This window comes from Sprattus sprattus (genome assembly GCF_963457725.1).
Source record: "Sprattus sprattus genome assembly, chromosome: 2".
In the NCBI taxonomy this organism is placed as follows: Eukaryota; Metazoa; Chordata; class Actinopteri; order Clupeiformes; family Clupeidae; genus Sprattus; species Sprattus sprattus.
In genome coordinates, this window is record NC_137921.1 from 36,994,000 (window position 1) to 37,066,088 (window position 72,089).

A 72,089-nucleotide genomic window follows, 5' to 3' on the forward strand; every position below is an offset into this window, starting at 1 on the left:
GGTGCTAGGTTTTGATGCATTACTCTGGTTAGATATGTTCATGTTTTAATTCTAGCAAGTGGGTGAGCAGCAGCGTTCTGTATTGGTCTATTAGTATTATTGTTTTAGTATACTGTATTGATATGATATACAGCATATGAATAAATCTGTGTACTGGTACAGAATAGAAAAACAGTGTTTGAGGCTCTGCATATACAATAGCTGTAAGCCATGAAGCTTTTAAAAAGAAGGTGTCATTTAGTTGCATCAGTGACTCAAGAAAATGTGCTTGTGCCTGCTCTATTTTCCTCATTTTTGGTAAAAAGTGCTGCTTTTCAACATATTTCAGTGCTAAATGTAGTCTAGGATTTGCCTGAGCAAGCAATTTCTGGTTTTACAAGGACATTATCACCTCACTGCATGAACACACGGGAGCTTAATGATCCAGGTTGAATGCCCTGAACAGAAGAATTATCTCTAATACAAGATAAGGGAGCTCTGCAGCTGTGTTTGCATAGCATAGTAACAGTAACAGTAAATCACAGACATTTTGTGGATAAAAAGCAATTTGCAATTACTGATGAGAGATAATGATTAATCTTAGTAATTAATAAGGGTAACATATTATACATGAGAAGTGCTTTTAGCATGCATGTCACAGTGTCATTTCAGGTTAACCTGGGTGGTGTTATCATATATACTGTATATTTGAATTCAAACTGAATATATCGACAACACTAATTCTATCTCTGAACATCACTAAGGACCCACAGTATTCACTCTTATCAGATTAACTTTGTTATGTAAGAGTTGCATCAGCCATGGACAAAACAGAAATCAAGTGTGAGCAGTCGTGATGTACAATATTCATTCTTCAAGCCTGTCTAACAATGTAATTTAACCTTGAACAAAGACCCTTAATCAAGGTGATTAATAATCACAGTATGCTTAAAAAAAGTCAAAGGGTGAAATCAAATCTATGGGTCTCATCAGAAAAAGGCCAAGCCCAAAGACCATGCAGCCAAAATGTGGACCGTTACCAGTGTGTCCTACCCTACGCCCTTAAGTAAAGGCCTCTTCTACATGATGCTTGTATTTTATCTCCTTATAACCTCTGGATGGGCAGGACGAGAGTTTTACTATTAGATTTGTTTACAGCAGGGCAACATAACACTGGCAACGTGCAGTTTTGTGATGATTAAATTTGTCGTTAGTCACTGTAAACATTATATTGCGGAAGTGTCACATTCACTACAATATCACCAACAATTTTTTTTTGTTTTGTACCTGTTGATGATGATTTACTTACTTATTCACCATCATGTCCAAAAGCACTCACTCCCTTATCCATAAAACCAATGCAGTAAAAAATATATATACATATAAGCACTAAATAAAGTGAACCAGATTAACATTGCATATAACGTGTGACATTATTATTTCATGGCGCCTTGGGGTATAGTTTTGGAGCACAATTACTTTAATCAATGTTTTTTCCTCAAAACTTGTCTCTGCTCCATATAACTAGTTGATGGCTTGTATTAAAGCCTTAAACAGGCAGGATTTTTAATACAGGCTCACCACACAATTGCATAAACCCTGCTTTTCTTTCTTTCCTCAGAAATAACTAAGGCTGGAAAACATCTCCTGAAATGGCCCTCTGACATTTTCTGTGTATTTGGCTGAACCAGGGTTTAAAAACATTGTGTACACAAGACCCTTCATGCCTCCTTGGAGCTCCTTGAAACAAATGCTATGCTTTTAACATCTTTGCTCAGTTGGCTCAGATTCAGAAGCACTTGCTTGATCAGCTAAAGAGGGACATGTTCTGTTTTTTAAGGAACCCTGTGTGCTGGCTTGGATCTTCCCCTACTTTTAAAATGCCTCTGTACATTTCAGAGTGAATGGTGTGCCTCAAAAAAACAAAAAACATTGTGTATTACAAGCTTATTCAGCCACAGAGGCACCAGCTGAAAAAAATACATTTGTCCGAAACCTGATTGTTTTCCAAAAACCTTGTTTACTAATTTGTCAAGAAACCTCACTGTTAACCTTAAAAACGTTCCATGTTTAGACACTAGTAAGTCCACGTATGATACTTTAGTAATGATTGTCAGTAACTTGGTAGATTCTAAACAGTCCCAAATACGGTATGCTAACAATTCTGTGAACCCAGTCACCTTACGTTGATAACACTGCAATTGTGCTTATCATTTTATGGTTGCCGAAAAACAACAAATGAGGGTGGTTTGTTAATGGTTTACTGGTAAACAACTGGGGAATTTCATTTCATACAGTTATGTGTTTATAGCCTTTCTTATCTGATCTGGCAAAAGCTTTAAACATACAGTATAGAAAGGGGAGATCTATGCAAATAGCTTTACTTTCATGGTTATCAGTGGTAGAGGATTATAATCTGTCATAAGCACTTCTATTTGTAATTTTGTAATTTGTAATTATTGTAAATATGAGAGAGAGCTGTAAAATACCGGAATTTCCCCACGGGATTAATAAAGTATTTATCTATCTATCTATCTATCTATCTATCTATCTATCTTTCTATTCTATCACACAGATCGATATTTATTTGTTTTCTTCTGCTTGGTTATGGCTGCAAATGAGACTGCGCTGTTCTGGCTCTTCAAACATGCGTTATAATAAAAAAGATTTAAAAATATGATAAAAAAGAACACAGCGTTAACTTTTATTATATCATTTTCTACTATAATAATTGTATTACACTTTGGTTAAAGGCAGCTTTATTGTGGTATGTAGCAATGTTTACAAGATACCTGATCTGACTGTTTGATTCCTGGTTAGAGATAGTGTAAGGTGCCTGGTGCAAGGTATGCCTATCTATGGCATGAATATACATTCAACTCTCAATTTTGCAAAGAACTATCATTTAAAAGCACACCACACAGCACAGTCTTCTATCATGATTAGATCAACATTCAAACTGGTAAAGGGTGCATACTTTTCCTCATTTTGACTGCACTCCATATGAAAGGTGAGTGCATGGTAATTTGCAGACTTTAGGTTTAAAATCCACATCAGACATGTGTTTTCTATCTAGATTTTATCCCTGACAGTTTTCTTGCAGAAACTGAACTCACATGTCAGTTCAGGATAAAGGAACGGAATGTCGAACATTAAAAAGAATGCATGCGTAGTAAACAAACAATGGGTGAAGGTCAGTGACAATCAAGAGAGTTTACCACACTACACAGGGTGTTTCTAAAAATAACCTTGGTGAAATGTATCTGACATTTCAAAGTACATCTCTGATAATGGAGTCCATGTGTGTTGGTTTGCATTAATGTGAAGGACTGCATATGAAACATGCACTGCCTACTCAATGACAATGAGACCTTCATCATGAGGGCAGTTTTGAAATAGTGTGATTCCCTTTTCAGGAAAAAAAAATGTGGTGATACCTTTCAGTTTCATAATGGCCTTGCATCTTACACACCTGGATAAATCAGACATTACTCAGACACTGGCATAGAAAACTGACTAAGGTTCCTCTTCATAGTGAGTGAGTTCAAGCATACAGCTGCATATCTTGTTACATCTAGGATATAAAATGAATATCAAGTAATCTTATATCTTATCAATTATAATCGAATATGATCACAATTTGAAAGTCCTTGGTAGTTTAGATGAGTATAGAGAGCAGCCATAAACGTTTTCTTTTAGATGGCCAGCATCCCTTTTTAAAGAATATTGGACGTTGCAGGTAGTCTAAGGGTAAGGGCTGCAATTTTGCAATTCTCTCTCCTCCCAATAGATGGCAGCGTTTCTCAAAAACACAAACACTCCTGTATCCGTGTAGGTACGCAAAAGTTCTCCCTACGTCCAAACCGCATTTGAGCAATGTTGACAAATATGTCTGACAAAGCCCTAAGGAGCTCGGTGTTGTGTTAAAAGCGGTTATAAACCTCTACTTTTTTCGTAGAGGAAAGCGAGACAGATGTAGCTGCTGACATCAGATGAACACTGTGGAGAAAGTGTTAAAAACTCAGACTCAGTTTACTCTTACAACATTTATGTAATATGACATAAGCAATGAATGGTTTATCATGCTATATTCTTTTTTGAATTGTGGGCGACGAGAAGTGTTTATGGTTTTGTTTAAAATATATGCATAGCTAATGTTGATCTAATTTCTTTAAGAGGCTAATTCACAAGACAAATGTAATCTTCAGAGGAGCATAATGCGAAATGATTCACGATATGCTAGGTATGTGTGGCGGCTGCCGGCTGGTGACTAAAAATGTTGATGAAGCAACTCACACGTACACACATCTCACCCCTCATTCTCGAAATAAAATAAGTAACTGAAATTACACCACGTGGTAGATTAAAAAGGACTGAAAAATCTAGTTAAGAAAACAAACAACAGAGTCCATCTTTGGCTTTGAGAGGCATTTAGTTATGTGTGCCCTTTGATTCAGCAATAGCCTAGCCTATAATGTTGACTGTGAACATCATGATTTGAAGAAAGAACAAACGTGATGGTTAGAAGGGTTTTTGTAGCCTAACTATTTATTGGGTGAAGCACTATTTCACCTGCAGTCTTTGAGAAGACTACTTTATTCATTGATTATTGTCAATCATAAATTGATAACTGGCCTAGATTCCAAACGGATCTTCATGAGATGGCAGCACCTCCCGTTTGCCACGGACTTTGAGCACGGACACGCGGGGGATTCTCTCGTGGCGTGTGTATAAAAGCTGGACACCCGTGGAAGCAACTGCAGGTAGCCCAGGTGGAATCTCTCGCCCAGGACAAGTCAGGAATATCGCGACAGCGTGCAAGAGTTTAACAGGTGAGAGGGTCCGTCGCTTAACAGGTGCCTAACATAGTGAGGCTTTACACTAAAATAGTCAGTATTAAACCTATAATAAAATCCATCTTATGTAGACAGCATCCTTGTATTTCGAACACAATCAAAAACTCCAGGTTCAGTTGGCTTTTTCATCAACAGGACGACGCACTTCAACATAGTACGATTTTTTCCAGAAGTTATATAGGCGCTTATCTGACTAACTTTGCTATCAAAGAATAGTATGATTCAAAGATTAACTTTGCATTGATTTTTAATAACCACATCAGTGTCCTTAAATCTGAGGTAGAATTAACGACATTAGGCGGCATATGCAAACCATGTGAATTATCACCTGCTTTATCATCATCAAGAGTTATTTAGAGATTGCATTGCAACATTTTGGTGGTTTCTCGTGACAACACCACGTCGTGATCTATTTTGCGTGGGGAGATGCCTCATAATATACTGAATGAGGAAATAACCGACGATGCTTATAGTGAAATGGGAGTAAGACTTGACAAAGTGAAGGTGAAGTTTAAGTTGTTAAGTTGTAATTCAAATTGACAAGGGGAGAACATCTTTCTCATATAGTATATGCTTACGTTTTATGTAGTCAGTGTGTGATTTAAGTTTTTTTTTTTTTACAGAGTATGGCTCCTCGGCCTGAGCTTGGGAATGGAACTTCAGATGGTCACCTAGACCACGGTATGTTGAGCGTGCAGTCACTTTAGTACACCTCAAACAGCGCAATCGAATCCAAATTGCTAATACCTCTCTGTACCTTTGATATAATCTTAAAACAATAGATGGGTCTGGCACGCAGTCTAAGGATGGGGTGGTTTTACCTGCCTACTCCACGGCTGCACTAGTTGACGATGTGCAGCAGGAATCGGGCGACGACCCCTGGGATCTTCCCGCTCTCCAGGACACAGGCATGAGGTGGTCAGGTGAGTTACGAATGATGTTATTAATCATGTAAGAACATTGTTGTTGTTGTTGAACGTCTTCTTGATTCTGTCATTCTTGTACACCTCATAGATTTGGATACCAAAGGGAAAGTGGTGCGGGTTTTGACAGCGATTGTGAAGTTCTGTTTATTACTGGGATTTCTCTACATGTTTGTTTGCTCTCTGGATGTTCTCAGTTCAGCTTTTCAACTTGTTGGAGGTACCTACCATTCTAGATTTTAATTGTCATTGTAGATTGTCATATTTTATGAGGAATTTGATCATTCCCACCTTGGGTCTCTTCCCAAATTTCACAATGTTGTCAAAGTGATTTCTTTGAAAACTTTATATGTTTGGGGTACAGTCTCACTGCCATTGCATGTTCTCTGTAGGGAAGGCAGCTGGGGACATCTTTCAGGACAACGTGGTGCTATCCAACCCTGTAGCTGGCCTAGTGATTGGGGTTTTGGTGACAGTCCTTGTACAGAGCTCCAGTACATCCTCCTCCATTGTGGTCAGCATGGTCTCCTCAGGATGTAAGTGCACATAGACAACAAGTACACATTGGCATGCAGAATAACAGAACTCATTTGCATATTTGCATGCACAGTTCTGCACAAACGAACACACATATTATCTCCCTCTCTCTCTTTCTCTCTCTCTCTCTCTCTCTCTCTCTCTCACACACACACACACACACACACACACACACACACACACACACACACACACACACACACACACACACACACACACACACACACACACTTACATTATTTATTTGAATCCACCAATAATATTCTTTTACAGAAAGGATTCAAACATTTCTCAGAGGTTGAATACAGCTTAGTGACTCATGGGTACAAGAAACATCTCCTACGCCAAACAGCAAGACTACCTATATATATACAGAGCAGAACTTTGCTAGTTGTTTGGATTGTCTCTTACTAAGTCCTGCCAGTCGTAGCCCACTGACCGTATGTACCGTATGTACATGCCCCAGACCTCCAAATATCAATACTACCAGCTTACATGTATAGCCACACACACACACACACACACACACACACACACACACACACACACACACACACACACACACACACACACACACACAGTCACACACACTCTTGCCAGGGTGTAATGTTAATGTCTGTGTCTGCATTAAAGTGCTGGAGGTTCGGTCAGCAGTGCCAATCATCATGGGAGCCAACATAGGCACGTCTGTAACAAACACCATCGTGGCTATGATGCAGGCCGGGGATCGCAATGAGTTCCGCAGGTGAGAAGAGGGCATCTCCTTGGGAGGTGCCTTTAATTGGCTTCTTTAAGTTGATTGCTCTGATGGCAGTTCATTTACCTGTTAGTTAACATGTGTTCATCATCTCTGCATCAATTATCCTGGGAAACCCGTCCTTGGAAGCATACTGCAACTCACTGTGTGCAATGTAAACCTCCAGGGCCTTTGGTGGAGCTACAGTCCACGATTTCTTCAACTGGCTGTCCGTGCTTGTGTTGCTTCCTCTTGAGGTGGCCACAGGCGTCCTTTACAAACTCACCGAACTCATCATTGACTCCTTCAACATTCAAACTGGCCAAGATGCCCCAGACATTCTGAAAGTCATCACAGAGCCCCTAACCAAAAATATCATTGAGGTCAGTCGATTTGTTTTGAATTATTATTACTGTACATAATGCAAGTATTATTGTACATTATTATGAAGTATTACTGTACAGAATTATAAAGTATTTTTCTTTATTATGTAGTTCTGAAGAGAGATGTGTGGCAACTAAAAGTCCTCAAGTAGCTTTACAAAGCCATTTTAGTACACATTAGCCAGTAGCTTCACAAAGCCATTTTAGTACACATTAGCCAATAGCTTTACAAAGCCATTTATGTACACATTAGCCAGTAGCTTTATAAGGTCATTCAGACTAAGAGTATTTTTCTTGTGAAAACTGACACTGCTGATAGTGCATAGTTGTAAAACAGATAGCTTACCATGAAGGAAGTGCCTATCGTGACATACTAGATAGATGCATGAGCAGCTGTGTGGGTATGTGACTTACACAGAATGTATGGAATGCATGCGGTTTGGTTACAGTGGTTAAAGATAGCCACTGTAATGAATACAGCATGTGTGAAAGTCTTCTCTCGCTCTCACTCTTCACTTTTAGTTGGACAAGTCTGTTATAAGCGGCATTGCTACTGGTGACCCTGCAGCGAGGAACAAGAGCCTGGTCAAGATCTGGTGCAAAACCAAGACCCTGATAGTAAGGCATATGTGCACTAATGTTTGAATTTAAACTAATGATTCTATTGTTTTACAATTGCATCTTCCTGGTATGAAAAGTATTTTATTTGTGATTGATTTTCGATTGAAATGGAACAACTTGTAGGACTTAGCTACGCTATCTGACCACGTTGCTGTTAATATTTAACAGCCTTCGGTTGGAGTTGAGCTATCTTTGCTGATCTATGCTTGTGCAGTGCTCAGCCAACATGGGAGTTCTTATTCCAGACCAATGCTATATTCATATTTCTACAGTTTCCAAGACTTATTTCCCTTGCTTTGCATTCTTCGTCTGAAAGCATTCTTGTGGTATTTTTGTGGATATGTCCTCTTTTGTCATTTTGTTTTCCACTGCTGTGCCGTTCAGAGTCTTCAAAATGTGACTGTTCCGGGACCGGAGAACTGCACTGCAGGTGCTCTGTGTTGGGAAGATGGCAACCAAACATGGACCCAGAACAATGTGTCAGAGAAGATAAATCTGGAAAAATGTTAGTAGAAGAACTTTTATCTTTTGAGTGGATGATACAAATACGAGCACTGCCAAAAAATTGAAAGGATATCCGCTTCGTATCAGCACATAGAGCTACACACACACAGGGAGAGAGAGAGAGAGAGACTTTCAATCACACACAAGTAGACATAGGCACACATACACATTCACCCACCCACTCACACACTTGTTCTCTCTCTTTCTCTCTCTCTCTCTCACTCTCTCTCTCTCTCTCTCTCTTACACACTTGCACCGACTAACTTTACTTGCCACCGCCGGCACCTTAGCTCTATGATAACAGGACAATGACTTCAATTCAGTTCTCAAACTGACTCAGCATACTTCCTCGGCCCACTACCCTCTCCAGCCCACTCAAAGGGGTCTTTCTTCCAACTCAGTCAGTGTGCCCCGGTTCAACTGAGCCAGACAAGCAGAAAGGGCCAATCAAAAAAGAGATCCTGTGTACCAGGCCTGAACTAGACAATAAAGAGGAGACAAAACAGGGTTATCAGTGCATAGGATCTGCAATTTGTAGTTCATATCAGATTCGGTTGTAAAATACCTGACTTTTTTGGGGTCATTAACCAGGGTCATCAAGTCTCTCTCTCTCGCTCTCTCTCTGCTCCTGATGAATGACCATTCACCACCAGTTTCGGTTTCAGCCTTTCTACTCTCTCTTTCTAAAGTATGAGATTGAGAGTCAGCAGCAGCATGCATATGCTATGATTTTGCACCTGAATGTGCATTGTAATGTACGATATAAGGCAGATCGTTGACCAGTCACTAACAAAAATTCTAACGACATTATTGATTTTGTTTGACAATCCTGCTAGATCACACTAGATGCTAGATCCCATCAGACCATTTTGTAGATGAATGATGTTAGTGCTTAAAACAATGACTGCCTATTCATGCTGGCTGTGTGAGCCTCTCACTTACTGATATCCGTACTGAGCTGACCGCTGTTTGGCATGTCCAGAACGAGTCCGCTGTTAACCTGTCGGGAGCTGTGATGAGTGATAGTGGTGTGATGGTTCCCTGCAGGCAAGCACATCTTTGCCAGCGCCAACCTGCCAGACCTGGCAGTGGGTCTGATCCTGCTGGCCCTCTCGCTGCTCATCCTGTGCACCTGCCTCATCCTCATCGTCAAGCTGCTCAACTCCATGCTGAAGGGACAGGTGGCAGTGGTCATCAAGAAGGTGCTTAACACAGGTGAGTGCAGTTGTAGCTGTACGCATGCACACGCACACGCACGCACACACACACACACACACACACACACACACACACACACACACACACACACACACACACACACACACACACACACTCTCTTTCTCTATGTCTTTTCATCACTCTCTTTCTTTCTCTCTCACTTCTCTGCCCTGCTCTTTTCTCCTCTCCTTCCTCAGTCCTGTCTCTATCAACCCATCCTCTGTTTTCTCCTTGTTTAATTGTTCTTATTTCTCTTCTGTCCTGTCCTCCACTGCTGCTGCTCTTGTCTTCCAGAAGTGATTGTTGAATTAGAGAAACATCTGCCACCAAGTGAGAGGTGAAACATGTGTACACACACACTCAGTGCACTGCCGCCTCACAGCAAGAAGGTCCTGGGTTCGATTCCCGCATGGTGCGCCGTTAATACTGGGGGTATTTTCTCCTTCAGTGCTCAGGCTGGCTATCTCCCGGGCCTTTTTGTGTGGAGTTTGCATGTTCTCCCTGTGTTCTCAAGGGTTTCCTCCAAAAAGGACCCCAACATAAAAAAATGCAGAAGAATCGAAGAACAGATCGCTCTCTTGTCCGTCCAATATTGGACACAAGCACTTGGCTTGGCCCCCAGGCGCCATAAAGGCTGCCCACTGCTCCTGGCTGCCCTTGAGGAAGGAAAGCTCAGGATGGGTGAAAAGCAGAGGACAAATTCCACCGGTGACATATTCAGCATGCGTGTGTGTGTGTGTGTCGCCGCCCAATGCACGGGTGTGTTGTGTGTCTTGCTGTGTGGCAAAAAAAAAACGACTTTGACACACACACACAGCCTGTCTGATAGTCAGCGCCGGTCACTCTGTCCTGCTGTCTGATGAGCTGTACAGGTAAAATGACCCTGTAGCTTTGGTGGTCACCGCATCTGCTCTGTTCTTGATGTGTGACACAAAAGCACAGGTACATAATATGCACGTATGCATGTTGACAATGCTGTGTTTTGAATCACATTCCCTTCCCTGGACAAGAGCCATGTAAAAACCACATGGAAATAATGTGTTCCATCTTTGTGTTTGTGTGCAGACTTCCCTTTTCCATTCGGGTGGGTGACAGGCTACATCGCCATCTTTGTTGGCGCTGGAATGACTTTCATCGTACAGAGCAGTTCTGTTTTCACGTCCGCCATCACTCCGCTCGTGGGTATGTGTCTCACCAAGCTCTGTTCTATCTATTATCCATTAACTATCAAAGTAACTCAGTCATGCAGCCTTTCCAATATTACGCAACACTTCCAATATTTGTACAAGTATAACAGAGGCCAGAAATACTAATATCAGGCCCGGACTCTGTTCATGACCACAGGTATCGGTGTCATAAGCATTGAGAGGGCTTATCCGCTCACACTGGGCTCAAACCTAGGAACAACAACCACTGCCATTCTTGCTGCTTTGGCCAGCCCAGGGGACACACTGGCAAACGCCTTGCAGGTGGGTAACAGAAGACCATCTGAAGTTAAGACCCACATTGGAACATTCCTGTGCTCTGTTCAGAAAGTCTTTTCTGTGATGTGTTTGTATGTGTCCCTGTATATATGTGGCTGCTTTGCGCATTCAAGGTTTCTTGGCATTTCGACACACTTTAATAGCGTTTAATGTAATCTGTATTCTAGCAATCTAGTTTAATTCCATCTAATAAACTGTATTACGTTGTACCTAATCTAGTATTTTTATCTTCTCTCCAGATATCCTTGTGTCACTTTTTCTTCAACATCTTTGGGATCCTCCTCTGGTACCCCATCCCCTTCACACGCCTGCCCATCCGCCTAGCCAAGGCCCTGGGAAACCACACGGCAGAGTACCGCTGGTTCGCCGCCGTCTACCTGTTGCTGTGCTTCTTTCTCATCCCGGTCACTGTGCTGGGCCTCTCCATCGCTGGCTGGCAGGTCCTGGTTGGCGTGGGTGTGCCCATCGTCGTGCTGATCATCTGTGTGGTAATCATCAACACCATGCAGTCGCGCTGCCCGCAACACTTACCGGGGGCGCTGCGCAACTGGGACTTCCTGCCACTCCCGCTGCACTCGCTGGCTCCATGGGATCGCGTGGTCACATCTGCAATGGCCTTCTGCGGGGCGCGCTGCTGCTGCTGCTGCAAGTGCTGTCGTCAAGGGGAGGGTGAGGATGAGGAGAAGTGTAGCCAGAGGGACAGAAAGAGCCTGGAGATGTACGACAACCCGGCGCTCTCCAATGACGAAGAGCCCAGTCAGACGCATTTTTAACAGCCTTGTGTGTGATTGCTGCTGCTTCTCTCTGTCTCTCTAAGGGGACCGATCCTACTGTGTACACCAGGGGTGTAAATGTACAGGGGCCTGGCAGGAGGAAAAGGATATTTGATATTTGGAGGTGCATTAGAGAGGCGATCAATCTATTTATTACTGTAACATATCAATGCATATGGGAAAGGATCATATTTTTTCCTCTTTTTAGTACTATAGATGAATATGTTTATTTTGAATAGTCATATTTGTATTTCAATCATTACTCAATAATATTTGTTGTCAATTAAGTAAAAAAAAGGATTTTATTGTTATCTTCCGTCTGGTGTATACTAATATGTTAAGTCTAACCATGAAAATATCTACTGTTCTGAGAGTGTGTTAAGTTGTGGTTCTGTGTTTTGTAATTTTAGTAAGTTATTATTTTTGCGTATTAAGTGTAATGTATGGATGTGTGGCTGAACAAACTCATCAGGGTCTGAGACTTCATAGGAATGAGGAAAACACAGATGTAAATAGAGCTGTAATTATTGTTTATATGAACTCTGTCTGGTGATGCTGCCAATAAAGAAAATACAAGTCTAAAATGTTTCATCTCAGTTTGATCCTTGCACTTTATTTAACATTGCTGTAACATTGAAACGCAGTCATATCTGACACAGGGGATGACTATGTGTGCATGTGAGACTGGGCGGTCACCCCACCAGGGATGAGGGCTGACTGGAGTGAGTGGTGAAGAACACGCTGCAGGAGAGGATGGCTTCATTAAAAATATATATTATTTATTTTGCTGGGGGAATCTCTCGAAGGGCCCCTAAACAAATATACAAAACAAACGTGAACAAAAGTCTCATTTTACTGCGAACGGTGGAAAGGGGGGAATTCATTCATTCTTTCCACAGTGAGTAATGCTGAGGCAGAGACTCACTCCTTACACATGATCACATCTTCAACAGATAGTGACGCCATTTTTTTATACTCCCTTTGTGTCTGTGGACATGATGCTGATGTCTACCACAGAAGTTATGGCTTTGACTCACAGGTGACAGGTGCCGTAAAACAGTAATAGCCCTGACTGTGGGTTTGAAAAACAGTCAATTACTGCATCAATCAGATGTATGGTTTTAATAAAAGCACAGCAAATGTATTATGATATTTATTGGCTTACATTTGAAATCAAATAAAACTGACATCAGACCCACTCCCCCTTTGGGGATCACTGAACCTCATAACCAAACAAATGCTTTTTTTTAAAGTTAAACAAACTTATAACACTGTCAGCCATGCAATGTCCCATGGCTGTACGTAGCCTAGTTACAGTAGGATAGACAGAATCAAACTCAGTGTAGGAACAGAGACTAGACCTGGGTTGCAATCATCTCAAATGTTTCTTCACCTCAGTAATGCAGATTCTATTTCAGAGGTAAAGGCCTCCTGCTGTTAGCTACAGTGCTCTGGGAAATCTCATGGGGGACTACCAACTGTGACAAGCTACACTCAAATTAGCAGAGACACACCACACACCTCATTAAACCATGTTTGCATATGTTTAAAAAATAATAATGAACAAGAGCCTAGCGTAATATCGGCTGGGCTCTGGAGGTAGACTCGGAGGTGAGAGAGATAAAAGTCTCTCGTTAGCAGGGGGTTTCGACATCTCTGTACATTTTCTTTCCCACCTCACAGAAATATCGACAAAGTGTGATGTGAATTATGGCTTGCAACTGTTGTTTGGAATTCTAATTTTGTGAGGGGAAGTTTGTAATTGATAGGAAACTTGCCAGGTCATTCTCATACTGTCTTTCTCCCTCTCTCTCTCTCTCTCTCTCTCTCTCTCTCTCACACACACACACACACACAACTCAGGTCTTTGCTCTGAGACAGAGCAGCAGGTTACAGACAAAATAACCTCTATGTGTTTGAAGTATCCTGGCCTTAGAGTTTTTACACAAACACAATGTTGCCTATATCAGTGAATGGAGCCACAACTGGAGATTATACAAATATTAAATACAACAAAGCAGCAACTCAGAACAACAATGGACTGGCATTGCACCACTGGATACAATTCCAGTAGCCTTGATGGAATCGGAACAATCAGGAGGTCACTAACTCTTTTAAGCTCAAGGTCAGGAAACTCTAATTGCCCTTCACAATGACCTTAGATTTATTGGGTAACATTTGCTTTCTCCCTTTTGCTTACTGCTGGCATTACATCCTCATTTAAGTCTTAATGATTCAGGCAATCTTAATCATTAAATCATTCAACTGATAAAAGACATATGGCTTGGAAACTCCTGACGCTCATTAGTAAATGTAGGTTATCAATTCAACTTTGAAACCTCCACCTTTTATAGCTTGCAGTTTTATCAGCACATGTAACATTCAAAGCCAGTTCATCCTACGTGGACAAATCTTAGGGGTGTGAATCCCTGTCTCAATGAATGTCTTTTTAAAGATAAAGTTTAAATATCTTCTTGGGAGTGTCTTTGCTAAGATTGGGGCATTAGGCATTTACACATGATGTGATGAGATGGACACTTCTACCTTGTTCTTTCAGTGCAGTGTCTGCCCCTTGCCGTTCTACCATGTATTTAAATGGTGTGAAAAGACGAGCCCTCATTGATCATAGTGCTTTTTCTAGTGTGTAAAGCATAAACAGTTGTCTTATGGTACACCAACATTTCTCTGCAAATGACCATCAATTAAATCAGTTCCAAATGCAAAACATCCTCAGCAGCATTTTGAGTGTGGAAATGTGTAGCAATTCAGTGTCCTTGTGTAGCTGGTCATAGTGGCTTCAACACTTTTGATGGATGGACAATTTTTTTTTGAAAAATACGGCCACATCATCGGTAATTAGTTAATTAATCATCATATTTACATGCAAGCATTCATTTATACACAAATGACTTCCCAAGTCCCTTTAGTAGACATTGTATTTAGGCCCACATGTTTGGTTTTGAAGAGTAATGAGTGGCGTTAGTGTCTATGATGCATGTCAAATCTTTAACTTGTGGGAAGAATGTCTGTGAGCTATTCAGACAACATAAGGTGTTTGCACCTCAAGCCGGCCAAGGGCAAGTGGCATCAGGTACCAGTCATTGTGTGTGTACAAACCAAAAAAAAACACAAACATTCTCAAGAACAGTGAACAAACCCAAAGAAAACACGAACATTCTCAAGAACAGTGAACAAACCAAAAGAAAACACATTCTCAAGAACAGTGAACATGAACACAATTGAAAAGGTTTTAGCGAGACCTTGTGAAGCAGACGGTGACTAAATAGAATCAGCAGAATTTTTTTGAAAGCACATTTTAGATATTCACCAGATGTTAGCTTATCTATAAATTTAAAAACTATTAAGTTCCAGAAGAACCTTAAAAACATTATTTTGATTATAGCATTCCTATGTTTTGTTCAATGTAACATAAATATATAAAATTAATTGTTATAAACCAATCAAATATTAAGACTGAATGTGTTAGCCATACCCTGAGCCAAACATTTTCCCTCACTTTACATAAACCTGGGCTCTAACATAACACCTTACCCAAATCCTGAAACTAATTCTCCTCACACAGTTTAGAGATTACAAAAAAAGATGAATTACAATGAATTGGAATCTACACTTTACAACCTAAAATGTTGACACACTGTCTGTGCATTCTTTGTTCCTGTGGCTATTCTGGTAAGCGGTGGCTTAGTCCTACAAATATCTCCTGCCATGTGACGTGTGTGACGTGTGTGGCAAGCGCTCACTAACACGCTGTTCTGAGACACTGCTAAATTGTTTGTCACACATGATAAGGACTCAGACAATGACTACTTACGTTCCACCCACATTAAATTACACTTTCCAGACACATCTGCAAATTGTTGTAGTCCAAAATACTTTAGGATGGTAACTTCTTCCAGGGAGAAGACCTTGGATGCATTGCACAAACACACACACACACACACATACACACACACACACACACACACACACACACATAACGAAAGACACTCACACAAACACACACACACACACACACAGAGGGACACACACACACGACACACAAAACCACAGAGAGACACACACACTCACACACATAGAAAGGGACACACACACAAACACAGAGGGACACACAGACACAGGCACAGAGAGAGAGAGAGGGACACACATTCTCACACTCCAGTCCTGCCCAATTAGGCCTTATCACGCACATGTGGCTGATAGAGGGTAGAGCTCCTAATGGCTTACCTATTAGAATACAGAGATTCCTTTGAACAATAGCATTATCCTTGACCATCATCATCCATTACTCCTACCCCACCTTGACATTGCTGCTGACCTATGTACGTTTATCTGATTCTCTCTCCTCTGTGGGGTCACTGGACAGTGTCCATTGTCCATTGACCACGCGGTGCCAGACTGAACATCCACTTTGCTGATACAGTCATGTGTCTTCCTGCGAAGCCTGCACAGTGACATCTGAATTTGACTAGAAAAAATTGCTGTTGCCTGTCCATAAATATACCATATAGCATTGATAGTGTTGAGTCGCCATTGTTTTCTCCTCTCATAATGGAGGGTAATGTGTTGGCAGAAGGACCACGCTGGAAGACCAAGGTCTGGTTGATTGACGGGGTATTTACTCACAATCTTGGGAGGGGGAATTGCTCTGTGGTGTCCAGTCCATGAGGCAAACAGCAATCACAACAGTTTTGACCCATCTGCCCAGACTTTAGTAAATTACAGCTATCAAGGTTCTTGTCACATCAACAAAGGCTGAAATTACAGTCAAGCTTGTTCATGTGAAATCGCCTCAGACACAAGATATGAGTCATGTGTTGTGCTTTGGCCTAAATGCCCATCTCCATCGTTTCAGGCTACTGTCTCTTTTCACAGGACTCACAACACACCATGAACTGGGTGGTGAAATCTTTCTGTAAGGCGTATGAATGTGCAGTCTATTCCTGGTCTTGTTCTATCTGTTTGTGTAAAGACATGTAGTTGGCTGTGCATTCTCTTTTCCTGTCAGTAACAGCCTGTGAGTTCTCTTAAAAGCACACAGGTTGCCATTGTTCCCAACAACATCTACCACACAGAGGTCAGCTCAACAAAAGCTTGTTGCAATGCCAGCAGACCGTGTTCTGGTTCTTGATAAGAGTCTTCTGTTGTCATACAAAATGGGTACAAGCTTCCTAAACCTCCTGTTTGAAAAACCAGGGGTGAATTTCTCAAATCAGTTGGTCCCACACATTGTGTATCTTATGCATACTACCTGTGTTGAACCTCCTTCAAGTTGCTTCTTCTTAAATGTACATTTTGTGACTTCCCACTCTCCTGCCATGGCTTCATTAACTACAGCTCAAATTTCTTGTAATCCTTCAGGGATGTTAAATGCCTTTAAAAGTGTGCTATGTGTGTATGGTAAAAGTGAGAAGATTACTTCCGCTACTGTTTCTCGCTGCTGAATTAGCTTCTTTTCCTTCAATGATCATTTCAGCCCGACCAATTACCCATCCCCTCTCAGGCCTAATGCAGCAATAACATCAGTCTGAGGAACACTGGCCCACATCCGCACTGATGTGTTAAAAACACGCCATGTCGTTTTCTTCAGGCTGCAGGGCTGTGTCAGATGGATTCAGATAATAACACATGCAGGTGCATATGTTCACCAGTAGATGGCACTTGTGTGCACCAAAAGAAATGAGAGTGAGCCCTTTTTTTCAAATGGAAATGAAACCATGAAACATTGCTAAAACACCAGGTGCCTGGCCCCAAGCAACTGAAGCAGGCCACAGCTGCAATGCAAACAGTACTATTCCATCTCTGAAATGTTACACTAGGCTTCTCACTCAGCAATTGCACTCTTTGTAAATGTCAATATGGATACAAAATATTCAAACCTGAAGCATATATCTGGTGCATATTTCTATGATGCTGGGAAAGGGGAGAAAATGCTTGGGCACTGAATTGTTGATCTTTCTCAAAGATTACCATATATGTGCATATTTAAACAGTATGTGTGAAGGCAGGGCCTCGTAGCTATATTTCCACAGAAAGGTGAAATGCATGATGGAGTTGTCAGTGTCAGCTCTTTGTTGATGTGTAAATGCAGTTTCTGCCATCTTGTGGTTTATTAATGATAATACATTTTTAAAAGATTCACCCAGAAGGAATGGGAAAAATATTTCAAAGAAAGTATGCCTGGTGCCACAAACGCACAGAGAAATGTATTTCTACCAAGAGCTGGTAAGTGTATCAATATTACTGCAGTCATATGCATGCCCATTATATTGATACCAAACACAAGAATGCTTTCTCTCCAATTTATTTTAATAAACATTCTTTATGAAGTATATTTTTGAATTAGTAATGACATTCAGTTGGTCATTAATTAGTGCATGTTCCCTAGAACTCAGGCTTAGATAAACCCTGGGAAGGACGTGTGGATCACATGCGTCTGAGCACCACTCCGGAATTCCACGTGTCCTGTCCCATCACAGCAGGTGAGACAGAAGCATCGCGCCAAGGACGCATAGGCACACCCCCGCCACTGTGACGACCACGTCCGTGCCCTCCTGAAGCGCTCGCTCTCGCTGGCGCCACCACAAACCTGGCAGCGCGGTCTCGTCTGATGGATTGACTCGGAGAGATCCCATTTCTCTTTGCGATGTGCCATCCATTTCGCCACTCTCCCGCCTGTCAGCTGGATGGACAGGTGCTGAATCTCTTGACCCAGCTAATGCGCCGTTATGCTGCCGGGCGGGGATCGCTGCTCTGCGCCCTGGAGACCCACACCAGAGGGAAATAGTCTTCACACATGACTGCCTGGCCATCCATGTAATCAACTCTGCTCATTACTCCACTGTCTTATCACCTTTGCCTTTCATTGTGTGTGGGGGATTTGCCTTTGCTGAAAAATTGTGTATATTTCTGTTCATATTATGGGGATTTCTTTGTTTGATTTACATAATATTTGTCTTCAGGATTCATATTCAGGATTCACTTCCAAATATTTTGCTAGGGAACATCCTGTATTTTCCGGTCCCCTTCTAAGCTGTGGACACCTTCTTCTTCTTGGTACTGAGAATGACTCACACAGGGGTTTTTTTCTATTAAAAAGGGGACTCCTTACATAGGAAACTTTTGAAACCGCGTCATTGGACTTTGTGTGCCTTCTTCTGCTTATTAAAAATGCATTACATTCTAGCCTGTGTAAGTCTCTTTTTCCACAACAATAGTTTAAGCTTTCCTTGCCTTTACAGTATTTCTAAACCAGGCAATGAAAAAAAAGAAGCATTCTATTTCTACCGAGTGCCATGTCAGCTCGTTTGGCCAATTCAATCAGTTCTCCATAAGGTGAACAACTCTGCTGTGTGGCATGGTTGTTGGGGGACTTGCGACTCACCTAATGTAATCTGCTCAATAACATAGGCCACAACAATGACGAGTCCTGCGAGCATTACATACGCCTGGAGACAAAACAAAAGACAAAACAACAAAAAGAACAGCAGATTTGAAGATTCTTTTGAGACACATCACTAAGTATCTGCAATAAACGAATACCCATATATGCAACTTATTACTGCATACATTGTGTATATTATATCCATACTCAAAGAAGTCATACTGATTTCCCCTTTTCTACATCATCTATTTGTAATGTGAATGTAGACATGACATCTATTATTCAATGGATCACTTCAATGGATTCAATGGCTGTACTGCTTATACTCAGTGTCAGTGTGAGTTCCGTTTCATATTCAGCTGAAGATGTAAATTCATATATCCTGAGCGTAGGTGTGTTTATGAGAAGATTAGCCGAGGATACCTGATGTATGTTTATCTTGTTTGAATAGGGAGGCTTACCAGAGCTAACTGCAGCGTGTCCTGGGTGAAGCCCCTCCAGGCTGTTTGGATGTTGACTCGCAATAAGGCAAGAGCGCATGGGCTTAAAGCGCCTTCCTCCCGCTCCTCCGCAAACTCCACACAGCTGAGGGAGGATTTTTGCTTTGCTTGTTATAAATATCGACACTTTTGTGCATTTACAGTCTTACTCTCTCTCTCTCTCTCTCTAGACTTTGTATGTGAAACAACATTATATTTTACTGTAATGTTAAAGTAATGTTTTATTGCACAGCACCGAAAATATAAAATCTGCATCGAGAGAAAATTTGACACAAGTGAGTATACATGAGATAGATACCTTTGTAATAGATGCTGCACAATGGTGGTGTTATCAAGTCTCTTCTCAGCAGGGACTCTCATGTTGTTTAGGATGCTCTGGGGGATATCTCCTCCTCCCTCTATCAAAACTGCCAAATTGTATATTCCCTGGGGGGACACGATGAACTACTTTTTTTTAACCCATATTGTGTTGAAGGCCTCTAGTCAGACACAATGCAAAAGACCTCATTCTGACAATTTACACAGGAATCGTATGCATAATCGTTAATAATTAAGGGTGTTACCATTGCTGATTTGTACAATAATGTGTTTACAGCTTTGCAGAGAATAGAATAAGAATAAAAAACACGTTACCTGAGGACTGCCTGCTATAGCAGCTTTGGCGTACATCTCCATGGCCAGTGACATGCTATCGGCCAGGACGTCATGGTGTTCAATATAGAGGTCACCCATCTTTAACAGACCTGTATTGTGTTTGTGTTTGTATGCATGTGTGTGTGTGTGTGTGTGTGTGTGTGTGTGTGTGTGTGTGTGTGTGTGTGTGTATGTGTGTGTGTGTGTGTGTGTGGGTGTGTGTGTATGTGTGTGTGTGTTTGTGCAGTTTTTTTAGTGTGGGATAAACAGAAAGAGAATCATCAATATTCTTTCCATGCGCCTCAAAGTCTGAGATCCACAGGACACATACATCATTTATTCAGACTGGCGCAGCTGCAATATTGGAGGAAACAGAAGCCTACCGGCGTAGTGTGGGGCATAGTTATAGTTGGACTGGTTGTAATATCGCCAGTGACACACACTGCTGTGGTTCAGCTCCTGTTGCATGGAGATATAAAACAAAAGGCAACTAAGTTCTGCGTGTGCATTTGTGTGTAGGCATGTGTGTGTGTGTGTGTGGCGAGCCCCAGGTAGCCATCATGCAGCGCCAGACGCCTCACACAACTGACCTCACACAGATGGGCAGCGTTGCTCTGCGCTGCTTCCAGGCCCGTCTCGGCTAGCATGGCGAACTTCACCAGCGCCTCGTCCCTTTGGGTGACAAATAAAACAAACAAAATGGAGGTCAACAACTGCCCTGCTGTGAGGTTCGTCCACCCCACCATCTCTCTCTCTCTCTATCTCTAGACTTTATCTTTTCTTCATGCTCGAGAGCATTACACACTGTAGCACGCTGTGGGGATTATATGGAGGGGAAATGGTGGAAGTAATTGAAATCGGGGATTTGAGATGAAAGAGGGGAAGTGGCTCGCCCTCACCAGGAGCCCTGCAGATAGGCTTGGAGGGCTCTCCTGTTGGCATATCCCAGGTGTCCGTTCTGCTCGCTGATCCTCTTCAGCAGGCTGGATGACCAGAGGAAATGAATGGTAAGTGAGGCGTGACCGTCCTCGGCAGATGGAGCCAGCCGGGTGTACGGTTAAGATCTACTCGCTAATGTGGTACAATATCAGAGGCACTTTAATGTATTCAATATTTCATGTAAACCAATGCAATATAGATAGGGATCACCCGGGACTAGGGGGAGGGGGGGGGGGGGGAAACAGTGACTAGAGACATGCGCCTCAAATGCAGAACTATTTCGTAATCACTGACATCCCAGCTTTTTCCGGGTCCCGTGAAACTCCTGGCAGATTTCCAGCGGTGAGGTAGAAGGCCACCTCTATTGCCCCGTCCACATGGCCACCATATGAGGCGTTAAGGAAGCACTCGAATGCGGCAGTCTGCGGAAACGGAAATGTGCAGATGTCAAGCCTCTCCCACGTGGAAGTGTGTTACAAGACACGGGTGACAAATGCCGCTTACCTCATTTCTAACAGGGTGCCCCTGTAGGTGGTAGACTCCCACATTGAACATGGCGTCACTGCTGCCATTTTGGGCTGCCTGTTGAAAGTACTTCAGAGCTCTCTCTGGGTCTTTCACAATGGTGCTGTAATACCAGCCCAGCCCATTCAGAGCATCATCACTACCCTGCAGATCAAATATATGTTACGATGCATACATATATAAATAAACAGTAAATAAACAAGTTTTTTTCTAAATTCATGGTTCACAACATATGAATAATAAATGTTTAAAGCATGAATCAGCCCTAACAGGCACATGCAAGCACGTGCACACACACGAACCATGGCTGCAGCTTTCTCCATGAGTTGAAGTCCTAAGGTTAGGTTCTTCTTCACACCTTGGCCCTGAGCACATGAGATGGAAGACAGATTAGTTTATACAGACAACCTTTCGTCCATCCACCCCTTTCATTCTTTTTCCTACCCATCTGTTTACCCAGCCATCATCATCCATTTATCCCCTTTGCTTAAAAAAAACAAAGATGTATCCTTTCTATACATTAGCGGGTTTGGGGGAGGGGCACCTTGACTAGTAAGATGGAGTAATCGTAAACGGCTCTGGCATCAGTCATCTGCATGGCGCTTTGGGCGAACCACTTCACAGCACTCCCCACGTCCTTAGACACACCGTTCAATCCCCAGAACAGAATCTTGGCCAGGTGTTTCTGTCAGAGAAGCATAGCGATTCTGTTAAGCGTATGCACTTTTAGTCTAAACAGACTGCAGCCTTACTGCCGATAGTGCAGCTGCTACCTGAGACTCGATGTCCCCTCTCTCAGCTTGAAGTTTGATGTACTGAACAACATCATCTGTCTCCCCCATCTGCGTCTTCAGCTCCTCTGTGTCACTGATGTGGATCGGGTCTGTTATGTATTGCTAGGGAGGGAACGACAGGAATACGTTAGTAAGCTACGAGGCCAATGAGTACAAGGTACAGTGTGCCAGAAGTGGGGGAAGAGGCTGCAAACTGTCCCAAATGGTGTCACTCTGTGCTTTTCTCACTGTTTCATATGACCTTGTGTCGTGGTATTACTTTTAGAAGAGACAGCGAGAAGTTTTACTTAAAACATGCTGATTCAGTCTTTAACTTGAAGTAAAAAAAAAAATGCACAAAATAATAATCAAGGGTTGGATTAAAGTGGAGTCAGCCATCCTGGCTGAATTTGGCCCTTTTTAAAACTCAGCTGCCAAGCAGATACTCCCTCTCCCTCGCCCTTACTTCTGTACCCATACTGACAGATTATCGGCAAGCAAATCATTGTCCGTATTGCTTGGGTGCTTCCTTGACTTGATTGGCTGAGTCTGACACAAACACTTTCTTTCCACATTCTACAGTCTTCAGGGAAGTAAAAAAAAAAATACTGACAGCTGCCAAAACGGTCTGTTAAAAATAACAAAAATTGCTCCAAATGAGCATCACTGACTGAGTTTATTATTTTTATTATTCCCTTCATTAAAGATTGATTGTAAGATTCCACTCCGACACAGATAACTCAGACATAAGTGTTCTGCAGTAGCTGGTGGTTTTCAGTTAGGGTTATGGAAATGCATATTCAAAGAGACAGACAGCTGTGTAAGCCCCAGTGCCTCTAACATATGTAAAATAGCCTTGACTGCATAGAGGACACATCATAGGAAACCCACTGTTTTGAAGAATTCATCCTCGTTTGCCTGAAGGGCTCTTTTGTTAAGCAAAGAGAAGCAAACTTTCAATATACAGCAATGACTAAGCACACCAAAAAAAAAGAGAAGAGAATCCCTTTTTTTGTGCACTTGGGAAAAGATCTCACCTGGGGATCTTCAACTTGGTCTTTGTCAATACTGGTCTGCCTGCCTATGTTGATGTAGTAACTGTATGCCATGGCGTGGTCTCTGGGAAAGCCGTCGAGGCCATACGTGTGCTTGTAGCCCAAGTGCAGGAGAGCCAGGCGATCGTCTGCCCCAGCTCCAATCAAACTGTAGACGTGAGCCTGAGAAAGAGAGTCCTGGTGAGAGGATGGCTGACAGAGTAATCACAGAGATTGCAGCTGAGCAGAAACGGGAGAGTGACAGGGAAATGCCAGAGTGCTTCTCTGCCGTACATGGTCACAATGACAGGATGGACAGGCTCTAGATATTTCTACAATGGCAGCACTGAGTAAACACACATGGACATGCACACATATACACACACACACATGCACATACACAAACACGCATTAAAGCAGTCAATGTGAACAGCATAAAATCACCTTCAATCTGCACAGTACAGACTCACACACACAAATCATTTCCACTCAAAATATCAGTTTCCACACAGACAGCATACAACAACCTGAAAGATACAGTAACACTGGCAGTAGCTGTAACCACAAGGCTAAAAAGGCCAGAGCTCCTTTTGACTGTGTACCTGCAGAAGGTCCACAGGGACCCCAAAGCCAGCCAGATGAACCGTGGCCAACAGCAGTGAGGCCTGGTGGTGACCGAGGCAAGAGGACACCTTGAGCAGAGCAATGGGGGAGAGCGTGGGCTCTGGTCCAGCCACAGGTTCCCCTTTGGCTATTCTGCTCACTGCATCTTCAAAGAACTGGCTGCCGAGCCGCAAAGCTGCCACACTGTTCCACTCCCCTTGAGATATACCATAGCCTTCTGTCAGATTTAGCATGAATTCATGGATGCATGTGTATGTATTATGTACATAGAATAAGACTTATGGATTGCACTGGTGCACCAAAGTGGCTTATTTTGGTACCTGACATTAGGTCCTTGTGAATCTCTATTAGTTTGAATACAGGCTGGTATTTCTTCTGGATATCCCAGTGAAGCATCTGAGCACAGGTCATCTGTCCATATTTTCTCATTTGAAGTTCATAATATGAGTGGCTTTGATCTAGGAAACATCAAACGTTAATCATTACAATGTTCTAACTGCTGAGCATTGAATTCTTAAAGCACATAGAGGAGAAAATGGGGTTGAATTTGAAAAGAAATCACCTTGCGAGGAGATGTCTCTGTGAACATTTAATTCATACATGAATCCTTCCATCACCAGCTTCACCTCTTCACACTGCCCATGGAACTTGTCCAAGTCTTCAAGTGTTTTGGCAGGGGACAGTGGGTTAATGACCTACAACAAAAACGTTAGTACATAATGGGACAGAGTTAGTAAATAAAAAATCGTATTCATTTATGCAACACCCCGGCAGTTCCCGTAACTCACTTCCTCTGCAATAAGTGGCTAATGAAGTATGTGCAAGAGATGCATGACGCTGTGCTCACCTCTTCAGTACCTAAACGATAATACCGGACTGGTCCAAAATAGCCAAAGATGCCATTCATGAGTCTGCTTCCTCCAATGACTAAGTGTCCTGATGTGTCATTGCACAGAATGTCCTCGTGAAAGCTGTAATATGCCACATGAATACGTTCCTCTCATTTATCATACCACTTCATTTAATTAGAAATACAGTTTGTCAAAGCAGTTATAAACTTTTTTTTTATTTCAGCAATACCTACTCATAAACATGCTCAGCGTCGACCTTTCCTTTAGAGGCTGTTTCATAATTTACTTGAAGTTTCACCTTGAAGGGAAACATCATATATGTATTACACGCAATGCAAAAAATACTACCTGTGACATCCGCTGAAACCAATAAAGTCATAGACAAGAGAGGCAAGACAAGACAGAATTAGGATCACTCAGAGGAAAATGTATCAACTGAAGAAGTATCTGGGGCTTATGGTTGAGGAATTCCAAAGGAGAAGACAGGCAAAATAAATGCTATTAATTAGTAACGGATAAATGGGGCATGGTGGACAGGTGGACAGGTGAGATTGTATGGGCTTTAATGGGATTCACTGTGGCTAGGCATTGAGTTTGAATTTACAGACATCCTATTAATGAGGGAAAAGGTTCCTGAGTTGTGAGTTAGATGGAGTACCTGAGCATATTGAACATAGCAGTCCAGACGGATCCATGTCTGGATGGGCAGGGCTGTGTAGGCTGTGAAAGCTGCCTCTATTCTTGAAGCTAACCGCACCTGAACCACTATATCGCCTGCATAACACATTAAAAAAATATTACCGTCAGTGTGCATGACTCAACAAGTACATAACTTCAAACCTCATGGGAGAATTCTGCAACACAGGTTCTGTTTTTAATGCCTCTCACACACACAGACACAGGCACACACACAGACACACAGACACACGAACACACACACACACACAAACACAAAAGTATGTATAAAATAGACACAGTCTTCCAGTGCACCTTGAAATGAAAGCACACCAGTCTGGTAGCCTGTACCTGTGGTTGTCAGCATGATCAGGGGCGTGCCGAAGTTGCTGAATTCATTCACATGCTGAATGATCCCACACCGCATACCACTACACCAGTTCAGCAGGTAGATCCACATTGAGACAGCCACTCTACGAGAAGGGAAACAAAAGAGCATCTGGGTGTCTGCTCAGGCTATCCCCCCAGGCACACTGCCCAAGCCAGCCCACTAAACCTGTCACTAACGTCACACTAAAAACAGAGTAATGGAACCAATGGACAAAAATAAATAAATATTCAGTGTTTTTTTTTTTTTAAACCTGAGGCATGGATCCCCCGTGATGCAATTACATAATGGCCTCGATAAACTGAAGGTGACAAAAAACACATTTAAGCTTATCTCATGTCATGGTGACTTGATTCTGTGTATTTATCTAGTATTTGTCTGATACAAGCACCCAGTAAGATAACATTTAGATATTTTTTTTTTAATCAGCGCCAGTCCTTGAACCTGCTATCAGTGTGGCATGAATTAAGATTATACAATCTTCCATAATAAATTCAAAAGGATAAGTATTCTTATTGCACACCCCATCAATCTTAAAAATGAGTGATACCATGTACCAAGTACTAAACATTACATCCTTAAAAATTAGCGATATATCAACAGCCATGAGCATGTATTGATAGAATCAGGACTCCTATTATGAAATTATCTGAGACCAGGAAACCAGTTGAATTTCGTGGTAACATGACAAGTTGATGAGAGTTGAAGAATAAGGACTCAAGAATTCGCGAACATTTTGATATCGGGTAATACTTTAAAGGACTTCAGAAGCAGCGAAAATGTGTTATTGAAAGTGATGATGAAGACTTGACTACTATAGTTTGAAAACCTTGTGTTTAACTGTAAATTAAAGCCATTTAAGATGAGCCCTGTTGTCCGTTTTCTATTGATCATTGTAACTTGAAGTTAGCAAGTCATTGTTTGCTAGGCAACACCTGAAACACTGTGTTGTGAGAAGACTTGAGAGCTGAACAAAACGACATGATTTCTATTTACAATTACCATTTATTTTCAAAATGAAAAGAGCTTAAATGCCATATAATAAACAACTTACTAACCTCGACCGTTCAGTCATGCAGGTAAATATCAGACAGAGGCCCCGCAGCATCAACCTCGCTATCGCTCGGTCGATACCTTACGGCCTCTGTCTGATATTTACCTGCATGACCTCACTCTCGGCCAGTAAGTAGTTAGTACTGTACACAACTGTCTGGCTGCCCTCCAATGAGAGAGCTCTGCATGAGGGACTAACTGAAAAACACTCTCAGCCTTAGTGAGCAAGTGTTCATTTGAGAGGTCCTGTGCAAATGAATAGAGTGAGGCTCACAGCCATTTCAAACAGACCTTGGATGCTCCATGTTATGATACCGAGCTGTCTCGAGCTCCCTGTTAACGAACGGCTGGAAGGTGCGGACAACCCCGTAACTCTCTCCGGTGCTCACCAAGGGGAACTGCATCATATCCACAACATCTGAAATCATTATGTGCAAAAAAAACCAAAACAATGGACAATGAATCAACACACTCGTGAAATACATCTGAAATACCTTAGCAACCTAATGTAATAACTGGTGTTGTGTAAAGCCCTTAAGCGATAAACTAAAAATGGCACCTGACTCAAAGGGACACTGGTGAATTCTGCCTTTAGTCAGCTGCCACATTAATTCAGCCCCCCACGATGTGCACATGGTGTGTGGTTGAACTGGACGTTCAGCAGGGGGAACCGTCCTGAGGAGCTTAAATGTGTGCGCCAGGGAACCATGATACTCTCCAGCCCGGGGGTGGGTCTCCATTACATGTGTGTCAAAGTCGGTTAGCAAAGCCCTTATCATAACCTCGCGGGCATCGATGGGGTGCCTGCGAGAAAAATCCTGCTTATATATGATGGCAGGGGGGAAGTTCAGAGGCACCATTCGGACCCTGGGGGTGCCTGTGTTTTTGACACTGGTCCATGTCCTTCTGAAGACCAGCTGCTCGATCTCGTGTGGGTTAGTGAGCACGACCTCTAGTCTGACCCTGCATGCTCTGGGGCACTGGTAGCGGACACGTGCCGTAGTATTTCTTGTCACCAACTCAGGTACTGAGTCTAACTCAACAAAGTAGATGCCATCCACATCATCTGTTTGGGTAGGTGTGATGGGGGACAGGGGCTCACAGTGAACCTTGAGAGAACAGAAACAAATTGGTAACAGATTTTATAAATGGGGATGTTTCAGTACAACAGCAATATTTTTGTCTTTGATAGGGGAAAGTAGAATTTGACTATTATAAAAAGTTAGTGTTGCAATGACATGGAGTAAAGGTGTCACGTCAACTATTCATGGTGCAGTTTAGATTTACACCTGCTGCCTCAAAATATGTGGATAAATGATTTTCTTTATACAAACCATAGTAGACTGAATAAATAACCGAAATCCCAACTTCGATTATTCTGTATGAATGTTATTCCTGCTTATCAGAAAACTGCAATTTGTCCGTACATTAGCCATGTGCCATTTGCACAAGCATACGGTCATTCCTTTACAGTCAAGGTAGCAACATATTACAACTTTTAGAATTGCTTTAGAATTGACTTTTAGAATGACTATTCTGTTCATTCATAAGTAGTTCTACCATTACATTGCAATAACACTTAAATACAATGTATCCTGTGTTTTCTATATAGGCTACACATTCGCCACCCGGAAATAACTAGCCAAAGTGAATCAAGTTGAGTGCAGACTAAATATTGCTGATACCATATGAAACATGTCACCTGTCACGGAAGATTAATGCGAGTAAGAAAATCGTTTGATCTCTTACCAAAGATAGAGGCGTCCCGAAGCTGATGACAAGGCAAAAACTTAGTAAAACTTTCATTTTGAGTCCCAGTTCCAGTTATCACATTACCGCGTTACCGATGATCATACAATAATCTTCTGTATAACCCTTGAATCCATCGAATCTCTAAAATACGTGCCAAAAATATTCGAATAACTTGACATTTACTTAGGCATTTCATGTGATACTTTAGTCTACATTATTTTCGGCAGGATGACAAGGTGGTCTCTTTCGTCGGAACGTCGGAACATGGCAGGTGTCTGCGACACCACTGTCACCTGCAGTTCAAAAGCCTTGAGCTAGTAGCCCGTGAGCAACTTTTCAGGGCAGCTAAGCCCATTCCACTATCCTACTAGCATTTGAGGAAACAATTAAAAAGTAATGTTATGTCCTCATGGTTGGAAAAGGGTATGTCGATATTAAATGGGAACCGCACTTATCCAGTCAGGGAAACACTGTAGGCTATAGAAGCGCACACACAGGAAAAAGCGGAAAAATAGGATATGCATCAGATTTGTTATGCTTGCTGTTTGGAGTCTCTTTCTTCGCTTCACTGAAATATTGTTTAGCCAGTCTTATCTTGCACAGTTTGGGGTTGGATAATGTTACATGGTCACTGAACTCTCTGGGAAGACACAATATATAAACAGGATTTTTTCACACGTAGCTTGCACCAGTTAGTAGATTGCGAAGGGGATACACCGACAGAAAGATAGCATATGTGGCAATAAACAATTCTTCTCAGATCTAAGGAGAGGGTTTGCTAGTTAACTTTGGACTGAAATGGCTTCACTTGCTCACGGCACCTACTAATTAACCAGCTTTTGTTCATTAAATCAAAAGGTTACATCAGTCTCTTAGAGGTGACATCATACTGCTGGCTGTTTACAATGCATTGCTGTTAAATGTAATTATAGCCTAGGGTTAGTTATCATTTTGTGCCTGTGATAGATTTCTTTAATAATTGATGGCTTTACAGGAGGTCTGTGGCTTCAACAAATTATCTTATCTCTACCCTGAATGGAATATTTCTGCGTCAGCCTTTGTGTACTTGGAAGAAACCCTTTTCTCATTCCACAACAGGAAGAACACAGACTTTGGAGGTTTCTTTACAGGGAGCAATGGAAGTCCTCTAGAGCTTTATGTGCCAGTGGCTGAATACCTCAAAGAGAGCCCACTACAGTTTGGCCAAGCAAGTCCGGATGTTACACCTCAGCCTACTGCCAAACCTGAGTACTGTTCTTTACCTACGCTTCCTTTCCCCACAGACATTCCCTTATCTGCCTCTTCGTCCATTCCTCTACCTTTCCAGCTGTCTCATGGTACGACCACCCTGGCCTTTCAGTTCCAGGGTGGTGTCATCGCCGCAGCAGACACGCGTTCAAGTTGCTCTGGCCTTGTGGCATGCCCATCCTCGCAAAAGATTCTGCCAATCCACTCCCACCTGGTGGGTACCACCTCGGGGACCTCGGCTGACTGTTTCCTGTGGAAGCGCATCCTTGCCCGCGAGCTGCGGCTCTACCAGCTGCGCCATCGTCGGAGACTGTCCACAGGGGGTGCTGCCAAGCTTCTAGCTCACATGCTACATCCATTCAAGGGCACAGAGCTGTGTGTGGCGGCAACTCTCTGTGGTTGGGATGTTGGGGACAATGAAGAGACGGAGAGTACAATATCCGCCCACACAATAGAAAAGAATGAGGAGGAAACAATTGAAAGAAATGAATCCCTGGAAATGGTTTGTCAGAAGAGTACCCAACCAGCTCCTGTTGGAAACCTGCAGCAGAACATGTCTGGCCCCAGATTGTTTTATGTATGCAGCGATGGCACCCGTCTACAGGGAGAGCTGTTTTCTGTGGGATCTGGCTCACCTTATGCCTACTCCATCCTGGACAGAGATATATGCTGGGAGATGAGCGTGGATGAGGCTGTGGCGCTGGCCAGAGAAGCAGTATACAGGGCTACACATAGAGATGCCTACTCAGGCAACAATGTGGACCTCTATCATATCACTGCCATGGGCTGGAAACGCAGAGAGAGGGAGGAGTTGAAAGAGGAGTATTACAGGGAGAAGGAGCGTGAGAGAGAAAAGGTGGCTGAGAGAAGAAGAAAAATGGAGAAAGCAGATGGAAGCAAATGTGTGAAGTAGATGCAGGATTGGCTACCCAAAAAAGGCATAAGCTAGTAGACAAATACATAATATTTAATTCAATAATTATTCCATGGATTTGAAATCATATTTGCTTAATTGTAACCTACATGGGTTTACTATCAGTTGATATTTAACATTTTTGTATTTATTTATTAATCGGTTCTATTTATGAGTAGACCTGGCTTTCAGTTATTCTTTTTTTCGCAGACTAGCCTACTCTAAAAACAGAAAATCAAGTGGGCTGAGTGCGAACATAAGATGCGAAGGTGGTTATAGCTGTCGGATGACGTATTTCCGTTTTCGGCTAAATGTTAGGAAGAACATCGGAAGTGAGCGACTAGCCACAAACTTGACTGCTTCACACAATGGCACTGGCAGATGTACTCCATGGTGATTCAATACATTTTCAAAGGCCACATGGGCTAAGTTGGAATTCAGGTGAAAATCACCTTGGCTTTAGGTCGGAGTTTGGAGATGGCAACAATTTTGCAATTAAAGCTTCTCTTAACGGCGGTTGTGACGATGGAGTGGAGAAGAAGATAGAATTTCTTCATGGGACCACCACTTTAGCATTCAAAGTGAGTAGCAAACATTAGCCAGCTAGCTGGAGCTAGTTAGTTTACTTGAAAAGGCTCAAGCTCTGCCAGGATTCATTCATTCCACCTTGTATTTGTATTTCCACGGTGATTTAAAGACCATGGGAGTTAGATATATACTTAACGCTGGGTAAGCTCCTAGCTTGCTAGCTAGCGTAGCTATCTAACGTTAGCATCACTTGTGTGTGGCTAGTTCGCTAGATAGCTAACGGTACACTGTGTTATTGCTGTGTCATAGTTAGATCTTGTTGGTGATGCATCGACTTAATTTTGCTATTATTATGTTTGACTGGTTATCTCGAACTAGTTCATGAAATATTTTACATTAACGCTGGTTAGTGAACTGGAAGACAATGTCAAATTGACGCAAAATTAACGTTAGAGGCTAAGCAGTCCCTCAAAATGAACCTTACTGTATAACACTGTCATGTCACTGTTAATGTGACATGTTCCTGTTTGTAGTCGATTGAAATGTTCATTCAAAACAGCACAAAAATATGTTTGTAAAATATATGAGTGAAACATATGCTACAAATTAATGTAATATTCTCCGTTCTGCTCAGTTCCAGCATGGTGTCATAGTAGCGGTGGATTCTCGTGCGACAGCTGGCGCCTACATCGCTTCACAAACTGTGAAGAAGGTGATTGAGATTAACCCATACCTGTTGGGCACCATGGCCGGGGGGGCCGCCGACTGCAGCTTTTGGGAGCGTCTGCTAGCCAAGCAGTGCCGCGTTTACGAGCTGCGCAACAAGGAGCGCATCTCAGTGGCTGCAGCCTCCAAGTTGCTTGCCAACATGGTGTACCAGTACAAAGGCATGGGACTCAGCATGGGCACAATGGTGGCAGGATGGGACAAGACAGGACCAGGTACGAGTGTGGTGTTCCTGTGATAACTATCCCAGAAGTGTCATGATATCCAGCTGTTTAATTGACCTCAAATAATTTACGGGACTCACACCTGAGTTGAAGTGCATAAATCACACAGTTTGTGTCAGTGAACACGGTGATAATCTTAACTGTGGTGTAATGATCCTCATAATTAATGATGTCCAAGTTCACCCTGTGAGTGTGCTGAATTATGACGCAATATGGCCTCTTTTCCTCTAGAGGGAGCTACATCTGTTTCTGTAAAGGCATACCCTTTAACTGTTAAGATGATTATCATATTGAACAGTCACCTCTTCATTTACCCTCTCTTCCTGGCTTCTTCCCTTCTTTTAACTCTATTTGACATGTCTCATTCTTGTCCGATCCATCTCCCCTGTGCTCCCTCCTTTCTCATGGTCTCTCATTACCCTTCCTCTCACCCTCTTTCTCCCTCTCTGAGCAGGTCTCTACTATGTGGACTCCGAGGGCAACCGTGTGTGTGGTGACCTGTTTTCCGTGGGTTCTGGCTCTATGTATGCCTACGGGACCTTGGACAGTGGCCTGCGCAATGACCTGACCGTAGAGGAGGCCTGTGAGCTGGCCCGTAGAGCGATCTACCAGGCCACCTATCGAGATGCCTACAGCGGAGGCCAAGTCAATCTGTACCACGTCCACAGTGAAGGCTGGACCCGGGTGTCTCAGGATGATGTGCTGAAGCTGCACCAGCAGTACGCTGAGAAGAAGGCATAGATGCTGCACCGGCAAGAGAGAAGATGACACCTCTGATAATAAATGGCCAATCTCCTCATTGCCCTAAAGGCATTGGTTGTTTTTGTTATGTTTCATGACCGTATAAATGGTTTTGTATGATGATAAGATATTTGGAAATAAATGCTTTTGTTCTGAGCTTATTTTATGTCTACCCATTTCTTAGAGGCGAGGTATAGGTTATTCATTGGATATATTTTTGTACACACCTTCATTCCAATTATACAGCAGGAATGTCTTAGAATTAATTGTTATTGTTTATCATATTTATAAGCTGGGAGAGGTTTTCTTTCTGCTCTGAATAACATATGCACCTAATGCACAGGACTACATATCTATGTTTTATCCAGATTCCATACCTCCAGTGTTGCTGAACTGCATCGCTGGCCTTATGTGTGCAGGCTTTCATTATGGTGACTCATTCACCCACCCAATTGTTGTTCCTTTCACAGACGTTTAGAACTAATTTAGCTTCCCTCCTGAGCGCCCCTGAGGTTGTTACTTTAAAAAGAGCCGAGAAGAACCTGCTGGAATGTCTCCCCTGGGAGATCTATTTATCCCCGCACTTCCTGTGTGCATCTTTTTTTTTTTTTTTTTTTTTTTAAACACAGAGGATGTAAGTGATTCTAGCTCTTAACACTGTCCTCATTTTTCGCTCTCCTCTCTGTGAAGTTTCATTGTCAGCATTTTTCCCTTACCTCTTGTCACCAGCCACCTGGCAGCCAGGAGTAAGTGTGAAGAGCAAGGATAGACAGGGAGGGGAAGCGAGATTGAAAGATGCTGAACTGCAAACTGGGACACATGGCTAGTAGTATATACAGGCTTCCAATGAGACACACATGTTAACTTGGATGGCTTAACTAGGGACAAAAAAACCTTGTAACACTACTGTAAAACTAATTTCCTTTTGTTGACATTGCATGTGTGTGCCTGCAGTAATACCGCCTCTGCCTCCCAAACTCATTAGACATGGAGGACTCTTCCAAGCCCCTGTGGTGTTTGTGAAACACGCTCTAAAAATTGTGGTGCTTCATTTCAACCAGGATTCGACAACAGCAAGACACAAAATGAAATTGCTTTGAGCCACTGTTAAGTTCTGAAAAGAACACGGGGTAATTGTTCTGATGAGCATCATAGTGAGAGGGTAAGGGTCGAGAAGTGTTACGGATGCGAGGAGGGGAAGTGTGTGTATTTGAGAGAGAGAGAGAGAGAGAGAGAGGGAGAGAGAGAGAGAGAGAGAGAGAGAGAGAGGGAGGGAGAGAAAGAAAGAAAGGGAGCGCGCGAGGGAAAGGGATACGACAGTCATTTCACTCGCATTTCGGATCTCGCCGACCTCAAACCAAGAGTAGGCTAAACACTAGAGGAGCGCAAGATCGTCAACACAGGGTAAGGAAGCCTCTAATCATGTCAGCAATATGTGCAATTTAATACAATTACTAGCTTGGTCCGCATGTTAATAATTGGTTCTATGTTGAACCGTAATGTCGCCATAGCCTTCAAACTTAGACCACATTGTTTCCTCGACGAGAGTCGAGAGTAAATTCTAGTCAAGCAATTTAAATTCAGACGGACGCGAACAAAACTGCGAATTAGTGTTAACGAATATTTAGGCCATTTTGATTATTTCAGTGGCTTCGTATTTGTTTTAGAAACATAAGGTTTGTTGCTTTTATTATTGTAGCCTAAACGTCGAGGGTTTGCAGAGGGCTAGAGCTCATTCAAGAATGGTCATGTGGTGAGAATTTGCCTTTAGGATCGGAACAGCTGCTCTCAAGATTGTTTGTTGGAGATTTTATGCATTTCCCGAAACGAAAATAGAGACATAAAAACATCCTGTCATGGCTATCCAACTGATCCAACTGAGAACAATTTGTGTTGTGTCAATTCCAGTTGACTGAACCGCACAAAAAGCTCTGACAGATGGTGCCAACGTGATGGTAAAATGCCTCAGCGCACCGGTTACCGGGTTCCATGAGAACGCGTTCAGCGCTCACCTGCAGCCCGCGCGGGTCTCATACGGATATGCACGAGAATCACTGAAAGTTAAGCGTGCGGCATCGTTTTGCCAGCAGAGCACAATGGCAAGCTTTAGTTATTGCAGTTAGTCCATGTGTATAAATCACATTAACGTTCGAGTCAGATGGATCACAGCGTGCAGCGTTCACTGACATGACGAGGCTCTGCCGTGGGCTGAAGGCAATGTGTCTATGCTATGTTAATGAACAGCTTTGAAGTGTATTTGTGTGCGTGTGTGTGTGTGTGTGTGTGTGTGTGTGTGTGTGTGTGTGTGTGTGTGTGTCCAAGCATGAGAGGGTAAAATGCTTTTTTTCTCGGATGTTCTGACTGGCCTATTTAGTTTTCACGTCCTTCTGTTTCACAGAAACAGTGTGATTTGAACAGTCATAGCCTACTGGTTAAAACGCCTTTAAATGCAATTGATGTTAACCCCTTAAAATAATGATTTCAGTGATAACTAAATGAGACCGATAGCTCTCCTTTACAGATATTGATGGAGCATGTCAAGGAGATAATGGACTTTTAGGAATATTGAGTAAATGTCCTTTGATGTGACTAAGATTGAATTATGGGCCTGTATAGAATGCATAATGACAGATTGCAAATACGTATTGAATGCATATTAAATGGATGGACACCCTACTCTCCTTCAGTTGCTCCTTGCTGTCGGACCACTGAAGACGTTTGGAATGCAAAAAGAGCTATTTTTAAGAGCATCTTGTTTGCTGTGAGGTCTTGAAGCAGGACTGAAACAACGATTTGCCATTTGGAAGTGTGTGACCACTCATCATACTTCTCTGAGCTGGCACTTGTGAATCACCAACACCATCTCTCACATCGCATCTCTTCTAGCTTGTTCTGTCTTCTTCTCGCACAACCTCATCTCTCATTGCTTTTTTATTTATTTATTTTCCTCTCTCTCTCTCTCTCTCTCACACACACACACACACACACACACACACACACACACACACACACACACACACTTTTGCACGACATGTCATCTTTCTTTCACTCTTGTATGCCTTTGCATCACCCCCTTTCTCCCACTTTTGCCCACCTTTCCCTCCTGTACATCTCATCAGTATGATGCACAGGTGAGGGCCAGTCCCTCCTTTAACAATAGTACATTGTATATCCAAACCCAACTTGGAGCAGATACATGTAGAGCTGAGGAGAAAAGGAGGCGGGTGTGTGCTGTCAAGGAGAGAGAAAAAGAGAGAGAGAGAGAGATGCTTGATAGGAGAGCATCAGAGGGGAAAAAAGAGATGAAATGGGGTAAAGATGAGAGAAACTGTGAACATGGTTTGCGAGAGGGGAGATGGAGGAGAGGGCCACTTGTTTTAATATTGATGAGAAGTGTTAATGTGAGCTTAAGTGCTGTGGAGAAGACAGCATTATCCTTTTCTCTCATAGTTATCTCCCTGCTGAAAAGACCAGGGAGACGGGTAGCAGACGGATTTCAGAGTGAAAGGCGAGATCGTGCAACAAAGTAAACAAAATGTCTCATGATCAAACGCTCCAAATGTTCTCTTTGTTCCCAGGCGAAGTTTTGGGGGGAAAAGTAGGACAAATTATGAAAATAAATGGAAGTTTGTCTCTTTTTACATCCCTCTGGTAAGCACTCCAGTTTGGATCAATTAAGCACAGATGAGTACACTTGTGGTTGTGCATAAAACTGAAGCTCAGTTCGTTTGCCTTTTAATTAATGGATTCTGTTGTAAAGCTGAGGGTGTTTTAATTGTGTGGAGATAGTCATATCTGACAAAATAAATTAATTTTGTGGCAGAACTGTGAAGATTCAGGATATTTGAAAGAACATACAAGTGCAGTAGTGGGAATCCATTGAGGGGTTGTTCTAATGAATCTGGAAGGAAGTTCAACATGAAGGAAGCAGAGTAATGACTTATGAGTCGTGTTTGTGTTCCAGGTAAATTATTGTTGGATCAAAGGCCAGCATTGTAATAGACAAAACAAAATCTCTCTCTCTCTCTCTCTCTCTCTCTCTCTCTCTCTCTTTCTCTATATCTCGCTCTCTCTCTCTCTCTCTGTCACTCCAAATGCTGTGGGTAATTACAGATCATTAATACTGATAAAGAAATGGTGGCTGGTAAATAATTGATTTGTGATTTGTATCTCTGACGGTAAAGACACTCTCAGTTAATGCACTGTATCCTTTATACCCTAATAGTGTCATAATATTCTGGGGTTAAAAATATCAATTTAAATTTTTAAAAGACTCATTTAAATGCCATACATTTCGTCTAGACTCACATAATCCTTTTCAAAGAAGCCTGTTCATGCTGTTATCTGGTCTAAGAGTCAGCAGAACAAAGAAAAGGATAAGTAGGTCTAATGGCCGTCAGAGAACTGACCACTTGGATTGTTATCATTAATGAAGCTTTTTAGTGTTGCTATATTTAGCAAACGTCTACTAAAGTATCTGCAGGCGTTGGTAGCAGTTGAATGTTCTTTCCCTCAGTCACTCTCCTCTCTACTTCCATTTTGTCTGTGCTGTAGTTTAAAGAGAAATGACATGAAGAGTTTAATGAGAACATTAAAATCCTAAATTGCTTGTAACAAGTCTGTGACCATCCCCTAAATCTGGGGCAGGTGCAACTGTGCATCTCTCAGAAAGGTCTAGAGAGACCAGACCAAAAAAAAGAGTGAAAAAGAGTGATGAGTGGACGGGCGAGACGGGCAGGGGATAAGGGATGAATTATAATTGTACATTTTCAGTCTCGTTAAGTTGGCGACAGCTCTCATCGCATCAGGCATCAAAGATCGATGGCTCAGACATGACTCTACTGCTAACGAACCTCTGATCGTTAAACTTTTGGGCAAGAAGGGTAGAAATTAATTAAAGCATTTATGGGTCCAATTAATCAGCCCTAGGGAGATTCCCTCTTACCTCTGCTCTGTGGTGTATGGGAAAGAGGCCATTTTATCTGGAGGGCACATTCCTCATAGGGCGAAAGAAAGAGAGCGGCTGACCCCTTTGAAGTGTTGTACATCAGTGAGATCTCCCACAAGAGACAACATCTTCAAGCCAAGAGCTGATTCACGGTGTGTCCTCTCATCTTATAGATCCATTGCCTAATCTAACCTCGATTATACCTAATCATTATGTATTGTAGGATACAGAAATGCAATAGAAATGCCTGTTAAATCCCATGTGGCCTTTTATCCAACACAGTTGGTTTTCTTAAACCTGGCGGACTTAAATGCTGTAGCCATTTCATGTTCAAAGACTTTGAATCAAATATTCAGTGTGTGGAGCTTGACACGAGCACATCACACAGTAAGAATACATTTTTAATATAGTCTAATTGCAATTTGCCATGGAATAAACAATCGCATATCACCAGTATTTAATCATTTATGACTGCATCAAGGTTGTTTAGAAAACAACTGTTTGAGCCAGTCAAGCATAAAAATAGAGTGAGTTAGTATTCTTGAAGGCATCAATGTTGTGCTGGCGTGAAACGTTTTTGTTTGTTTTTGCTTTTTTATATATAATTTCATGCTTCACTAGGAAGCTTACTGTGGTAACTAATATTCTATGTTATTAATCTCTAACATGAATGAGATGAGCAAAACAAATACTTTTAATTAGTATTTTAAAACTTGTATCAACTCTAGTTGACCATAATATTCAACATTAATAGTAACATGGGGAAAACATGGACACCCTAAATAATATGTATTTACAGATACGTACATGGTACAAAGTTACTAAGTTAGTACAGTGTGCTGTTTATATTATATTATATTATCATTTCACAAATTGCCCTTTGGGTCAAGGTTAGGGTTAGTAAAATGTATTATTATCTACTTAAGGAGTATGGATTATTATTTATTAAATGCATAGGTACACTGTAATAAGTATAGTTATAAGAGGGTACTCACTTATGTGAATGTTAACACAACATGGGACCAAACATTCCCATTCATTTGTACTGGTAGACTCCTCTGTCATCCTGAAAGCACATTAAATATTGCCTGGTGCACTTTATCGTGATTACACAAAAAAACAAACCAACATTAAATATTAAAAACAGTCCGTAGACTCTAATTAGTGTACCATGAAATTACATCTTTTTCAGCTGTCTTCATAAGCTCTACTTCCTTACCTAATTAAAGACAATGGTGATTACTCTAATCATGTCATCCAATTATCTCTCCTTGCAGGCTTCTACTGAAGACTAAGGGAGTCCCACAGCTTATGTACACTGTATGAATGTTTATGGGTGAGAAAATAAAGGAAATTCGAAAGAAGAGAGGCGAAAAGAGAGGTGTAAGAGAATTACAATGAGATCACGGGAAGAGAGCAGTACAAGGAAAGAGATTCGGGAGAGAGGATGAAAGAGGGAGTCAACCATTCGTCACCAGGCTCTGTCTGATTGCATCACCTGTAGCCATCTTCCTGAGAAGTGAGACAGCCTTGTAATATGAGCTCCTGGGCGGTGCTGCTTCTTGTTGGCCTGTTTATTTGTTCGGAGGTTAGGGGGGAAGACTCAGTGCCCCTGGCTGAGAGCAAACGGTCCCGAGTGCAAGTGACTGAGGCCGAGCTGAAAACTCAGGCCGAACTAAGAGGTTTAGGCTACGGACAAAATGAAAACTTCTCAGCACATCTCAAAGACTTGGCCAATCGTAGCCCAGGGGCGGAAGTTGAGTCAAGGGCCCGTGAAATTGAGGCGCGAGTTAAGTTTTTGTCAGGGAACGCGGACGGCTCTCCGGGATATCCTGCTCGTGCAGACTTTTCACCTCACAATGAAACATCAAACGGGAGCTTGCGTCTGACCCAATCAGAGAGACCTCCAGGCTCCAACCTTCAAATCAGAGAAACCCCAGCATCCCCCGCTTCAGCACAAGGGGCCTCAGGAGACCCAGTGGGTTATAAAACATCAGCAAGTCAAAGTGGATTAGCAGACGATGTCCTTGCAACACCCCAAATCCCCTCAGATTCCACAAGCGAAGACGACATGGCAACAGGCAGTCACATTCTCAGCCTGTGGCCCGCGGTGGGTGGGGATGCTGAGGAGATAGTGGGCCCTGGGGCGGGCCCCTCATCCACAGACAGCAGTGGGGGTGGTAGCAGCAGCACATGGCACATGGTCGTTACGAAGCTGGCTGAAGGAGTCGGCCAGGGTGAGCGGCCCCGTTCGCGGGGAAGAAGGAGCTGGACCTGGAACCAGTTCTTCGTGATCGAGGAGTACAGCGGGCCGGAGCCGGTGCTGATCGGACGGGTAAGGCTTGCTGAGTTCCCCTTTGGCTGGCAGTAAACATGATGGAGTGTGTGATTGGGTCGGGGGAGGTGTAAAAGTTTCAGCAAAAGAAGTGGTAATATTTTATGACTTCATAATCGAAGTGTGTAAACTCATTTTCGGGACTTCCGCGGTAAACTCTCAGGGGAAGTGGAAAATGAGTTGTATTTCAAAAATTTAATAACAAGCAAATCGAGGCTATTTGATTAGTTTGGTCCCCCTATGCCACTAAACTCAGTGTATGGCAGGGGAAGAAATAAACTGATTTATATGCAGATGTGGCATGGTACAGTGTATCCAATTACATGCCTTGTGGATACCCATAAGCAACTTGTACACAGATGAGAAACAAGCTCTGTTGATGGATCGTATTAGCTGCGATTGTGGCTTGGACTGCTGCCAAGCCAGTGGAGCAGCCTACTGTATTTTAAACTATTTGGAATCTCACCAGCACCGTGAATGCCTTATAAATGTTTAATTATTTTCTCTGGCTGCTGTACCATGGGCCAACCTACTGTTACAGAAAAAAAATGCTCGTCCGAGTAGGCTGAGATTTATGCCTGTTTGTTGTTCTTGCTTTGGCATTGTGTGCAGATACAGGTGTGGGGACAAAAGCTTGCTTTTTTCCCCACAGAGTTCACGGTTCTCTGAAGCACTCGTGATTGCTATGATGTCAGGGACTCGTAACAGCCTTGTTTCACACAGGTTGCTTAGGATCGTTTTATTGAGCTGTGTTATCTGAGAGGGGGCTTAATGCGATATATCAGCATGCTCGGATGGGGGGAATATTGCAGGGTACGTTCCCAAGGAACGTGTCTCTGCTTTGAGAGGTGGATAAAAGTAGTAGTATTGAATAAGCTGAGAGGAGAATCCCCAATAGTGGGTATCCAAAGGGGAGATATGCACAGGCCGAATATGAAAATAATGCTGATATATGATATAATGAGAGTGTGTAGATGAGAGAGAGAGAGAGAGAGAGAGAGAGAGAGATGGAGGTGGTAGGAGGAGAAGGGAAGGGCTGTTTAAAAGAGAGAGAACAGGAGTGGGAGTAGCCTGCTGAGAACTTGATCAGAGATAATTTCAAACATTTTCTTTTTTGGTGTCTGTTTCGTTCTTATGGACTGGATTAATTTCATCCCCACAGTGAAAATATTTTACTGTATGGGCTGATGCACAGCAGGACTGAGTGAGCAATTAGAGAAACTAAGAGCGAGAGAGTGAGAGTGGGAGGAAGGGAAAAGGAGAGAGTGGGAGATAGAGTAACAGAACGGATGACACAGAGACAGATAGATAGAAAGAGTGGAGGGTGAGAGAGAGAGAGAGAAAGAGAGAGAGCGAGAGAGAGAGAAAGACTCAAAGAGAATGTGAGAACTAAGGACTCAAATAAAATGTAAGGAAACTGTGGGCACAGAATGTGGGGCTGAGGGAGTGGGTTATTGGCTGCAATGATGGGAAAATCGAAGGGTTTACTGAAGTTAAGTCACCACTTTATTCAACCACAAATTCCCAGGGCAGACTAAACATAAGACTAAACATCCCAAGGTGTGTTTGGGCTTTTCGAATGACAAAGAAAACTCTTAGCAAGACACAGACAGGATAAGCAGGGGAGGGATCAGTGCGGATATACTGAGCAAGCGTATCTTGGGTGTGTGTTTATCTCTCTAGCATTCTGAGTTAGCGGTTTTAGCATTTTGCCTCTCTGAGTGATTCTGCCCCACTGTAAAGTGGTATGTCTGAGTCCATTAGCGGGCTAACCCTCCATACTGCCAGTTCCAGCTAGCCTTAACAAATTAGCATGCGTGATGACACGTTTGGCTAACTCCCACGCACCGGGCAAAAGGGGCTCTGGCTGCAGCAGCTTCTTCAGACCATGAACGCACGAAGGGCAAAAAGGCTGCAAGAACATGATGACATCATGCCACCTGGGATTGGACGGGAAAATATGCACAAGAGGGACAAACACATGATGACTGGAGGGGCATGATACACACAGTGACTCATGGTTTTAATGGTTACACACAAGGCCACCGAGAGCTTCAGTGGTCTCCTCCATAGTACCTATACAGCATATACACACACACACACACATACACACACGGGTATAGTGTTGCTTTGTGTTTGTGTATTATGTGTGTGTGTGTGTGTGTGTGTGTGTGTGTGTGTCTCCAAGGGAATATGGCAGCAAAGTGTTCTCTCCCTGATTCAAAGCTAGGTCATCTTAGCCCTATCCAGAGATCTGCCATCTTTCCAGTCATGTAACCTCACAGATATGGTCTTTGCTGTGACCCCTTGGCTTTGAGGGTGTGGTAATTCCTCCTTCTGGAGCAGCAAATGGCTTCTTTCAAAGAGACGAGAACATTAGGAGAATGAAACATGCATGTGCTCTTTACCTTGAACTGCCCTGGGAAACTGGAGCTCTTAAATGAACACAAGGTGAGGGCCAAGAGAAAAAAATAGCATCTTACCGCCTGACTGATACCTATTGCTTTTTCCTTCTGATATAGTTTTTGTTTCTAATAATTGTATAATTCAATTTCATAATTTAAACATCATTATGATGATTAATTTTCATTATCATGATCATTATCATTATTCTTAATACTCTTATAATTAGTATTAGTGTTAGTTGAAGATGTATTGAATTATTTTATTCATGTTTTGACTTATTTAGCATTAGTGAAATTTGACACCATACACCTTATCTGCCGGGAGCTCCATCTCAGTGTGGTTTTCTCTTTTCACTGATGAGTCTCCTCCGCCTGATGAACTGTGAAATAGATTCAGTTTTACTCCCTATACTGCTCTCCCACATATCGTCCTCCCACATGGCAGTTTTAACACATACATACACACACACACACACACACACACACACACACACACACACACACACACCTCACATATCCCGGCACCAAGCCTGGTGACAGCATCCGCAAAATACCACATGTGGCTTCCACTGTCTAATACTTCATTTATCCACCCCCCCCCCCCCCCCCCCCCCCCCCAAGCACCACACACACACATAGCCCGCTAAACAGTTTGAAGCATGCAAATGAAGATGTTTTTTTATCCTGCTAATCCATTGATCTAAATATACATGCAGTCACATTACAGTAATGCGGCATCTGAAGCTTGTGGTGCTGTGATTGTTGTGGGCCTGATAGCCAGGTGGCCACAAAGCGTGGAGAGAGAGGTAGAGCCACGCGAGTGAGCAGACTGACAGGAGGACCGCACTACTCAGTCAAATATCAGAAATGCCATCTTCACTTACTGCGAAGCAGGGCTTCAGGCGCCAGCTGGATGGACTGCTTATGTCTTTTTTTTTAGGTCTGCAGTGCAGCGCATGAGTCAGTTTTAAGGGGGGTTGAGAAAGTGTGTGTAGATGTGTGTATGTAAGTCTGCGTGCATTTAAATGTGTTAGTGTGTGTGTGTGTGTGTGTGAGAGAGAGAGAGAGAGAGAGAGAGCATGTGTGTGTATGCGTTTGCATGCATAAGCGAGAGACAGATAGAAAATGCGTGAGAGAGGGAGATTGCATGTGTGTGTGTGTGTGTGAGTGTGTGAGTGGCTGTGGGTGAAAGGAGTAGAGGTTGTCTGCTTGGAGAGTGCTGAGGGCTGTGTAATCTCCTCAGCTCTCTCTCCCTGTCCGTGGGCTTTAACCCTGACCAAGCTCAGCAACAAGATCTTAATTCCCTCAACATACCAGTTTCCCATGCAGCAGAAATATTAAAGCAAGGGAGTAAAGGAAAGAAGGATGATAGAAGGAAGGAAGAGGGAGAATGGCAGAGAAGACTGTCTGACACATACAGCAGAGGTAGTGACTGCCACAAGGACGGAGCGAGACGCCAAATTAGGGGAGGAGGGAAAGAGATGGCAAGTCTTCTGGGGAGGAGGAAAAAGGAGCCGAATCTTCCGGACAGAAGGAGGTACAGACAAACTGAAAGGGGAAAAGATAGATTTAGGCAGATGGAGAGAGAGAGATAGAGAGAGAGAGAAAGAGAGACAGCGATACACAGATGGACGTGCAGGCTGTCGGAGTGTGTGTATGTGATTTTATGTGCCACCCACGTGTGTGTGGTTCTATGTGTGTGTGCCTGTGTGTACATGTGCATATGTGTGATTGTATCTATGTGTGGGTGTGTGTGTGTGAGAGAGAGAGAGAGAGAGAGAGAGGAACACGAGGGGGCACATGTGGGTTTTGTGTTGTGTGTTTTCTGATAATGTGCAGAGTTTTCAGGGTGATTCTGTACATTTGTGTGCTCGTGTTCCAACAATACCCCAGTGACTGGCGTGGTCCAGTGAGTTAATTAGTGCCATGCCTCATCACTCATGTAGGTCCCAGTTGGTCTCCACACACCTGCTGCATCTCACTGTAGACTGGCTGGACAGCATGCCTTAAGCTGAACACTTTCCATAGCTTTCTGTTAATTTCAGTTGGTTCATTACTTACTTAAAGAAGCTTATTTTCCAGCACCGGTGAGAAGCTCACTGTCTAAGGTCTATATCCCTCGTACGGGATATTTTTATTTTTTTGTCAAAAAAAATGTAAAGCTCCGCGAGTTTTCGTCTTAGAGACATAAAAAGAACAACCACGGAAACATTGAACCCTTTTCTTTTATAATATATACAGTTCAAAATTTTAAAATAAATAAGCACTTTGTCAGGGGAATAGAACTGATGTGTTGCACTTTCTAGTATCTGAGTGGGGTTTCTGCTGCTAAGGACCCACCCATTAGCAAATGACAGCTATTCATATGATAAGGAGATGGTGATTCAGTGATCTCCATTGGGTCATGATGTGGCAAGATTCACTCCAGGGGGTTTGGGCCACAAAGACATTCTAGGGCCATTAGGATATGGCCTTTGTCTTTGCGAGAGGTGTCACAGGTTTGTTCACACCAACTCATCAATATGCATTTGTAGGGGCACAGATTTAGGAATGGTACAGGACACTCTGAAATTATAAATATGTGGTAGTGAAACAAGACATACTTTCTGAATGCTAAACTAACATGTGTTTAGCCAACACCTATGTTTACAAGGCTCAGAAATAAAAAGTCTTGTGAATAAATCTTTACAATGTGTTTATGTAAAAAGTCTGAGCACCTCTGAAACAAGGCTTTTCCAAGGGTATGTTTACATTTGATTTAAATTAAGCTTTTTTTTTACTACATTCCTTTTACTTACATGATATTATTGCTGAGGTCGTCTAGAATAGAATCATATATTCCATTTGTGCATCAATGTTTTAAGTTAAGCAAAATGTACAAAAACATCAAGGCATGTCAGACAACTTAGAAAAGTCTAAAAGGCCTTGGACCTTAGAGTGTTAAGTCTGCTTTTATCTGGAGTTTATAGATTGGTCGATTTTGTCTGGCACTTCTAATTGAGGGGATCAATTTGGTGAAACCTTTTCTGTCTCTTTTTGTTTCTCTCTTTCTCTTTCTTTCTCTCTTTCCTTCCTTCTCGTTTTCTCTTTTCACCTCTCCTGTCTTCTTTCAAAGCTTCACTCAAGCGTGGACAAGGGTGATGGGAGCACAAAGTACACTTTGAAAGGGGAAGGGGCGGGGTCAGTGTTCGTGATTGACGGGCGGACTGGCAACATTCATGTAACGAAGCCCCTGGACCGTGAGGAGAAGGACCAGTATCGACTTATTGCCACGGCAACTGACCATCAGACTGGACGTGCCCTGGAGCCATCTTCCCAGTTCATCATACGCGTACAGGACATCAATGACAACTCGCCTGTGTTTCTGGATGGGCCATACAGTGCCACCGTACCAGAGATGGCCAATATCGGTACTGCAGTCCTTCCACCACAGAGAGCAAGCTCACCCTTATAATACCAAAACTGACCAAAACAAAGCACTATACACGCACTTTGTTACATGAATTGTATGTACCATCCACATCCATCCATTATCTCCCTGATCCTCTCTCTGTATTATCCATTTTTCCTCATGCTCTGTATATCTCTCCTTCTCTCAATCTGCTATTTATCTGCTGTCTCTCTCTCCCTCTCTCCCTCTCTTTCTCACAGGTACATCTGTCCTCCAAGTAACAGCAACAGATGCAGATGACCCTACGTACGGAAACAGTGCTAAACTGGTGTACACTCTTACTCATGGCCATGAGTATTTCTCAGTGGATCCCCAGACAGGTGAATCTCCGTGTTCCTGTTCCCCTGACAAAATGTCTGTGTGTACAGCACTGTACACATAGCTTCAAACTGACGCACGTAGACACTGAATTTCTGTTCCAATAGATATAACTGACACAGATGGATGAGGCTGTCACATCCCCACTGCTTCTGTTAGTTGGGCTAAGAGCTGGGGAAAGAGATTTGGCTCTTATCCCGCTCTTCTTGCGCTGCAGGTATCATCCGCACCGCTGTGCCAGAGATGGACAGGGAGACGCAGGACCAGTACCACGTCGTCCTCCAGGCCCGAGACATGGGGGGCCACCAGGGGGGGTTGACGGGCACCACCACTGTCACCGTTCACCTGAGCGACGTCAACGACAACCCTCCCCGCTTCGCTCACAGTGAGTGTCCCCCTCCGAGGCGCTGTCACACCTGCCTCCGGCTCATGTGGAAAACTTCTCCACACCAGTTTTCGTCATCTCATCCCATATATTTGTGTTTGTGAGGCTATGTGTCTCGGAATCGGCATGATGTAACCTTTTGTAATGGATTCCCCTCAGTTCCACTGCCTTACCTGCCCCGCACTTTGACAAAGAGAACACGCTCTCTGTATCTCTCTCACCCTTAAGTGTCATTATGTCAAAGGCATTACTCCAACACACCAAGGGACTTGTAAAAAAAATAAGACTTTCGAAACAGTCCGGAGTTAAAGCATTTATTTTACTACAAATGAAATAGCACTTCATTGTTTTTGCGCACTTAGCTCCCTTCAGGCTGCCTCATTATGCGTATATATGGAGGCTGCTACACTAATCAGCGTATTCATCCCTGGGCTATGACAAAGAAAGCTGCGGCTTTGCCTAGCATCACATGGGTACGCCACCCACACTGCAGGAGCGTCAGGAAAACAACAAACATGATAAACTAGAAAGCCCAATTAGCCTGTTCTCGGAACGACAGTGTTTGGTAAATCGGTAGATGTGGTTGTGAATGAGGGTGAGCGCGTTAAAAGGATGTGTGAGTGCAGACGGCTTGTGTAACTGCAAATGAAAAGGAACAGCTTAGTCAGCCATTACCGCCAGCATGTATCCAGGAAGTGCTAACAAGAAACACACATTCAATATTGATGCAGTCATGTCATCGGACCCTTAAGCAACAGGCGGAATCCCAGAGTGGAAATTATCTCCTCGAGGCTTCGTTTTGTTGCCGATATACGTACAGTACATCTCATCACATGTGAAGGGATGTAAGATGTAGACATGCACTGAAGTATGTCCCTGCATGTGTGATCTGTGAGCCCAGCCAGATGTCTTCTCATGCATTAAGGACTCATGTGGAGTGGCCTGTCATCTCCTCAGCCTGGTGTCATAGTAGGTGTCAGTTTCTGCGGCACTGGAAGCTATATTTCACCACCACCCCCACCTCACCCTTACACACACACACACACACACACACACACACACACACACACACACTGCACATCCCCTATTTCTTGAGGATCAAGAGTCTTGCAGACTTGAACCCTGCTCAGTGACCCACATACAGCTGTCCTCTGTCAGAGACGACCTCCCCTAGCTTCTCTTTCAAAGTGCTAAAAGCATGCCGGGGTGAGTGGATAAGTGTGTGTTTGTGTGTGTGTGTGTGTGTGTGGACACACTTTGGCAAGTTCCAGAAAAGATTTTGTAATTTCTCCATCCCCAGGACGACCACAGGGGTTAGAGGAGACCTAACTGGAATAGGAGCCCTTATTTAATCTCATTAATTGAAACTATACATCACTGAGGGCTGCAACCTCTGTGGCAGTGAGAATTCTTTTTGGATGTCATTTTCCAGAAAACACCTCTCCTCAGCATCCCGCGATGGTTAAAGTAATTAACAGAATGACGGATACTATCTGCTTGGTTTTCATCTCACTCGCATGTTTTTTATCTCTGAGATCAAAGTGATAGCTCTCATGATGAATATGATGACAACGACGGGGATGACGATGATGATGGCGACTGCGGTGGCACTGATGATGATTATGGAGTGGGTAATGAGTGTTGACTAATTGCCAGGTCTCTCCCTTAGAACGTCACTCAGGCGCCTTTTCCCTTCTGAAAAACAGAGACGGATAATATCAGTCTCTACCCATACTGGGGAGTCTCTAATCCATTCTATTAATATTTCATCCAAAGTTCAGCGCTTTCTGCTTCAGTAGACAGCAAAAAATCTCTGCAGAAAATAACGCTCCAAGACATACAATACATCTCTCTCTGTCTCCAACTCCTCTCCCTCTCTCTATCTTTCATTCTCCCTCACACATTCTCCTCCTCTTTCAATCTCTCTGACTGTCGCCTCTCTGGTTTTACTGGCCTTCTCCCTTCTTTCTCGCCTCTCTCTCTCTCTCTGTACCGCCGTAAGCACTGCTAATATACAGCTCTCCCAGCCATATTGTATTCCCAGAGTGCAGGGGACTTTTATTAGCCTTTATATGCCTCCTCTGTGCTGCTTTAATTAAGGTCATGACTTATTAGTTGACAAAATTGCCTTGCCTTGGGTAAATCACACCAACCAGCATCCCTCCCCGACTGCCTCCAGTTCAGTCTGTGCACTAATGATCTTGGGTCCGTGTTTGTGACATAAACTGGGAGGCTGACACGTGACTCAATCTCTCACACACATACACACACGCACACATACAAACACGCACACATACAAACACGCATGCACGCACGCACGCACGCACACACGCACGCACACACACACACACACACACACACACACACATACACAAACACTACAAACACTTGCCCATGTGCAGCTTCTCAGGTGCATGGGCAAAGTGCTTTCATCTTTTCTCGCTCTCTCCTTTTACCCACATGGGTCCCTGTTCTGTTGTTTTTCTTTCATCTGTTCTCCCTCTATCACCCCCACCCTTTCGTTCTCTGTTTTGTTCAAAGGTGTGTGGTCCTTTTCGGTGTCTGAGCTGGCGATACCAGGGGTGGAGGTCGGGCATCTCTCGGCGACAGACGCTGATCTGGGGGAGAATGCCAAGCTGGAATATACCATTGTGGACGGCGATGGAGAGGACACATTCAACATTACTGGACTGAACCAAGAGGCTGTCATATTACTAAACAAGGTGGGCAGCAGCGTAATGAACTGGGAATCTTGTGTGTGTGTGTGTGTGTGTGTGTGTGTTTGTGTTTGTGTTTGTGTGTGTGTGTGTGTGTGTGTGTGTGTGCGTGTGCGTGTGCGTGTGCGTGTGCGTGTGCGTGTGCGTGTGCGTGTGCGTGTGCGTGTGTTTGTGTCTGCATGCTTGTGTGCATATGTGTGGAAAATTAAATTAAAGTGGGATGACAGCATGTGTGGGTTTGTGTGTATGTGTGTGTGTATGTGTGGACGGTTGTACATGCATGTATATGTGTGTGCGTGCTATGTGTCTGCATGTATGACTTTTTAAAAAGATGGCGGAGCCTCGCAATGTCAAAGATTAGGAAAACTGTTCTGTAGATGGCTATTGATATTCTTCAGAATGAGGTAGAAGGTAAAGAAGGGGAGAGGAGAGGAGTAAGGGGTGGGAGAGGGAGGAGATTAAATAGCTTGTACAACTCCTCACCTAGTTGAAATGTTAAGCTGATACTCTGCCACCAAACATATTAGTGCAATTTTTGTCTCCCTCTGGCATCTGTGGTGAATGGTGATGAGGGCACAACATAGGCTTCACAGTCCTTTCATTAACAACAATGCTACTGAGATTGGAAATGTGTATGAAAGGACCTGGCGAATTCATCTGAAACTAATGGGAAAAAAATGGTGAATTTCCACCTCTTAGTTGAATTGAAATAACTAAAGCGTAAAATGAGAAGTAAGCTATTTTCTGCCCTGATAAGTACTTACAAAGACAGTGGTGCAGTGGCAGTCTGTCTTTACCGCAGTGTTCAAAGGTACGCATATCAAATGTGTGGGTGTGGGTGTGTGTGTGTGTGTGTGTGGTGTTGTGTCTTGAATGTGTGCGTAAATGACAGATGGAGACAATAACAAACAGCAAATCAAGAGAGTGTCGAAAAACTACTGAAGTTATTGATAACGGGCAACAAATATGAGAGTTCGGGAGGGAATTAAAAAAAGAGTGACAGTGAGGAAGGAAGTGAAAGAGGAGAGAGAAGAAAGGCAAGGACAGCTAGGAGGAAGAGAGAGGGAGAGCAAAGGAGATTTTGATTAACATGTTCTCCCAGTATTGATGGCAAAGCCTTTCATCCCTCTTTTTGGAACTGCTGCACCCCTCCCTTGCTGATGCTGCTGCCGGTGCTGATGCTGCTGCTGTTGCTGTTGCTATCATTACTGATGTGCTTCAGAAATAACGCCACCTGAGCGATGCTATTTCTCCCAGTTCCCCCAAATGCATTTTCCTTTGCAGTGCACTTCTTGTTAGAACAACTGTTGTCCTTAGTTACATTAAAATGACCCATTTTCAATGAAGCCTTGCTAAAGGAATGATGACCTACAAAGGCAGAATGGAATTGAAATGTGCAGCAGTGCAACGTACCCTCGATCTACGAAGTAATTATCTGTAGAAGTTATGCCTCAATCTTGAGATTAACACTCGGATACATTTTTGAAATGAGTTAAAATTTAATAAGAGAGACCTAGACAAGTCACAAAATATAAGTGAAACCACAGCCTTCATCATAACAACATTTACCATAGATTATTTCAAAGTGTATGCCTGTTTTATATTGAACTGTATCTGCAGTATAATACATTGCTGGGGTTTACATGTGATGTGATTTACAGTACTGTGTAAAAGCTTTAGACATAGATGTTTCACAAAACATTTATTTTCTATCCTTATGACCATATTTGTATCAATGTTTTAGAACACCTCAAGTATTCCAGTGAGACATATGCTGTTAAGGTAAGAAAGTAACAAAGTAACGGACCACATTGTAGAGAAAAACTAAAGCCCCTCAGCTCAGAAGTAACAGAGACCGGTGGAATTTGGGATTAGATGAGAAGACAGAAAGAATCAAGAATAATCAAGTCTAAATCCACCAAATCCACCAAAGATGCTTGAACCAGCCTACCTGTGACCTTACCTGTGTGTTGTCATTTGATGAGAATAACTATTCACTGAAAGACATATTTTTGAAAGCATCCTCACATTACAGCATTTTTTCATGAGTGGCTAAAGCCTTTGCCTGGTGTTGTTTGGGCTGCAGGCGCTAGATTATGAGAGGCGGAGCTCCTACTCTCTCACAGTGGAGGTGCAGAACCCCACCGTCGACACTCGCTTCCTGCGGAAGGGCCCCTTCAAGGACCGGGCCATCGTACAGGTTTCCGTCCTGAACGCAGACGAGCCGCCGCGCTTCTCTCGCTCGCGCTACCGGCTGGACGTGACGGAGAACTGCCCCCCCGCCTGTGCCGTCGGCCGAGTGGCCGCCGTGGACCCAGACACGGGCCAGAGTAGCAACATCAGGCACGCTCCAGACCTGATACACACACACACACACACAAACACGTGTTTATATGCTCCAGGCCTGATACACACACACGTGCTCACACCGTCCAGACCTAATACCCACACACACGTGCTTATACGCTCCAGACCTGATACACACACACACGTGCTTATATGCTCCAGACCTGATACACACACACACGTGCTTATACGCTCCAGACCTGATACACACACACACGTGCTTATACGCTCCAGACCTGACACACACACACACGTGCTCACACACTCCAGACCTGATACACACACACGTGCTCACATACTCCAGACCTGATACACACACACACACACACACACACATGCTTTTATGCTCCAGACCTGTTACACACACACACATGCTCAAACATATCATACCTGATACACACACACACGTGCTTATACGCTCCAGACCTGATACACACACACACGTGCTCACATACTCCAGACCTGATACACACACACACACACACATGCTTTTATGCTCCAGACCTGTTACACACACACACACATGCTCAAACATATCATACCTGATACACACACACACACGTGCTTATACACTCAAGATCTGTAACACGCACCTATAACACGCATGCTCTTACCCTCCAGACCTGATACACACACACATGCTCACACCTTCCAGACCTAATACACACACACATGCTCACACACTCCAGACCTGTTACACACACGCGGCAGGCTCAAACACCACAGTACCTGCACTGAAACCCATACACAGCACAAGACACAAATTTGACCTGACTTAGACACATGCCTTACACACAATAGAGAGTACAAATATGCATACACAACACTGTAGGGTCACAGTAATGATTTGACACACACAGTGTTAAACACAGTATAACAGGGGTAGTGTCACACACACACACACACCGAGACCCATGGTCACACTGTGCAACACATTTTCAAGTACACCTCACACACACCTTGTAACCTCACACACACATAATATCTTACAAGCACACAGAAATACACACTTGCACTCAGATTTCCGGCACACAAACAATATGATGCACAACACAGTGGGAAATGCATTTGAACCTTGGTGATCTTTCTCTCTCCTTGATTTTTCAATTCCGTTCCCACTCTTAGGTATTCCATTGACCCCGAGTCCGACCCTGAAGCCCTATTCCGCATCGCCCCGGACCATGGCCTCATCACCACCACAATGGAGCTGGATAGGGAGCGAGAGCAGTGGCACAACATCACCGTCATTGCAACACAGAGAGGTAGCTATCCTACCCCATACTGGGTTTAGGATTATTTCCATAACGCTAATAGAATTTACCCAAATTAACCTTATTTGTTGTGTGTGTGTGTGTTTGTTTCCCCCACATTTTCCCTTTCCCAATTAAAGTGCAAATTCAAAGAGGACCTGCTTCCTTAGTCAGGGATATGTTTTTTGTTCTTTGAAAAGCAGGGTCCCTGATGCCTTTTGTTTTTGTTCTTGTTTTGTTATCCTAGTTTTTTGTTCATTCAGCGTTGGTGCTCTGACTTGAATGGGGAGAAATATTTGAAAAACGGTTAAGCCGTGGAACTTGGCAAGAATGATTAAATGACCTTTCAGTATTCATGTATTCAAAAGTTGTGCTACTGTGCAAAAAGGCACTTGGGTGATACTTTCCTTTCTGCATATTTGATATATTGAAAATTCCTCTGACTAAGATATTTTGGATGGTTGTCTCACAGGCAACGCTTAACTAAATAGTTTAAATTTTGCTTGCCGGGTCTGTGTTATACTCCGCAGTAGCGTATGCAAGGATTTACGTCTTTTTATACCTCCGCCCCCTTAAAAGTCCTTGAGTGAATTCCCCAAATAGTATCAATCCGTGTGAAGGCTGAGATGCGTCATGTGCCCAGGACATGTGAGGTTGACTTGAGAAACGCTACCATCAGACAAGATTAGTACAGGCTAATAAACACTAGTTTTGGTATAAACGGGGCTGTTAGTGGAGTGGCTTATTCTACTCACCCATTAAGTCATATTTCTATTAATAGTCTCCCTTTATGATGACAGATGTAAGTCTCATACATATTGCACTGTTTTGCAACTCATCCAGTGGGACCCTAGTGGAAAACAGTTTGATTGAATCGGGCAATCTGGTGTGTAACTGATTCTGCCTTCTATTGATTTTATATTTTTTGCTCATTAAAAATTGAAAAATGGTTGGGTTTGTATTGCATGCATAGAAACTCCAGTGCATTAACAATTTACTATTGTGAAAGTGTTCAGTGTAGATCAGCATCCAGCCTTTATGACAGTTGTGTTGTGACATCCGCCATTTCATTTGGGAAAAAACAGGGTCTGTTTTGGTTGTCAAGGCTGTCACAACATCTACCTGTGTAACAGCCTCTCTCCCTTTCAGACAACCCCAGCCAGGTGACCAGAGTCAGTGTCGCCATCGAGACGCTGGACCTGAATGACAACGCCCCCGAGTTGGACAGGCAGTACTCCACAGCAGTGTGCGACTCCAGCAGCCCTGGACAGGTAGCTCTCTCTCTCTCTCTCTCTCTCTCTCTCTCTTTCTCTCTCTCTTTCTCTCTACCTTCCTTTTTCTCTCGCTTAACCTCCCGCTCTTCCCCAAAGATGGACGAGCGACCTGACACTTCCAACCCACCGGGGCGCCCCTTTTAATGATTTTAGATCAGCGGCTTCTTTAGCGGTTCAGTGGCGTTCGACTGCAGCCACACATCCGGCCTGACACCCTGTTTGTTCACAGGCTGTCAGACTGTCTTTTCTCTCTGGCAGCGTTTGTTATCGCCGCGCTGAGGCTGATGGGGAGGAGCGTGCTGGTGAATGCATGTCAGCACCATGATGTTTTACTCTGACTAATTCTGCTGTACTCCCCTCTATCTTTGTGTGTGTGTGTGTGTGTGTGTGTGTGTGTGTGGGTACATGTGTGTGCATGTGTGCGTGGGTACATGTGTGTGCGTGTGTGTGTGTGCGTGTTTGTGTGTGTGTGTGTGTGTGTGTGTGTGTGTGTGTGTGTGTATTTGCGTGTGTGTGTGTGTGTACATGTGTGTGTACATGTGTGTGGGTACATGTGTGTATGTGTGTGTTGTGTGTCTCAGGTAGTGCAGGTGCTGCACGCAGTAGATAGAGACCAAGGTGGCAGTGATTCACCCGTTCAGTTCAGCATTCCCTCGGGATCCAGCGCGGCTCTCAACTTCAGCATCAGAGAGAGAGGAGGTGGGCTCCTTTTTTCTCTTCTTTCTCTCTCTCCCCCTCTCTCTTTGTGTCTCCGCCACCTCGATCCTGTCTCCTCATCTCTACCTGTTCCACCCGGCTCACTCTGAAGGCAGTCTGTAAATTATTTGTGAGATCTCTTCATCTATAGACGCACTCCCTTCTCTTTCGTTTGTCCATCTATTATTCATGTCTCCAAACCGCAGCACCCTGTTTGGACTGTATTTGGACTGTATCCCCACGTCGCATCAACTGTTCAACTACTGCTTTGTTGCTGTGATATGTCTCGTCTCTCACATCCTTCCTTTGACTCACCTGTCCCCCCCCTCTCCCTCCCCCTCTCATCACCACCTCAGGTCCCGTAGCCAATCTGGTGCTCCTGACAGCCCTGAAGCCTCTCCCCAGCTCCTTCTCCTCCTCTTCCTCTTCGCCCTCCTCTTCCTCCTCTTTACACACCCTGAGAGTCCCCATAGTCATGCAGGACGGAACGTCCGACCTGAGCAGCACGGCCACGGTCACTGTGGTGGTCTGCCCCTGTCTGAGAGGGGGCATGTGGGTGGAGGAGAAGAAGTGGCAGGTCAAGAGCGGCGGGAAGCCGAGGCCTCCGCTGCTGCCGGCGGCCACTGAGTGGGAGAGGCAGACGGTGTGCCTGCCCGTGCCATCCGCCTCCCCGCTGCTGGGGTTCAGCTCGGCAGCCATGCTGGCCATCCTGGGCTGCGCCACCACTCTCCTGGGTGAGCTTTTTGCAGGCTTGTTCTTCCCTTTCTACTCCTTTTTTTTCCACGTACGGTTGGTGGGTTTCCTGCCTGTCTGGTTGGCACCCCCTTTCTTCTGCTTGTTTTTGTCTAGGTTGTGTCAACACTGTCTCTGCCCCGCGTCCTCGCTAGTCTCTGTCAGTCGAGTGTCCTCTGAGAGATTTCTTGGCCGGCGAGAGAGAGTGCCACTTCACATTTCTGTTTTGGAGTGTGTACAATCTGTTTGTGAACTCAACACTCTGTTCCCATGTGCGTCTGTTTTATCCCCTCTCTATTTTGCATTGTGTTATGGTGTGTCGCGGTCACCGAAACAATATCAACACAAAATGAGCATGGTTGGCCTAAATAATTTTTTTACAATTCCATAGGGTCCCTGCATAATCAAGGGGCCGCATTGCAATTCATGGTTTTTTAGAGGTTTGATTTACAACTATGTGTCACATTACAATGTTCCCTGTCCTTGTGTGTGCCACCCCCCCACCCCCCAGTGGTAGCAGCTTTCGCCCTGTCCCTGCGCCGACAGAAGAGGGACGTCTTCTCCCCCATGGAGGAGGACGAGATTCACGAGAACATCATCACCTACGATGACGAGGGGGGAGGGGAGGCCGACACGGCAGCCTTCGACATTGTGGCACTAAAGAGCGCTCCACACAGCGCGCTCAAGGGCCACCGGCTCCTAGATAGCAGGAACATGTGAGTGAAAACATTCTGAGGGGGTTTTATTTTGAAGTAGGCTTTTTATTCCACAGGGATTAGGGTGGAGAGTAGGGGGTGGGGGGAAAAGATACAAAGAGAAAAAAAATAGAAAGAGAGAGAGAGAGAGAGGGAAAACTATAGAGGGAGGGGGGGATAGAGGGAGAGAGAGACAAATTGAGAGTAAAAGAGGGAGCGAAAATTAGAAAGGGAAAGAGAAAGGGAGAGAGAGAAATGATGAAATGAAAACATTCTCTAGGGAATTAAATCAGCTCACCCTTCCTGTCATGGCATGTTACTTTAACCTCTGGCTATGTACCTGGTCTGCAAACAAATTACAACAAACCCCCACTCACATTCTCACATGCCATGCATTTGCCAGCATTTGTTTTTCCGTTCAAGCGTTACATTCATTCTACTGTTATTTATTCTCTCAAATCCCTGCTTCCAAACACAATTACCTCCTCTATTATAGAGCAGAATACATTCATTAAAATGGAAATGAACTGAGCTTCCCTATTAAGGCAGACTGCACTCATCTGTGTTCAATTGATCCAAACTGAAGTGTTTACCAGAGGGACATAATAGAAGACAAGCATGCTTTCAGTTTTCGCTGCACAGCCCACTAAGATCAACACTCGACAACACGAACAACGTCTGAGCATTATGATAGAATGATGTTTCTCCCATTCTGCAGGTATTCCCAACAGAACCTGGATAGAACCTACAGCTGGGGCCAGAATGCAAGCATGGATCATCGCCGCCCTGGATCAGCCCCGATGTATGGCAGGTTCTGCTACAGCATCCATACACTGCCCGTCATCAAAAACAACCATGGTCCGTTCAACACGGGTCTCGACCTGGCTAAATTGCCTTACGGCCTCGCTGGCAACCGGACTGAACAGACAATGGTCATCCAGACTCAGGGCAACTATGGCCCACTGGAGCCTGGTTCTGTCTGTATCAGGCCAGCATGTCCTAGCAGCCAGGACGGGTCAGAACACAAGGCAGCGGACGGGTCCACAGACAGCAATCCCAAAGAGAGTGAGGGAGGGAGTGAAGCCACCTCTGATAGCCAGATAATTAACCAAGATCAGGTAGGTTGGGAATGTGATATACACAAACTTACATGTGCAGGTAAATGTCACTGTACACTTGTGTCTCTTCCAGTCTTTGTGCATAGGAAAAATCTTCTCATACTGTTCATTTCTGCAGTCTTTGATTTTCAGCCTTCTTCTATCCTTAATGTCTTTCTACATACCTTCTACATACATATCTTCCGTGACAAACACATTTCCTTTATTTATTCTCAGCTCTCCGATCAAACTCTAATTCTGACGAGCTCCAGCCAGAGTGGCTCCTGCATGGAGAACAACAGCCTCTCCTCCCTGAGCCAGCTGGAGGCCTCTCCACAATGTATAGACACGACGACGTCCAGCTCTCCTCTGCCGCCACCGACCGCCACCGATGAGTCCTCAAAGGCCACGGGCTCCCACAAATACACAGACAATATCATCCCCACCCACGCCACCCTGAACCCTGAAGAGATTGAGAAGCAACATCGGACAATGGAGGGAACCCTGTACAGAGGGGGACGGATCCCCGCCACAAGTACTCCTGCGTACACGGAGAAAGTGGGCATGCTGAGTGTGTTTGCCGTTGGCGGAAGGGACTATGCCCCACAGTTAATGGTGCCATTCCCTGGTGGAATGTTAGGGTATGGAGCAGCATGGGGCTTGGGCAGGGGCATGGCTGCTGCCAGAGGCGGTGACAACACTAGCTCAGATTTAACAAATAGGATGGGAGATTTCCTTCAGCACCGCTTGGCTCAGGTAACCTTTGACCCCTTGCAGCCACCATACGATTCTGTGCAAACATACGGCTTGGAGGGAAGCGGCTCGCAGGCAGGGTCCCTGAGCTCCTTAGAGAGCGAGGGAGACAGGGAGATTGAGAACGCCGGCGGTATAGAGGAATGGGGGCCGAAGTTCAACAGGCTGGTGGCAATTTACAAAGAGAGGGAACATGAAAAGGAGGAGGCGAAAAAGGTGAGGGAAAACGGGGACGTTAAAGAGGAGACATCTGAGAGAGGTGAAACCGAGGATTTGGAGGGGGAAGGACTTAATGACAAACCAAAGGTGGAGGAGGTGGCGACTGAGGTGCAAATGGAAGACAGTCGGGGCGAGGGAATAGAACTTTAAAGGCAAGGAAGGAAGGCTGGTGAAATGAAAGCGAGTGCAAGCGAGGGAGAGAGAGTGATTGAGGGAGAGAGAGAAAAGAAAGGGGAAGATTTAAGGTAAAGGTGCACTGAGGTGAAGTTCTTCCAAAGGCAATAAGTTTTGAAAACTTGCGTGCATAACTCAAGACAAAGTGAATATTTTAGACTTTAATATCAGTACCTTAGACAAGCACAGCAAGGTATGCAAACTCAACCCACTCCCTCACACTATAATTTAGGGTACACCTTCCGAGTAACAGGTTCATTCACTTCTAGACCTCTTCTGTAACAGCAATGTGAATAATTCACTTTAGCACTCAAAGCCAAAGTTATGAAACATCTCATTTCTGAAATATTGATTTCGATGCCAGCAAGTTGCATTGTTGGAAAATAGGCCTCATGAAATATGTAGGATATCTGACATATTAATATTGATGTATTAATAAGAGTATTCTCCCTCCCCAGTCGAGAGAGTGTGTAGAGGCTGAGATGACTCAATGACGTTCTAAATCGGTGACAATCGAATTTGAAATCACACTTCAGACACAGTCGCTCTCGCCCATTTCGTGCATGGGTGACCAGAATATTGGCAGGAAGACTGTGTGCTGGTAATTGTCCTATATCTTGTGCTGTGCTGTGCTGCTTTGTGCTAATAGTCATTCAGTGCAGACCACCAGACTTGTGATATTCAGAAAGAGAACCACCTGGAAGTTGGCATGTAGATATGACACTTATAGTTGTTGAAACAGTAGTCAAATTGATAACACACTATGCAACTGTGACCCACCCCAAGAAAATAATAACCATTTTGTAGTAAGAGCACCAGTGTTTTCCTATTGTAGTCTCTGATATGGACTGTGTACTGTGTATATGTAAATACAAATCTTTTAAATGCAATGATGACATTGTGATAATAGAGCAGGAGTGAAAAAAGGAGGGGGAAGTGTTATCTGTCGCTGTCTTTTGATCGCAAGATTACATGTAGAATTTATACCACCAAAAAAAAAAATATATATATGCCACATTGCAGAATGGATTTGAACTTTTTCTTTGTGGCTGAATAAAGACCTGTCGTCAAACAAAACTCCAGTTTACTGTTGAAGTGTAAAGAACCATTAGTCTAGAGGGTGTGATGAGAAACATGACTTCTTTGAGTATAATTAGGCTCAGCCATCCCGCGGGCAAAACTATCTATTTACAATCAATAAGCTGTGACCATTGCATCTTTTTATATCTGTCATTGCTGGATCTCATGTCATTATTCCGGATGTTGTAACCCAATCTCAAACTATTCCTCTGTCAGTACCTTCAAGGCAAAATAAAATCTCTCATCTTCTATAACAAATTAATGAGATTTCTCAGACTTGTCCCTGTGGATTTATTTGTCAGTGTGTCAGTAAAATAGCCTTTCATAGTGCATTAACAATCAGATGATCAGGGAATGTGGAGGTAAAGATACACTCAACTGCAGTCTGAATCTCTCCTGAAATCCCATTTTAATTAACTGAAAACAGATTACAATTCAATCACTGTAAACTCCCGTTTAATGGGGATTTCCATACACTGCTAGTCACTTCCTATGGGGGCTGTCTTCATTGAAACAGTTTCCTGTTTTTTATCAAAAACATACAGCAATGTGTTGATTCAAAGCAAAAAAACTGAATCCATTTTTAACAATAGTTTTGGTGGGGACAACTAACCACATCACGTTAGACCTTTTAGTGGACACATATCATAAGGACCCATATACTGGCAGGCTTTTAGAAAAAGAATACAATGTATGTTTTAAAAGACTAAACCCCATAAAGAAAGACTCGAGACTCATAATAGTTATATGTAAAAAAGCCATTTAAAGGATACGATTTCAATCTCTTAAACGTTGAAAACAATGGTTACCTGAGACAAACCAAATATGCTCTTGAAGTACACAACTCCCCCCCCCCCCCCTCCCCCCGGATTCCTCACTGTTGCCTCCATATCCTATTGGGAAAAGGAGTGAAAGTACCCCACTGAGAAAACCCAGATTTTCATCTGAAAACTTTAATTTCCATAGAAAATATAGTTGACCTCTCTTACTCCCAGAAGTCACACCACAGCATCAGAATGTCAGCAACAATGGAAGCTCATCATTTCTCATTTCAGTACCTAGCTCAGAACTTGTTAGTTCCATTGGTCGGATTTAGATTATTATATTGAATACATCACATGTTACGTATGTTTGGACACTTTTATTAAATACAATAAATACATTCTCCACAATGAAAGTGTTTATTATATTGATCTAGACAAAAATAACATTGCCTTACTTAGTCATGGAACAAAACTCATTCTTTTTTTACAGGCTCAAAATGACACACTGGTTTACAATATAAGAGTCAGTTTGAATGTGGCTTGGTCATTTTAAAACATGTCTGACAAGCTACAATTATGTGTCAACAAATGTAAATGTTTAGAACAACAGAAGAAGCACTATAGTCTACTTTGTAAAAGGGCTCCTGGTAAACACGGTCCAGAACCCGTTGCAATATTGCCATCTTCTTACATTGTGATCTCGTCTGATGCATTCAGTTTAAAGTTCGGCAACACTATCAGTTAGCTTTCACTAATTAACTGTGGCCCATTTAGAGCCTTTTACCACCGATTACCTCTCTTTGAAGGAACTATTTTCTGTGCAACAGTGAGCATGCACTGCCATTTCCAACAGCCTCAAACTAGAGACCTTAATGTTATAGGCAAGACTCCAGACATTTATTTTGTTTATTTTACATGCAAGAAATCAGGCTTTAAATCTAAGTGTGTTTTTCCAACTTATATTTTTTTTAATTACATTCGTTGACAGAGATACAGGTTACAGGATCTGAACCGTTAAAACCATTGAAATAAAATGTTACAAATGGAAAAGGAAACAAGTCAACTTTCAACAATAAACATTTGCCAGGCCAAAAGCTAATAAGACCTCTATATAAAAAGTCTGACTTACATGCAGTAGATCTAACTGTTCCTTGACTATTTGTGTTGTGTTTTGGAAAATTCTGTGATTGACAACCAGCACAACATGAACCAGGTCTGCACTGCAGTTGTTTGACTGAAGTGAGAAAAACATTACAGAGAAACCCAGTGAAGGATCAAAACTCCGGGGCATCACAAACTCTGAAGGGCACTGTATGAAAATCCCCAAAACAAGAACCATGCAACCTTGCCAAGCACACATCAACACTCCTCATCAGGACGCAATTTGCTTTATTGATTCAATTTAGTTTTGCAAATGGTAAAGCCATCAGAATACATCCCTGATATAATAAAAGCAATCAAAACTCAATAAACAATCATAACTGACTTCAAAATAAATACCAGACAAGATAAAACAACTGCAAGGGCTGTTACCTACGTGCCAGCGTACATCCAGCCAAATAGACTGTCTTAAAACAGGCCTTTAGAGCTTTGTTGTGCTACAGCCAATGTTAAATGATGAAAACAATCATTCTAAAACACAGTCTCTTGACTCTAACAGTGCATTTGGGAACATTGGGCAGTTGGGCGTTTGGCAGTCCTCATTCATTCCTTACACAGCAGGGATAAGGATGCCCTAGCCTTATTCTCAGAGAGCTAATCAAGCCTTTCAGGCGCGTCCGCATGGCACAGCCAGCCAGGTCAGGTACACAGCTGGCTCCCACCAAAGCCTGTCGGGTGCTAGATCAGACCAGGTGTAGAGTTGGGTACCCTTATTCAACAACATAACAAATTCAAATTAAAAACGTAACAGCTAATTAACTTAAAAGCACATGAGCAAGCCAGAGCACTGCCAGTCTGTGCTTTGGTAAGATGCCATATGATTTCACATATGGAGATCCTCTGTCCACACTTATAATGGCATGATAAATGACAAACAATAAGTTAAATACAGTGCTTTTTAAATGTGCATCACAATTGTGGGGATGGCATATTTTTTTAAAGAGGACAGTGCAGAAAGGCAAGTAGGGACAGAGACAGAAGCCCTTCCTATTTAACAATGCCTAGCATAATGTAATCATGGCAAGATATGACACATTGAAACATAAACTCAAGGCAAAAAACATGGAGCACTGAAGGAGTAAACAAGATGGTTTGCTGTTGCTGAATAGTTGTTCGGGTAAAATATCCACATCTGACTATAAAGACACAGAGATAACGACTTTTGATCGAATTTGTGTGCGCTGGTTTCACACTGACAGCCAGTGGTCTGACTACATAGACTGTGATGGTTCAATCACCAGGAGGGTGACTTGGAGAACTGCTGCATCTCCTCATCAACTAATTTTGAGGTCACTCCATTGCGAACAAGTACACAGTGCACTCTTGAGGAGATTTGAACATTTGTTTACAACTGCAAACACAGGGCCTCAGAACTCATCATTTGATGGATCAGTGACATTTCCTTTTGTGTGTCTAGTGAAACGGCTAAAATATGTGGCAGAACACAGGTGCTCATGGAATAGGCATACTCTACCTAGCCTTCTGATGTCGGTGATGTTCCTGGACTCATCGTCAAAAAAAACATCATCTCACTGTACTTGACGCCACTGTCTGCCTGTAACCTACAGAAAAATAGAGCTCAACATATACACATTTTCCATCAAAGCATTTTCACACCAATGTCATCCATCAGATTAGACTGGCCCACCCAAGGGCGTAGGTTTGTATAGGGTTGGTAGGGACTAGTCACGAACAAAGTTTGGGAAAGACAAAAAAGTCCCTACCAATATTTTGTTAATTTGAGAAAAAAAATATTTTGCACAATATATTTGCAAACTCATTCGTATTGTTATCAATACATTGTTCGTCGCCCAGAAGAGTTAGAAATACATTTCTAAGTTTTCCAATGCGCCCTCGGGCCTGTGAGATAAGATGCTGTCATTTAACTGGCTGAAGTAGCAGAGTCAGAAACCAGGATATAATAACGCCTCATATCAGTATTTCGTTTGGTCTCAGCATTGATATTTTGACCCTTTTGTGCTCTGAAAAGCCACCTAAAAAGAAAAGAGATGCCAGAAGTTTTTTCCACCCATAGAGCTATCAAAAAGCCCAGGTCGCTGTTAGTTAGCTAGTCGGAAAACTACCCACATTGCGAAGCTGCTAACCCTAAATCGCCACCCATTGTACAATGGAAACACGTTTTGAAAGTTGTTAGTGTGTAAGGCATGTAACTTTAGCTTGCATTACATCTCGTCTTGTTGAAGCCAGAAGGATAAGCTACCCTACCCTGTTTAGACAATTTTACCCATGAATGTAATCAATCACACTGGCTATTTTGAGAATACATGTTATACTTGAAGGTAGTAAAAAGGTGCAATCAATTGGGATGCCCAAATGTATGTAGCATATAATTCATGAATACATTATTTCATTGCACTGCAATCCAGATGATGTAGGCTTAGTACAGCTTCATAAAACCTTAACCATTTACCTACATATTACAATTTACAATAATTTCAGAACAAACAAATGCACTGCATGTACTTATCATTAGGTCATTTTGTTCATTAAGGCAATTTTTTGAAATGCATTCAGGAAACTAAGAAATCCAATGCAGATGTAGTGCAGGTTGAGGAAGAAGCAGCTGGACCATCAGAGCTTGAGATGAGGTCTTACTCATGTTTGGGATATCCAAAAAGGACAACAAAAACATGTGATGTCAAGAAATGTGGAGAACGGTTAGTTTTTATTTAAACTAAGGGTTTATTATTCTTATTATGTTTAAATCAGTTCCAAGTTCCACAAGTTAGTACACAAATGTTAATATATTCTAATAAAGTGTGCCTGTTAAATATAACATCAACTACATTTTTTAATTTATGGTGGGGGTGGGGGGGTCTGTCGGGCAGTGTCCCTTCCAATGCTGAGACCAAACCTACGCCCTTGGGCCCACCCATTGCCCTAATTAGTGACCAGTGGGGGAGGCTAAGTAAGGTGGCAGTTGCAGCGTTAAACTGTAGTTACCAACACTAGCAAACATCGAAGAACTGAAGCTGGCACAAGAAGAATGTGTACAATTATTCCTTGACAACAAGGACATTGTTGGCTTACTGCCAACGGGGTTTGGGTTAATGGTGATTGGTTAGAGGCTGGTCCAATGGTTCAAAATGAACCCAAAGTCTACACCCATTGGAATGCAATGACTGAAAACAATCCCCATTGGAGCAAGGCGAGATCCTATTCAGAAAGTAAATTTAGATTGGGTTATACCCAAGGCTGCATTATCCATACACGGTATTGGGCGAGTGCCCTGGGCTCAATAGCACATCACTGACACATACACTCATAACAGATCTACCAAAACCATCCCTTTTACTTTTTGAAGCATAGGGTAGCACCTCTGCAAATATGAGGAGTTTTTTGCTCCTCAATTTTTTATTAACTGGCACATCATCAGCACAACCGTGTCAACTGATGTGGACAGTGTGTCACAAACTGTGTTCGGGACCCATTTGTCTGCACAGCAAAGTACATCTGTTGGAGATGCAGGAACAGCTTATTGAGCTAAAGTGACGGCAAGTTAAAGCACCTCTCTGCCTCTTGCTCCCGTGTGACCTTCTGATAGTGATAGCACTGATGCGGCCTTAAACCTTCTCCCTTTCGCTTTGACATACTCTCATACTCAGGCTTTTCCAGACTGATGGAGCTCAAATGTGTGCGAATTTGGTAATATTCATGCGTGTGTTATTATGGTGTGTGGTAGAGGTTAATTTACATTGTGGCAGTGCTCATGGCAATGTAAACCTGGGCTGTATTGCTGTGAGTAGCGGTTGAGAGGTTTGATAGTTTTGTGCCAAACACTGCCGAACACCAAGGCCTAACGACGCCCATGATAACACCTTAAACACCAAAAATGACAAAGAGTCTTTCCTCTCAAGGATACCACCCCAGTCGTTTTAGTCCAAGTGTGTTATCGAGATACATCTGAAGAAAATAATTTTCACTATTCAAGGATGGCTTGTCTGATAGAAACTGCTCAGAGACACCACCCACAAGAGGCACCAGGGTCATGTGACATACCTGACATTCCTTAGGTATGCCACTGTCCACCAATCCACTTCATGCATAAAATGCCAATTATACCACCCTCTCGACCACCTGAACAAGCTTCCTGTTCTTACATGTTAATTATAACAATAAATTTAAAAAATTGTGATATTTTAAGGCATTTTTATTTGGTTGTGAATTACAACTTGTAACCAAAGGATTACCTCTTAAAATGTGTCACTTTTGAACCTGGGTATATTTGCTTGAAGGAGATGTACTGGTTGAGGTCGTGAAGGGAGAGCAGTTGGTTGGCTCTGTCTATTTCTTCAGTGCTAGTCATTGCAAAGCACTCAGTGAAGTAAACATAAATTACTCTTATAGGAAGTGTATTCATAATAAATGTACTCAGATGTAAGCAGTGTTTTCTCCTCCTCCTCTGACTCACCGTGAATCAATTCCAATCTTGACACCCTGACCATGGAGAGAGGTCAGAATATTCACTGTGTCTTTGAAGAGGTAGAGGGGGGGGGAGCTTCCAGAATCCACTACTCCGCCACTTAGAGAGAGAGAGAGAGATGTGGTTTCCATATCTGTTAAAACATATAAAATATGAAACTAGCCCTGCATCACGAGCCGTGCACGTCCAGGACCATACCTTTCGTTTTTACGAAAAAACGGCTCGCCTTCTTCCAGAGAGACCAGAGGGTGTAATCTGCAGCACCACAGCAGGAGACGGGCGTGCATGTGCAAAGACAATGCCATTACTTACCATCAACAATTCAAAAGTAGAAATAATGCATTGGCGCATGTAGCAGCTCTATAGTGTTTTAAAAATCTGACACTTCGCAAGACGTCCTAGCCTACAAATGCAAGAAGCCCAGGAAGTGTGCGGCCTAGGCTGACAGAAACACATAGGTAGGCATTATAACACCCTGATTAAGATTAGACCACGGAGGCCTGTTGACAATGCTTGTTAAAAAACTCAAGTTATAACAGAGTTAGCCTACATCGATTCCCATTTAAAAAAAATGTTAGTTCACTACTTAGGCCTACAACGATTAGGCTACAGGTTCTTACAACGCTCAAACACATTTACTTGACCCACTCTACATAAATATGCTAATATCTTGCTGGCAGACACGCGGAGGGCAGGTGATACTAACCCAGGTCAAAACAACTAATTTTGGTTTCGACCATAGTAACGGATGCCAATTAAATATTGACGCTAACAGAAACGGGAACAGAAAATTAAGTGAAACGACCGTGCAAAACAGGATTCTGGCATTTCTTTTTCTGTGGACGATCATCATCTGTCAGTCAGTCAGCAAGACACACTGCCGTGCGTGTGGTGGTGACAACGAAACTCAAAAGGCTCTCGCCCTTCTATAGACGCCTTTTTCTATGTAGAACAATGAGTAGTAAAGTATACACTAAGGTATTATGTAAAATCTAACAAATGTAAAATAAAGATAGTGTTATTCAGTAAAAAAGCTTATGGACTGTGTAGGGTGTAAATACTATATCTTAAAGGTACAGTGTGTAGCTTTTAGTGGCATCTAATGGTGGGGTTGCAGAATTGCAACCAGCTGAACATCATTACTTTTAAAAGCCTGTGTGAGTACCTATAGCGGCTGTGAAATGCCTTAACAACACAAAAGGCCCTATTTTGAGCAAGTGTTTTGGTTTGTCCGTTCTGGGTTACTGTAGAAACATGGCGGTATAACATGGTGGACACCGTGGAAGAGGACTCGCTCCTTATGAAGATACGAAGGGTTAGATAACACAATTATTCATATTTACAGATATTAAAACACTAATGAAAACATAATGCTGAATATTATATTCCATTTCTACTAATAGATAGCACTAAAGACTATACATTGTGCCTTTAAATGCAATGATGCCATTGTTAAAATAGTGCAGGACAAAACAGAGGGATGGGAATTTGTACGACCAAAAATAAATATTGTAATGTCGCTTCTCTAGATCCCCCTCCTGACACCAATGAAATGTTGAGCAGAGCAAAACAAAGAAACAGATTTCTTTAGCATCAAGCCGTTTATTAATGACACAAACAACAGGCAGGAAGCACTGATAAAGAAGGGCACAGAATGTGTATTCTTCACATAATACAAACAGTATTGGTGGACGAATAACTTACACAAAATGAATACACAAGCATTACAACATAGCATACAGACCCAAAATGATAACTTACTTACTTACGCTATGCATGATTCAGAAAAGGGAGATACAAGCTTTTTTCTAAGATTGAACACTTTCACAGAATGAAACATTTCCATTTTCTTAATACATTAACACAACATTATGGGATTAGCAGCCCCCACCTGATGGGTCAGTTGTCCCCAAACTGGCTCCCTCCCGCTGTACCAGGCAGGGAGCGTGGATGTTTTGGCTGTACCTTCTTGCCATACATGGCCGTCTTAGCCTTATCAAAGCTCTTGGAATAGTGCCCTGGAGTTTACCTTTTTCTTTGTGGGCCAGGGGGTGGCTGAAAAAGGGCAGTTGTCAAACAAAATTCCAGTTTGCTGTTGAAGTGTCATTAGTTAGAGGGTGTGATTAGAAACATGACTTATCTGTGTATAATTAGGCTCATCCATCCAGTGGGCTATTTACAATCAATAAACTGTGACCAATTCATCTTTTTATATCTGCTGGATCGGATTATTATTATTATGTTGTAACCCAATCTCAAACCATTTCTCTGTCTGAACCTTCAAGGCAGGATAACAATGTTCATCTTCTGTAACAAAGTAATGAGATTTCTCAGACTTGTCTCTGTGGATTTATTTGTCAGTGTCAGTATAATAGCCTTTCCTTATAGTGCATTAACAATCAGCTGATCAGGGGTGTCAGTAAAATAGCCTTTCAGAGTGCATTAACAATCTGCTGATCAGGGAATGTACAGGAAAGGATACACTCAACTGCAGTCTGAATCTCTCCTCAAATCCAATTTTTATTAACTGAAAACAGATTACAATTAAATCACTGTAAGTTCCTGCTAGGTCACTTTCCTATGTGGGCTGTCTTCACTGAAACAGCCTCCTGTTTTTGCAAAAAAAAACATACAGCAATGTGTTGATTCAGAGCAACAAAACTGAATCCATTTTAACAATATTTTGGGTGGGGACAACTAATCAGATCACATAAGATGGCAAAGTTCAAACAAATGTCTCCCTGCACTGCACATAAGAGACCATATCTTTGACAGTTTATGTGGACAAATAGGATGGGAGGACACTGATTTTCAGTGTAACAAAATATCTGTAAACAAGGGATAATGACTACACCATTGACTAACACAAAAACAGGTTACAGTAAACAGTGTCCAGAGAGATTGAATGTTATATGCAAGACTGCAGATTTGTTTCCATGCAAGAATTTAGGCTTAATATGAAAATTTATTGAATTTTACAGTTTTTTTCAATTAATGTAAAAATGTAGGTCTCCACTAGCATTCATAATTTGTGTTTAATAATCATATTTCCACAAAATAAAATGCAGTCATGGTTTCAAAAAGCCATGATTTTATTTAACTCACATTGACAATTTTTTGGAAAATTCACAAAGCAAATGCAGTTCCTTTCGGCAACAACAACCCTTGCAAGATCTCGGAGGAACTGGTTTATTGACTAAAGTGGGAGAACCTAACAGAGAAGCCAAGTGAAGTATCAAAAGCCTGTGGCATCACAAACCCAGAAGGGCACAGTATCAAAGGCCCAAAAATAAGAACCATATGACCCACTGGGCAGTGCATGTGCTGGGCAACAACTCGCCACACATACATCAACCCCCTCATCAGGACGCAATGTGTTTTATTAATTAAAGTGCTTTATCTTAACAATTGATAATAATGTATTCTGATGGAACAGAGATAATTAAAGCAATTAAAAGCATGGCATAACCCACTTTAAAATAAATGTCAGACAGGATAAAATAACAGCAGACCCACGCCAAATAGACTCTCTTAAAACAGGCCTTTAAAGCTTTGTTGTGTTACTACTACAACCATCGTTAAATGATGAAGACAATCATTTTAAACACACTCTCTTGACTCTAACAGTGCATTTGGGAATGTTGGACAGTTGGGCGTTTGGCAGTCCTCATTCATTCCCTACACAGCAGGGATAGGGATGCCTTTCCCATTCCCATTCCCATTCTCAGAGAGCTAATCAAGCCTTTCAGGTGCGTCCGCAGGGCACAGCCAGCCAGGTCAGGTAAACAGCTGGCTCCAACAAAAGCCTGTGTAGATCACCAGGTGCAGAGTTTGGTACCCTTATTCAACAACATGACACATCCAAATTAAACACGTAACAGCTAATGAACTTAAAAGCACATGAGCAAGCCAGAGCACTGCCAGTCTGTGCTTTGGTGGATGCCATACAATATCAAACATGCAAATCCTTTGTCTTCCCATATTTATAATGGCATGTTAAAGGATGTTGGATAAAGTGCTTGTTAAATGTGCCTTACAGTTGTGGGGACGGCATGTTTTTCTAAAAGAGGACAGAAAAGCCAATAGAGACAGGGACAGAAGTCCCTCCTACTAAACAATGCCTAGCATAATGTAATCATGGCAAGCTATGACACAGAGAATCTTAAACTCGAAGCAGAAAACATGGAGCACTGAAGGAGTAAACAAGATGGTTTGGAGAAAATGTGGTGAAAAATCAGCGTTGTTTACAAAAAACAATCTATATCTTTATCTATATCTAGATATCACCTTTCCCAGCTGTCACAAGGATGTTGTTGCTGCATAGTTGTATGTGTAAAATATCCACATTTTACTCCACATCACATTTCCACTTTGTGTCTGTCTGTAAACAAGAGGTCTCAGAAGACTTGTGCGGCGGTTTCACACTGACATCCAGTGGTCTGACTCCATAGACTGTGATGGTTCAATCATCAGGAGTGTGACTTGGAGAACTGCTGCATCTCCTCATCAACTAGTTTTGAGGTCACTCCATTGCGAACAAGGACACAGTGCACCCCTGAGGAGATTTGAAAATGTGTTAACAACTGCAAACACAGCGCCTCAGAACTCATCATTTGATGGTATTTGTTTTTACTTAATCAATGACATTTCCTTTTGTGTGTCTAACGAAATGGCTTAAATATGTGGCAGAACACAGGATCTCATGGAATGGGTATACTCTACCAAGCCTACTGATGTCGGTGATGTTCCTGGACTCGTCGTCAAAAAACATCATCTCACTGTACTTGACGCCGCTGTCTGCCTGTAACCTACAGAAAAACACAGTTCAACATAAATACATTTTCCATCAAAACACTTTCACACCAATACCATCCATCAGATTAGCCTGGTGTTTGCCGATTTATCCTGTCTAAATTAACAACTAGACATACCGCTTTATTTTGGGCACAAATGCCCCAAAAGTGCTTCGACCTTACCACACTTCAGGTGGTGCTAGCACCAAAGGCAACGCACACCTAGGGACACAAACCTTATGTTCTGTATCAAACATGTGGGAATGCAAACAGGCCAAGTTTCATGTGGATTGGTGAAGTGTAAGTATATGATATTGCCGGCCGAAAATATTTATGACTGCCAGTGCAGAAAACAACTTTGACAAACCTTTACCTTTGGTTTGAGGGTTTGAGACACAGGAAATTATACTAATTAATAACACACAAAAGGCTTCTTTATGGCAATAAGGCGATGGATTGACTGTCAACAAGACTAATGGACAGTCAGGAATTATCTTAAAAATTCAGCT

General features: G+C 42.9%; 6 protein-coding genes across 6 annotated transcripts in view; 4 read left to right on the forward strand and 2 right to left on the reverse strand.

Annotated features, from left to right (window-relative positions):
* Positions 1-5,461: 5,461 nt before the first annotated feature.
* On the forward strand, positions 5,462-12,600 carry LOC308360525 (sodium-dependent phosphate transport protein 2B-like; the record flags this gene model as incomplete). Its single annotated transcript, XM_080832478.1, has 12 exons — positions 5,462-5,516; positions 5,618-5,758; positions 5,850-5,978; positions 6,151-6,294; positions 6,929-7,040; positions 7,219-7,414; positions 7,937-8,032; positions 8,420-8,540; positions 9,587-9,754; positions 10,823-10,939; positions 11,102-11,226; positions 11,481-12,600. The coding sequence occupies 12 exons, from the start codon at positions 5,462-5,464 to the stop codon at positions 12,012-12,014; spliced, it is 1,938 nt and encodes a 645-aa protein (XP_080688604.1). The 3' UTR covers positions 12,015-12,600.
* A 5,905-nt stretch (positions 12,601-18,505) lies between these two features.
* Positions 18,506-29,217, reverse strand: LOC308360101 (protein sel-1 homolog 3; the record flags this gene model as incomplete). Its single annotated transcript, XM_080831864.1, has 24 exons — positions 18,506-18,792; positions 19,417-19,480; positions 19,878-20,001; positions 20,215-20,342; positions 20,550-20,659; positions 20,933-21,008; positions 21,140-21,221; positions 21,449-21,532; positions 21,783-21,910; positions 21,993-22,157; positions 22,316-22,378; positions 22,558-22,698; positions 22,787-22,909; positions 23,824-24,003; positions 24,423-24,640; positions 24,765-24,902; positions 25,007-25,139; positions 25,292-25,415; positions 25,529-25,593; positions 25,954-26,069; positions 26,322-26,443; positions 27,703-27,829; positions 27,971-28,520; positions 29,161-29,217. 24 exons carry the CDS (start codon positions 29,215-29,217, stop codon positions 18,506-18,508), a joined length of 3,405 nt encoding a protein of 1,134 aa, XP_080687990.1.
* Positions 29,218-30,145: 928 nt separating this feature from the next.
* psmb11b (proteasome 20S subunit beta 11b) lies at positions 30,146-31,324 on the forward strand (the record flags this gene model as incomplete). Its single annotated transcript, XM_080860005.1, has 1 exon — positions 30,146-31,324. One exon carries the CDS (start codon positions 30,146-30,148, stop codon positions 31,322-31,324), a length of 1,179 nt encoding a protein of 392 aa, XP_080716131.1.
* A 331-nt stretch (positions 31,325-31,655) lies between these two features.
* LOC308360678 (proteasome subunit beta type-5-like) lies at positions 31,656-33,704 on the forward strand. The gene is made up of 3 exons (XM_080832723.1): positions 31,656-31,905; positions 32,487-32,793; positions 33,257-33,704. Exons 1-3 carry the CDS (start codon positions 31,693-31,695, stop codon positions 33,541-33,543), a joined length of 807 nt encoding a protein of 268 aa, XP_080688849.1. The 5' UTR covers positions 31,656-31,692; the 3' UTR covers positions 33,544-33,704.
* A 6,324-nt stretch (positions 33,705-40,028) lies between these two features.
* On the forward strand, positions 40,029-59,314 carry cdh24a (cadherin 24, type 2a; the record flags this gene model as incomplete). Its single annotated transcript, XM_080860016.1, has 13 exons — positions 40,029-40,826; positions 46,347-46,641; positions 46,883-47,002; positions 47,218-47,385; positions 49,927-50,108; positions 52,189-52,445; positions 53,574-53,710; positions 54,848-54,969; positions 55,554-55,671; positions 56,025-56,402; positions 56,912-57,116; positions 57,814-58,213; positions 58,430-59,314. The coding sequence occupies 13 exons, from the start codon at positions 40,029-40,031 to the stop codon at positions 59,312-59,314; spliced, it is 4,065 nt and encodes a 1,354-aa protein (XP_080716142.1).
* A 10,168-nt stretch (positions 59,315-69,482) lies between these two features.
* mdp1 (magnesium dependent phosphatase 1) overlaps positions 69,483-72,089 on the reverse strand; it is a 5,194-nt gene continuing 2,587 nt past the window's right edge. The window contains exons 5-6 of the mRNA XM_080833745.1: positions 71,510-71,595; positions 69,483-71,342 (exon numbers count right to left, since the gene is read on the reverse strand). Coding sequence (XP_080689871.1) covers positions 71,257-71,342; positions 71,510-71,595 — 172 coding nt within the window. The 3' untranslated portion in view covers positions 69,483-71,256. The remainder of the gene's footprint in view (positions 71,343-71,509; positions 71,596-72,089) is intronic.

What these genes read in the sequence shown, in the direction of transcription:
- LOC308360678 (XM_080832723.1), top strand. Translation starts at nt 31,693, where the DNA reads ATGGCACTGGCAGATGTACTCCATGGTGATTCAATACATTTTCAAAGG. An exon ending in CCACCACTTTAGCATTCAAA is followed by an intron (nt 31,906 to 32,486) that starts GTGAGTAGCAAA and finishes CGTTCTGCTCAG; the next exon opens with TTCCAGCATGGTGTCATAGT. An exon ending in ATGGGACAAGACAGGACCAG is followed by an intron (nt 32,794 to 33,256) that starts GTACGAGTGTGG and finishes CTCTCTGAGCAG; the next exon opens with GTCTCTACTATGTGGACTCC.